Source organism: Trachemys scripta, chromosome 14 (assembly GCF_013100865.1).
Source record: "Trachemys scripta elegans isolate TJP31775 chromosome 14, CAS_Tse_1.0, whole genome shotgun sequence".
Classification (NCBI taxonomy): domain Eukaryota; kingdom Metazoa; phylum Chordata; order Testudines; family Emydidae; genus Trachemys; species Trachemys scripta.
The window spans coordinates 40316940-40386885 of record NC_048311.1 but is presented as its reverse complement, the minus strand read 5'-3'; the positions used below and the strand labels follow the sequence as shown (position 1 = coordinate 40386885).

General features: G+C 48.8%; 2 protein-coding genes, 1 long non-coding RNA gene and 1 pseudogene across 7 annotated transcripts; all 4 read right to left on the bottom strand.

Annotated features, from left to right (window-relative positions):
* Positions 1-9240: 9240 nt before the first annotated feature.
* Positions 9241-19053, bottom strand: LOC117887033. Its single transcript, XR_004648113.1, has 3 exons — positions 18183-19053; positions 17347-17608; positions 9241-9564 (listed from the first exon to the last, which is right to left on the bottom strand). It is a non-coding gene; the product is annotated as an uncharacterized LOC117887033 (long non-coding RNA).
* Positions 19054-19900: 847 nt separating this feature from the next.
* LOC117886904 (zinc finger protein 850-like) lies at positions 19901-37638 on the bottom strand. Of its 4 annotated transcripts, none has more exons than XM_034789029.1 (4): positions 37579-37638; positions 25092-25284; positions 23720-23833; positions 19901-22322 (listed from the first exon to the last, which is right to left on the bottom strand). In XM_034789029.1, exon 4 carries the CDS (start codon positions 22258-22260, stop codon positions 20203-20205), a length of 2058 nt encoding a protein of 685 aa, XP_034644920.1. In that variant the 5' UTR covers positions 22261-22322; positions 23720-23833; positions 25092-25284; positions 37579-37638; the 3' UTR covers positions 19901-20202. The 4 variants fall into 4 exon arrangements, with proteins under 4 accessions (XP_034644920.1, XP_034644921.1, XP_034644917.1 ...); XM_034789030.1 differs by lacking the exon at positions 37579-37638 and adding an exon at positions 28920-29929; XM_034789026.1 differs by lacking the exons at positions 25092-25284; positions 37579-37638 and adding an exon at positions 24439-24493.
* A 12314-nt stretch (positions 37639-49952) lies between these two features.
* On the bottom strand, positions 49953-59369 carry LOC117886917 (zinc finger protein 883-like). Of its 2 annotated transcripts, none has more exons than XM_034789057.1 (4): positions 59325-59369; positions 55037-55163; positions 54218-54331; positions 49953-53846 (listed from the first exon to the last, which is right to left on the bottom strand). In XM_034789057.1, the coding sequence occupies exons 2-4, from the start codon at positions 55161-55163 to the stop codon at positions 52360-52362; spliced, it is 1728 nt and encodes a 575-aa protein (XP_034644948.1). In that variant the 5' UTR covers positions 59325-59369; the 3' UTR covers positions 49953-52359. The 2 variants fall into 2 exon arrangements, with proteins under 2 accessions (XP_034644948.1, XP_034644949.1); XM_034789058.1 differs by having other exon boundaries at positions 49953-53843.
* Positions 59370-64103: 4734 nt separating this feature from the next.
* The window catches only part of LOC117887020, a 10688-nt pseudogene continuing 4845 nt past the window's right edge, over positions 64104-69946 (bottom strand).

Genomic DNA, 69946 nt, shown 5'->3' with positions numbered 1-69946 from the left:
ATCCAAGACCATGACCCCATGGAAGGGACCTCAGGTGAGTTTACCTTTTAAAATATAAACTTGTTTTAAAAGCAAACGGTTTTTAATGATTACTTTGCCCTGAGGACTTGGGATGCATTCGCGGTCAGTTCAGCTACTGGAAAAGTCTGTTAACGTGTCTGGGGATGGAGCGGAAATCCTCCAGGGACATCTCCATGAAGCTCTCCTGGAGGTACTCCAAAAGCCTTGCCACAAGGTTTCTGGGCAGTGCAGCCTTATTCCGTCCTCCATGGTAGGACACTTGACCACGCCATGCTTGCAGCAAGTAATCTGGTATTATTGCCTGACAAAGCCTGGCAGCGTATGGTCCCGGTATTTGCTGGCATTCAAGCAACATCCGTTCTTTATCTTGTTGTGTAATCCTCAGGAGAGTGATATCACTCATGGTAACCTGATTGAAATACGGGAACTTAATTAAGGGGACAGAAGTGGCCGTTCCTACTGGGCTGTTTGCCTGTGGCTGAAAATAAATCCTTCCCTGCAGTTAGCCAAGCGCAGATGGGAAATTGGCCCTGAGCTTTTCGCGTTTGGCTAGCAGGGATCTTCCCTGTTACCAGCCACGCGGTGGGGGGAGGGGTACCGTGATCATCCCAGAGAATTTATGGCGGGAGGCGGGTGGTGGGGGGGGTTAGTTTGGTTCCTGCAGGGATCTTCCCTGATACCAGCCACGCGGTGGGGGGAGGGGTACAGCGATCATCCCAGAGAATTCATGGCGGGGGGGGAAGTGGTTAGTTTGTTTTCTGCTGCTGCTGAATGTTAACAGAAAAACCGCAGCACTCTACGGGCTTTGCTTGGTATGTGGGAAAGGAGGGCGCAGAAGCCGTAAGACAATGGCTTACCATGGCCGCATGCAAGCCGAATTCTGTTGCCCGGACCTGTGATCTCTAGCAGCAAAGACACAGGCACTCAGTATTAAGAGGCAAAATGCGACCTTGCACAGAAATCACATGTGCTATGTAATGTGAATAGTATTGGTCACTGTGAAAGAGTATAAGCATTGTTCTGCAAAATGTATCTTTTTAAACAATTCTCTCTTCTTTCCCCTCCCTACAGCAGCTGCAAATGCCTCAAGCCTCCCTCCTCCATCCCGAAGGCTATCACAGATAAGGCGTCGTAAGAAGAAGACGCGAGACGAGATGTTTTCAGAAATTATGGAATCCAGCCGCAGTGACAGAGCTCATCTGAATGAGTGGAAGGAAACGGTTTCAAAGTATAGGAAAGAAGCCAGTGAACGTGAGGACAGGAGGGACCAATGTGAGGACATGAGGGACCAACGTGAGGACAGGAGGGACCAACATGAGGAAAGGAGAGATGCTCGAGATGAGAGGTGGCGGCAGGAAGATCAGAGGAGGCAGGATGCAACGCTGGGGCTGCTGCGTGAGCAAACAGACATGCTCCGGCGTCTGGTGGAGCTTCAGGAATGGCTGCAGGAAAACAGACTGCTGCTACAGCCCCTGTACCCCCCTCCCCATGTTCCATATCCTCCTCACCCAGACGTGTAAGAACGCGGAGGGGGGGAGGCTCCGTACACCTTCCCATTCCACCCCAGTAGACAGCCCAAGCAAAAGGCTGTCATTTTTTTAACCTTTTTTTAGTGGCCTTTTCCTTCCCACGGATCCTCCTCCCAAATCCAACCTGGGTTCCCTCCCTCTTTTTCTAATCTATTAATAAAGAATAAATGATTTTTAAATGATAATGACTTTATTTGGTTTGAAAACAAGCTGGGGGAAGGGGGAGGGTGGGTTCCTTACAGAAAATGAGTCAATAAAGGGGGCAGGTTTTCATGAAGGAGAAACAAACAGATATTTCACACTGTAGCCTGGCCAGTCATGAAACTGGTTTTCAAAGCTTCTCTGATGCACAGCGCTTCCTGGTGTGCTCTTCTAATCGCCCTGGTGTCTGGCTACGCGTAATCAGCAGCCAGGCGATTTGCCTGAGCCTCCCACCCCGCCATAAAGGTCTCCCCCTTACTTTCACAGAGATTGTGGAGCACGCAGCAAGCAGAAACAACAATGGGGAGATTTCTTTGGCTGAGGTCAGAGCGAATCAATAATGAACGCAAGCGACCTTTTAAACGGCCAAATACACATTCTACCACCATTCTGCACTTGCTCAGCCTGTAGTTGAACAGCTCCTGACTCCTGTCCAGGCTGCCTGTGTATGGCTTCATGAGCCATGGCATTAAGGGGTAGGCTGGGTCCCCAAGAATAACTATTGGCATTTCAACATCCCCAACGGTTATTTTCTGGTCCGGAAAGTAAGTCCCTTGCTGCAGCCCTTTAAATAGAGTAGTGTTCCAGAAGACGCGAGCGTCATGAACCCTTCCCGGCCAGCCCGCGTTGATGTTGGTGAAACGTCCCTTGTGATCCACAAGTGCTTGCAGCACCATTGAAAAGTACCCCTTGCGGTTTATGTACTCGGTGGCTTGGTGCTCCGGTGCCAAGATAGGGATATGGGTTCCATCTATCGCCCCACCACAGTTAGGGAATCCCATTGCAGCAAAGCCATCCACTATGGCCTGCACATTTCCCAGAGTCACTAACTTTCGTAGCAGCACCTGAGTGATTGCTTTGGCTACTTGCATCACAGCAGCCCCCACAGTAGATTTGCCCACTCCAAATTGATTCCCGACTGACCGGTAGCTGTCTGGCGTTACAAGCTTCCACAGGGCTATCGCCACGCGCTTCTCAACTGTGAGGGCTGCTCTCATCTTGGTATTCTGGCGTTTCAGGGCAGGGGACAGCAAGTCACAAAGTTCCATGAAAGTGCCCTTACGCATGCGAAAGTTCCGCAGCCACTGAGAATCATCCCACACCTGCAACACTATGCGGTCCCACCAGTCTGTGCTTGTTTCCCTTGCCCAGAATCGGCGTTCCATGGATAGAACCTGCCCCATTAACAACATGATCTCCAAAGCACCGGGGCCCGTGGTTTCACAGAATTCAGTGTCCGTGTCCATGTCCATGTCCATGTCCATGTCCTCATCATGCTTGTCGCTGCGCTGCCGCCGCCGCTGCCTCCTCGCCTAGTTTTTCTGGTCTTGGCTCAGCATAAACTCCACGAGAACGCGCGAGGTGTTTACAACGTTCATGACTGCTGTCTTGAGCCGAGCGGGCTCCATGCTTGCCGTGGTATGGAGTCTGCAGTGTTCACACAGAAAAAAGGCACGAAATGGTTGTCTGCCATCCGTTGCTTTCATGCAGGGAGAGAGGGAGGGAGGAGGTGAGGCTGTACCCAGAACCACCTGCGACGATGTTTTTTGTCCCATCAGGCACTGGGATCTCAACCCAGAATTCCAATGGGCGCAGGAGACTGCGGGAACTATGGGATAGCTATGGGATAGCTACCCACAGTGCAACGCTGCAGAAATCGATGCTAGCCCCGGTACTTGGACGCACACCGCCGAATTAATGTGCTTAGTGTGGCCGCATACATTTCGACTTTATACAATCTGTTTCCCAAATTCGAATTATATAAATTCAGATTAATCCCGTAGTGTAGACATACCCCTAGGCATGGAGAGCCAGGGACATGGTGGAAAGTGATTCTGTGGGAGGTGGAGGGGTAGAAAAGGGCCAGGATAAAACTCTCCATTGCTGGGACAGAGGCTGCTGTGTGGAGAGTGGAGGGTGATGGTGTTGGGGGAAGGAGGGAATCCCTCGGACTCACCCCATCAACCTGAAATAGCACAGAAGCTAAAACACCACATTTTACTGTCCCTGCTCCCATTTTTTTTTAGTATATGTTGGATTCTAGCCCATAAGGGAAAAAATGTATGAACACTCAAAGTTTTTTACCAGGGCCTAGAGTAATGTGAGACTATCTGGGAATGAGACAATCTGGCCCCAAAGGGGGAAGTCAGGGACTAACGATCATTCGGCTAATCGGCGGTGATCAAAATAGATAAGATGCTCCAGGTTGGTTTGTCACGCTCTCTGCAGTGTTTCACAGCTATAAGTGCCAACCTCTGGGCAGACTGGCAGAAAACCAGGCAGACACCCAAGCTGGTAATGTGTTCTGTAATTAGATTTCATGAAACTAGTGACAAATGTGAACTCCCGCATCACTATCCCAGTCTTACCCTAGTCTCACAGACTGTCCCCTCAGACTTTCCAGTCTAAGACAACTCAGGTAGCCAAATATACAGTAAACTAACTAAAGGTTAATCTGCTAAGAAAAGAAAGCGAGAGTTATTGCTACACAGCAGCAGCTGCTAACTGCCTTTTGGCGGTAGACGGTGCAGTAGACTGGTAGCCTTCATCGGGGATCTGGGTGCTGGCAGCCGTGGGGCTTGCCTTTTGGCAGTAAATGGTGTATTACGACTATTAGCCGTCCTATTACAAGTCGGGTCATCGCACGTTAGCAGAGTCTTCCCCGAGCAGCCAATTGTGCAATAGGCCTGAAGACCATCGTCATACGCCGCCGCGTATTTGCTGCCAAGCACCCAGAAAGATGCCGAGGGCTATCAGTCACGCTGCACCGTCGTCTTAAGATGTAAAAAATAGATTTGCTCTGTATTCATTTGCTTCCCCCTCCCTCCGTCAAATCAACGGCCTGCTAAGCCCAGGGTTTTCAGTTTAATCTTTGGTGGGGACCATTCTGTGTGACAGTTGTTTGTGTTTCTCCCTGATGCACAGCCACCGTTCTTGATTTTAATTCCCTGTGCCTGTACGCCATGTCGTCACTCGGCCCGCCCTCCCTCCTTCCCCTAGTCCGTCAGATACTACGTTTGCGCCACAGCTCAGAGAGTCGAGAAGCGGTTCGCGCCTTTTCTTTGAATTCTGGGTTGAGAGCCCAATGCCCGGATGATGCAAAACAGTGTCGCGGGCGGTTCTGGGTAAATGTCGTCAGGCCCCTCCCCCCTAGTCACAGCAACGCAGACAATAGATTCGCGCCTTTTTACCTGGGTTACCTGTGCAGACAACATACCACGGCAAGCATGGAGCCCGCTCAGCTCAGCTGAGCTCACCGTCACCATATGTCCTCTGGGTGCTGGCAGACGTGGGACTGCATTGCTACACAGCAGCAGCTGCTAACTGCCTTTTGGCGGTAGACGGTGTAGCATGAGTGATAGCCATGGGGCTGGCAGCCGTAGGGCTGCATTGCACCAGCCACTTGCCAGGCGATGGTATATTATGACTGGTACCCATCATCGTCGTATTGGTGTGGCTGTCAATCATGGCCACCTGGGCAGACATGCTACTGTTTCGATGATGATGGCTACCAGTCGTAATATACTATTTTCTGCCAATTGCCCAGTATTGTCTGCTAAGCACCCAGAAGTGGCCGAGGGCGATGCTGGGTGCTGGCGGACGTGGGGCTGGCAGACGTGGGGCTGCATTGCTACACAGCAGCAGCCCCTTGCCTTTTGGCAGATGATGGTATTTTATGATTGGTATCCGTCATCATCGTACTGGAGAGGCTACCACTCATGCTGCACCGTCGGCTGCCAGCTTAAGATGTAAAAAATAGATTTGTTCTGTATTCATTTGCTTCCCCTTCCTCCGTGAAATCAATGGCCTGCTAAGCCCACGGTTTTCAGTTTAATCTTTGGGGGGACCATTCTGTGTGACAGTTGTTTGTGTTTCTCCCTGTTCCTGTACCTGTACGCCATGTCGTCACTCGGCCCTCCCTCCCTCCCGCCCTCCCTCCTTCTCCTGGTCCATCAGATACTACTTTCGCGCCTTTTTTCTGACCAGGTGCCATAGCTAGCACTGGGATCATGGAGCCCGCTCAGATCACCGCGGCAATTATGAGCACTATGAACACCACGCGCATTGTCCTGGAGTATATGCAGAGCCAGGACATGCCAAGGCGAAACCCGGACCAGGCGAGGAGGCGATTGCAGCGCGGCGACGAGAGTGATCAGGAAATTGACATGGACATAGACCTCTCACAAGGCACAGGCCCCAGCAATGTGGAAATCATGGTGTCACTGGGGCAGGTTGATGCCGTGGAATGCCGATTCTGGGCCCGGGAAACAAGCACAGACTGGTGGGACCGCATCGTGCTGCAGGTATGGGATGATTCCCAGTGGCTGCAAAACTTTCGCATGCATAAGGGCACTTTCATGGAACTTTGTGACTTGCTTTCCCCTGCCCTGAAACGCCAGGATACCAAGATGAGAGCAGCCCTCACAGTTGAGAAGCGAGTGGCGATAGCCCTGTGGAAGCTTGCAACGCCAGACAGCTACCGGTCAGTCGGGAATCAATTTGGAGTGGGCAAATCTACGGTGGGGGCTGCTGTGATCCAATTTGCCAGGGCAATGAAAGACCTGGTGATAGCAAGGGTAGTGACTCTGGGCAACGTGCAGTCAATAGTGGATGGTTTTGCTGAAACGGGATTCCCAAACTGTGGCGGGGCCATAGACGGAACCCATATCCCTATCTTGTCACCGGAGCACCAAGCCACCGACTACGTAAACCGCAAGGGGTACTTTTCAATGCTGCTGCAAGCCCTGGTGGATCACAAGGGACGTTTCACCAACATCAACGTGGGATGGCCGGGAAAGGTACATGATGCTCGCGTCTTCAGGAACTCTGCTCTGTTTCGAAAGCTGGAGGAAGGGACTTTCTTCCCGGACCAGAAAGTGACCACTGGGGATGTTGAAATGCCTATCGTGATCCTTGGGGACCCAGCCTACCCCTTAATGCCATGGCTCATGAAGCCGTACACAGGCAGCCTGGACAGGAGTCAGAACCTGTTCAACTACAGGCTGAGCAAGTGCCGAATGGTGGTGGAATGTGCATTTGGACGTTTAAAAGCGCGCTGGCGCAGCTTACTGACTCACTCAGACCTCAGCGAAAAGAATATCCCCATTGTTATTGCTGCTTGCTGTGCGCTCCACAATATCTGTGAGAGTAAGGGGGAGACCTTTATGGCGGGGTGGGAGGTTGAGGCAACTCGCCTGGCCGCTGATTACGCGCAGCCAGACACCAGGGCGGTTAGAGGAGCACAGCAGGGCGTGGTGCGCATCAGAGAAGCTTTGAAAACGAGTTTTGTGACTGGCCAGGCTACTGTGTGAAACTTCTGTTTGTTTCTCCTTGATGAACCCTCCAACCCCCCCCCCCGACCCGGTTCACTCTACTTTCCTGTAAACCAACCACCCCACCCTCCCCTCCCGCTTGCAGAGGCAATAAAGTCATTTTTTTTTAACATTCATGCATTCTTTATTAGTTCCTTACAGAGGTAGGGGGATAATTGCCAAGGTAGCCTGGGATGGGTGGGGGAGGAGGGATGGAAAAGGACACACTGCATTTTAAAACTTTAAGTCTTATTGAAGGCCAGCCTTCTGATGCTTGGGCGATCATCTGGGGTGGAGTGACTGGGTGGACGGAGGCCCCCCCACCGTGTTCTTGGGCGTCTTGGTGAGGAGGCTATGGAACTTGGGGAGGAGGGCTGTTGGTTACACAGGGGCTGTAGCGGCGGTCTCTGCTCCTGCTGCCTTTCCTGCAACTCAACCATACGCTCGAGCATATCACTTTGATGCTCCAGCAGACGGAGCATTGCCTCTTGCCGTCTGTCTGCAAGCTGACGCCACCTATCGTCTTCAGCCCGCCACTTGCTCTGTTCATCCCGCGATTCAGCCCGCCACCTCTCCTCTCGTTCATATTGGGCTTTTTTCATCTCCGACATTGACTGCCTCCACGCATTCTGCTGTGCTCTATCAGCGTGGGCGGACATCTGCAGCTCCGTGAACATCTCGTCCCTCGTCCTACGTTTTCTCTTTCTAATGTTCACGAGCCTCTGCGAAGGAGAAACATTTGCAGCTGGCGGAGGAGAAGGGAGAGGTGGTTAAAAAAGACACATTTTAGAGAACAATGGGTACACTCTTTCATTACAAGGTCGCATATTTCGGCTTGCAGGCAGCCATCGTAGGCCACAGTGTTTTGGCTTTTTTAACCTTCTTAACATGCGGGAAAGGTTGCAAACAGCAGCGCATTTCCCATATCAAGGATGAATTGGGTTGTCCATTTAAAATGGGGTTTCAATGTAAAAGGAGGGGGCTGCGGTTTGCCAGTTAACATGCGGCACAAACACAAGTAAACCACCCCCCCCCACACACACACACACGATTCTCTGGGATGATCACTTCACCCCTCCCCCCACCGTGTGGTTAACAGCGGGGAACATTTTGGTCAGAAGAGCAGGAACGGGCGCCTCTGAATGTCCCCTTAATAAAATCACCCCATTTCAACCAGGAGAGCTTTCTGGAGATGTCCCTGGAGGATTTCCTCTCCATCCCCATACACGTTAACAGACTTTTCCAGTAGATGTACTGGCCGTGATTGCCAGGGCAAAGTAATCATTAAACACGCTTGCTTTTTTTTTGTAATGTTTACAAATAGTTACAAAGTTACACTCACCAGAGATCTCCTGTGTGCCCTGAGGGTCTTGGGTGAGTTCGGGGGTTACTGGTTCCAGGTCCAGGGTCACAAACATATCCTGGCTGTTGGGGAAACCGGTTTCTCCGCTTCCTTGCTGCTGTGAGCTACCTACAGTACCTCCATCGTCATCTTCCTCGTTCCCCGAACCGTCTTCCCTGTGTGTTTCTCCAGTGAGAGAGTCATAGCACACGGTTGGGATAGTGGTGGCTGCACCCCCTAGGATCGCATGCAGCTCCGCGTAGTAGCGGCAAGTTTGCGGCTCTGCCCCGGACCTTCCGTTTGCTTCTCTGGCTTTGTGGTAAGCTTGCCGTAGCTCCTTAATTTTCACGCGGCACTGCTGTGTGTCCCTGTTATGGCCTCGGTCCTTCATGGCCTTGGAGATCTTTTCTAATACTTTTCCATTTCTTTTACTGCTACGGAGTTCAGCTATCACTGCTTCATCTCCCCATATGGTGAGCAGATCTCGTACCTCCTGTTCGGTCCATGCTGGAGCTCTTTTGCGATCCTGGGAGGACTCCATCACGGTTACCTGTGCTGATGAGCTCTGCGGGGTCACCTGTGCTCTCCACGCTGGGCAAACAGGAAATGAAATTCAAACCATCGCGGGTCTTTTCCTGTCTACCTGGTCAGTGCATCTGAGTTGAGAGTGCTGTCCAGAGCGGTCACAATGAAGCACTGTGGGATAGCTCCCGGAGGCCAATAACGTCGAATTCCGTCCACACTACCCCAATTCCGACCCGCAAAGACCGGTTTTATTGCTAATCCCCTCGTCACAGGTGGTGTAAAGAAACCGGTTTAAAGGACCCTTTAAGTCGAAAGAAAGGGCTTCGTTGTGTGGACGTGTCCAGGCTTAATTCGGTTTAACGCTGCTAAAGTCGACCTAAACCCGTAGTGTAGACCAGGCCTTAGAGAAAACAGGTTGACAGGGTCACTACACACGTGGGCTTTTCCTCTCATGGCAGAGAGTGAGGAACGCATTTTGAGTCTTTGACCTCCGAGTCTCACACACAACGCCCACTTGCTTTGATATTAGCTGTTTTCTGTTCAGGTTCTTCATTTTCATTCCACAAGGCTTCTTCCTTGTTTGATGGGTTATACACAATGCAAATGTTTGCTACTACATTATAACAAGATATAGCTAGGTGAAAAAAATGCAAGTAACATCCTATTAGTTGTCATGAAGTTTAAACGCCAACTACACATTTATACATTTAACAATCACTTTGGTCTACCCTATCCTAATACACAAGTAAATTGGCCTAGGGCTCTGGCACGAGCTGGCACCTGCTCCGCCAGCGTCATACAGTTTACATCAAAAAACCTGGAGGAGGGATATAGAGATGCCCTGGCTAATCCCGACCACATTTCCTACCATAGAGAGAAACTCAGATACTGATGCTAAATAGGCAGAGGTGAGACCTCCAGGTGTCCCACAAAAGGCTCTGTGGGAATCAACACATCTCAGTGGTGCTGTCTGAATGCAGCGGGGGCAGGGAGAGGAGGCAGAGGGTGTAAGTGAGGAGAGGCAGCAGTTCTCTACTTCTGTGCTCTCCCTCGCCTCTTATCCTATGCTCCCCAAACACTCAATACCCCAGCACCCAGCTCCTCCTGCTTCCCATCTCCCCCAGTCCCAACCATTCAATCCCCAGTTTCTTCCCCCTAACCCATCGGCCTGGTCGCTCAATATTTGATCCCCCAAAGCCCAGCACGATAGGGCATTTGGGGAGGTGAGGAGTTACCAGCCCCCAGGGACACTCCCCCTGCAGGGAATAGCCCCAGGTCAGTGGGGGAGCCCAGCCCAGGGGATGGTGGAAGGTGGGGGGGACAGGTGTCTAGAATGAAGGTGGGGCCTGGCCCAAGTGTCCATGTCCTCATTTCCATGGTAGGGGGATCCCGGATGGGCGGGGAAGGGAGAGGGGGGAACTTCAGTTAGGCACAGAGAGCATCTGGAGGAGTTTCTCTCCCCCTCCCCGCACCTGTGGCCCATCAGCTCAGCAGCAAGGGTTGCAGCAGGGAGGAGGGGCTGATCGGGGCTTCTCCTCGTCTGCGTGGGGTTTGCTTAGACCCGGCAGAGCAGGACCGGTGCAACCATTTAGGTGACCTAGGCGGTCACCTAGGGCACCAGGATTTAGGGGGCACCAATTTTTCCGGCAGCGACCGTGGTGGCCAAATCTTCGGCCGCCATGGTTGCCGCCGGCATTTAGATGCAGGGAGCTTGGGCAGTGGAGTGCGGCGAGGGCCGCCTGCAGAAAGGGGGGAGGCAGCACGCAGGGGGACTCCCCGCCCCAGCTCACCCCTGCCCCACCTCCTCCCTGAGCACGCCATCGCTGGTTCACTTCTCCCACTTCCCAGGCTTGCGGTGTCTAAGCTGACTGATGCCACAAACCTGGGAGGTGGGAGAAGTGAAACAGCGACGGTGTGCTCGGGGAGGAGGCGGAGCAGGGGTGAGCTAGGGTGGGCGGGGGGTGCCTTAGGGCGGAGGAGGGTAGCTGCCACAGGGGGGGCGCCTCAGGATGGGGGCTCGAGGATGGGGGTGGTGCGCAAGGTGGAAGTTTCGCCTAGGGCGTAAAACATCCTTCCACCGGCCCTGAGGCAGAGCCAGAGGGTCACTGACCAGCTGATGCTTGGCTGCTGCTGGATCCTCACCTCAGTGATGGGCAGCTGGATGTTTGGGAGCCAAATACCCCTGATGTGTGTGGGAATGAGGAAACAGGTTTGTCACCAGGGCCAGCCCTAGTCAGGGCCCTGAGAGAATTTCCCTGTGGTGAGGAGGAGTCTGTAATGTCCAACAGGGCGCTTGCACCACTTGGAGCATTTCCCACACTGAGAACATCTCAGCAGTCACTTCCCTGTGTTGATTTGCAGATGCCTGATACTCTGGGAACACCAAATGAAGCTTCCCCGGCATTCAAGGTCTCTCTGTTGTGCAGATCACTGATGTGTGAATTCGGATTGAATCTTTTCCTGCAGTCAAGCCATTCCTAGGGTCTCTCACACCTGGGTGGATTCTCTGATGTTTAATGAGGTGCGATCGCTGAATGAAACTTTTCTCACAGGCAAGGCATAGATGAAATTGTAACCATGATCTTGGGGGCTGGGGTCATACTGAGATTGCTCATTTAAGGCAAACTGCAAAGAATGGGGCAGTCAATCCTCAAAATTGGTGGATATTCCAACACTTCGATTCACCAAGCCAGCAACAAGACAGCTTTTACAATACCTTACTGGGCTACACAGGCCAAAGCACAGCTCCCTTGAAGCAACCTAACCCGGCGCTCCCTCCCAGACAGCCCAGTTAAACATGATGGGGATTACTGAAAACATTGTTCATTTTATAAAAAGTTCTACCAATCCCAAAGTATCATATAATCATAGAATATCAGGGTTGGAAGGGATCTCAGGAGGTCTTCTAGCCCAACACCCTGCTCAAAGCAGGACCAAATCCCAACTAAATCATCCCAACCAGGCCTTTGTCAAGCCTGACCTGTGACGTTGTGCAGTCTATATGGTCTTATAAAAACTTGATAATAAGTCAATATAATGTAACTGAGCTGGTTTTAGAGAAAATACGGTAATAAGTGAATGTAACGTAACTGGGATATGCTTCATGCAAAAGGTCTCTTGTAAGGTATCATTACAAAGCTTATAATCTACTGAGTATGATCATCTGATTTGTATAAATGTACCACTCTTGTAGCTAAAACTAGAAATATAAAATGTAACTCTGAGGGCCTATTGTAATTGTGTAAAGTGTGGACCATTAATGATGGTTTGGAATCTTGATGACTCCCATTGTCTGCAGATGGCTGTATTTACCTGTGAGTCTTCCTGTATATGTGTGTGCTGGCAAATGAGTAATGAAGTCTTGCAGTGACATGTGATCATGTCACCTGAACTGGAATCCATCTTTAACCTGGTGCTTTCCAGTGAGGGGGGTGGAAACCCAGAGAGACAAAGAGTTCCCGCCTTATGCAAAAGATATATAAAGGGGGGAAGAGAAGAGAGGGGGAGAGAAGCCATCATGAAGAATCCCCTAGCTACCACCTGAGCTGCAACAAGAGCTGTACCAGGGGAAAGAATTGTGCCCAGGCCTGGAAGGTGTCCAGTCTGAGAAAAACTTACTGAAACATCTCTGAGGGTGAGATTATCTGTATTTAGTTTGATTAGGCATAGATTTGCGCATTTTATTTTATTTTGCTTGGTGACTTACTTTGTTCTGTCTGTTACTACTTTGAACCACTTAAATCCTACTGTCTGTATTTAATAAAATCACTTTTTATTTAGTAATTTACTCAGAGTATGTATTAATACCTGGGGGAGCAAACAACTGTGCATATCTCTCTATCAGTGTTATAGAGGGCGAACAATTTATGAGTTTGCCCTGCATAAGCTTTATGCAGGGTAAAACGGATTTATCTGGGTTTAGACCCCATTGGGAGTTGGGCATCTGAGTGCTAAAGACAAGCACGCTACTGCGAGCTGTTTTCAGGTAAACTTGCAGCTTTGGGACAAGTGATTCAGACCCTGGGTCTGTGTCTGGAGCCAGACAGGAGTGTCTGGCTCAGCAAGACAGGGTGCTGGAGTCCTGAGCTGGCAGGGAAAACAGAAGCAGGGGTAGTCTTTGCACATCGGGTGGCAGTTCCCAAGGGGGTTTCTGTGATCCAACCCGTCACAGCACAGGACCAAATCCCAACTAAATCATCCCAACCAGGCCTTTGTCAAGCCTGACCTTTAAAACCTCTAAGGAAGGAGATTCCACCACCTCCCTAGGTAACCCATTCCAGTGCTTCACCATCGTCCTAATGAAAAAGATTTTTCTAATATCCAACCTAAACCTCCCCCACAGCAGCTTGAGACCATTACTCCTTGTTCTGTCATCAGGTACCACTGAGAACAGTCTGGATCCATCCTCTTTGGAGCCCTCTTTCAGGTAGTTGAAAGCAGCTATCAAATCCCCTCTCATACTTCTCTTCTGCAGACTAAACAATCCCAGTTCCCTCAGCCTCCACTCATAAGTCATGTGCTCCAGACCCTAATCATTTTTGTTGCCCTCCGCTGGACTCTTCCCAATTTTTCCACATCCTTCTTGTAGTGTGGGGCCCAAAACTGGACACAGTACTCCAGATGAGGTCTCACCAATGTCGAATAGAGGGGAATAATCACATCCCTCAATCTGCTGGCAATGCCCATACTTATACAGCTCAAAATGCCATTAGCCTTCTTGGCAACAAGGGCACACAGTTGACTCATATCCAGCTTCTCATTCACTGTAACCCTTAGGTCCTTCTCTGCAGAACTGCTGCCTAGCCATTCGGTCCCTAGTCTGTAACACTGAATGGGATTCTTCCGTCCTAAGTGCAAGACTCTGCACTTCTCCTTGTTGAACCTCATCAGGTTTCTTTTGAGCCAATCCTCTAATTTATCTAGGTCCCTCTGTATCCTATCCCTACCCTCCAGTGTATCTACCACTCCTCCCAGTTTGCTGTCATCTGCAAACTTGCTGAGAGTGCAGTCCACCCCATCCTCCAGATCATTAATGAAGATATTGAACAAAACCAGCCCCTGGACCGACCCTTGGGGCACTCCGCTTGAAACGGGCTGCCAACTAGACACGGATCCGTTGATCAATACCCGTTGAGTCCGATGATCTAGCCAGCTTTCTATCCACCGTATAGTCTATGCATCCAGCCCATACTTCTTCAACTTGCTGGCAAGAATACTGTGGGAGACCGTATCAAAAGCTTTGCTAAAGTCAAGAAATAACACATTCACTGCTTTCCCCTCATCCACAGACCCAGTTATCTCCTCATACAAGGCAATTAGGTTAATCAGGCATGACTTGCCCTTGGTGAATCCATGCTGACTGTTCCTGATCACTCTCCTCTCCTCTAAGTGCTTCAGAATTGATTACTTGTGGACCTGTTCCATGATTTTTCCAGGGACTGAGGTGAGGCTGACTGGCCTGTAGTTCCCCGAATCCTCCTCTTTCCCTTTTTAAAAGATGGGCACTACATTAGCCATTTTCCAGTCATCCGGGACCTCCCCCGATCACCATGAGTTTTCAAAGATAATGGCCAATGGCTCTGCAATCACATCCGCCAACACCTTTAGTACCTTCGGATGCAGCGCATCCGGCACCATGAACTTGTGCTCGTCCAGTTTTTCTAAATAGTCCCGAACCACTTCTTTCTCCACAGAGGGCTGGTCACCTTCTCCCCATACTGTGCTGCCCAGTGCAGCAGTCTGGGAGCTGTCCTTTTTTGTGAAGACAGAGGCAAAAAAATCATTGAGTACATTAGCTTTTTCCACATCCTCTGTCACTAGGTTGCCTCCCTCATTCAGTAAGGGGCCCACAATTTCCTTGAGTTATTCTTAACATCTCTTGCTAGCTGCAACTCCAAGTGTGATTTTGCCTTCCTGATTTCACTCCTGCATGCCCAAGCAATATTTTTATAGTCCTTCCTGGTCATTTGTCCAGTCTTCCACTTCTTGTAAGCTTCTTTTTTGCATTTAAGATCAGCAAAGATTTCACTATTGAGCCAAGTGCCTGCCATATTTACTATTCTTTCTACACATCAGGATGTTTTTTTTTCCTGCAACCTCAATAAGGATTCTTTAAAATACAGCCAGCTCTCCTGGACTCCTTTCCCCCTCATGAAAAGCAACAGAGGGTCTGTGGCACCTTTAAGACTAAAGTATTAGAGCGTAAGTTTTCATGGGTGAATGCCCACTTCATCTTGTGTCTGATGAAGTGGGCATTCACCCAGGAAAGCTTATGCTCCAATACTTCTGTTAGTCTTAAAGGTGCCACAGGACTCTCTGTTGCTTTTTACAGATTCAGACTAACACGGCTACCCCTCTGTTACTTTCCCCCTCATGTTAGTCTCCCAGGGGACCCTGCCCATCAGTTCCCTGAGGGAGTCAATGTCTGCTTTTCTGAAGTCCAGGGTCTGTATTCTGCTGCTCTCCTTTCTTCCTTGTGTCAGGATCCTGAACTCGACCATCTCATGGTCATTGCCTCCCAGATTCCCATCCACTTTTGTTTCCCCTACTAATTCTTCCCGGTTTGTGAGCAGCAGGTCTAGAAGAGCTCTGCCCCTAGTTGGTTCCTCCAGCACTTGCACCAGGAAATTGTCTCCTACACTTTCCAAAAACTTCCTGGATTGTTTGTACACCGCTATATTGCTCTCCCAGCAGATATCAGGGTGATTAAAGTCTCCCATGAGAACCAGGGCCTGTGATCTAGTAACTTCTGCTAGTTGCTGGAAGAAAGCCTCGTCCACCTCATCCCCCTGGTCTGGTGGTCTATAGCAGACTCCGACCACGACATCATCCTTGTTGCTCATACTTCTAAACTTAATCCAGAGACTCTCAGGTTTTTCTGCAGTTTCATACAGGAGCTCTGAGCAGTCATATTCCTCTCTTGCATACAATGCAACTCCCCCACCTTTTCTGCCTTGCCTGTCCTTCCTGAACAGTTTATATCCATCTATGACAGTACTCCAGTCATGTGAGTTATCCCACCAAGTCTCTGTTATTCCAATGACATCATAATTCCTTGACTGTGCCAGGACTTTCAGTTCTCCCTGCTTGTTTCCCAGGCTTCTTGCATTTGTATATAGGCACTTAAGATAGCTCACTGATTGTCCTACTTTCTCAGTCTGAGAGAGGAGTCTTCCCCTCTTGCACTTTCCTGCTTGTGCTTCCTCCCAGTATCCTATTTCCCCACTTACCTCAGGGCTTTGGTCTCCTTACCCCAGTGAACCTAGTTTAAAGCCCTCCTCACTAGGTTAGCCAGCCTGCTTGCGAAGATGCTCTTCCCTCTCTTCGTTAGGTGGAGCCCATCTCTGCCTAGCACTCCTCCTTCTTGGAACACCATCCCATGGTCGAAGAATTCAAAGCCTTCTCTCCGACACCACCTGCGTAGCCATTCGTTGACTTTCACAATTCCACAATTCGACCCAGACCTTTTCCCTGCACAGGGAGGATGGACGAGAACACCACTTGCGCCTCAAACTCCTTTATCTTTCTTCCCAGAGCCACGTAGTCTGCAGTGATCTGCTCAAGGTCATTCTTGTCAGTATCATTGCTGCCCACGTGGAGAAGCAGGAAGGGGTAGCGATCCAAGGGCTTGATGAGTCTCGGCAGTCTCTCCATCACATCGTGAATCCAGGCTCATGGCAAGCAGCAGGCCTCTCGGTTTTCTTGGTTGGGGCAGCAGATAGATGACTCAGTCCCCCAGAGGAGGGAGTCCCCGACCACCACCACCCTTTTCCTTCTCTTGGGAGCGGTGTGTCGGAGAAAAACTGAGTTCTCACTCTTTTGTTTAGGTACAGCAAGTCAGAAGCTTTATTAACTCTCACAATTGTGCAGAGGAGAGAGCTAAGCAGATCTCTCTCTGGTAACTAATTACAGCAAGCATTTATACCTTTCATTCACAGAAATAATGAGGGACAGACAGCTGCATTTTGTCTCTTTGATATCTCATTTCTCAATTGTTTTGACTCCTGCCAACATACAATATTTTCTATACCTTATCTACACAAGGTCTCCTACACCTTATCTATACATACCAGGTCATAATGACTTATTACATAGTTCTTCCTCACCCGCCTTACACATTCCTGACTTCTATAAATCTCGCGTTAGCAGGGTTATCAGGGTTACAGTTAGCTTGACTCTTGCTAACGAAGCCTGAGTCTTGCTAACGAAGCCTGACTCTTGCTAACGAACCGTCATGCATTGCAGTTCCCTACTGTCAGTTCTTTTCTCTGCTTCCAGAGGTGGTTTTGGAACCCCAATCCCTAGGACAGTGCATCTCATGCCTTCCAATCGGTGGAGCCTCCTTCTGCTCCCTTCCCTCAGAGGTATCATCTAGTCCATTAGTACCTGTGGAGAGAACATGAAAACAGTTGTTCACCTGTATCTCCATTGCTGGTACATGGACGCTCCTCTTTCTTCTTCTGGAGGTCACATGCTGCCAAATTTCTTCACCATCCCTCTGTCCCCTCTGGGCAGCCTGCTCCGAATCTTCAGAACGTTGTGCCCGTACAAGCATATCCTGACGTCTGTCCAGGAAATCTTCATTTTCTCGTAGGCAACGCACGGTTGATACTTGCTTCTCCAGACCTCGAACCTTCTCTTCCAATATGGAGACCAGCTTGCACTTTGTCACTTCTGTCCTGTGGAAGAAAGACAAACATGGCACAACTTGTGCAGGTTACAACAACTGAACGCTCACCTTCCATAATTGCTTCCTTCTAAGAGCTTCCTCAGCTCTTGCAGCAATTCACAGAAGCCCGCAAGATGCAAGCCTTAGTGGGCTCTCCCGAGGTGAACTCCCAGGCAAACTCCCTCTGCTAGCCTCCGCTGTTCGCCGCTCAGCTGGTTCGCTGCTGACTGCCTTTTTATAACAGTCACGCCGACACGGAACAAAGCACTCACAATTCACACTGTTCAAACAAACAATCAAACACTCAAGCACATGGTCAAACTGACAAACTGTCCCCTGCAACAGACACTCAGATACTCACCAGCACAGCCCCCCTGATGCAGCACTTAGCGTACCTCCTCTCTGACAGATCCCAGGCAAACTCCCGCTGTTAGCCTCTGCTGTTTGCTGAATTACTCACCAAGTTAATGAATGCTTCAGTTCTTACCCAAATACACGTTTACAGCCAATTCTTATTAACTAAACTAAGATTTATTAAAAGAAAAAAAAGAGAGTGAGAGTATTGGTTAAAAGATTATACATACAGACATGAATAGAGTCCTTAGGTCAGTTTCACTGTAGAGATAGTGCTTAAGAATTGTAAAGAGTCCTTTTCAGAATCCTTTCATGAGGTTATAGTCCATGTAAAAATGTTCCATATCAGGGCAGTCCAGATGGGACTGGAGATCTCCATCTTATGACTCAAACTTCCTCTGAATAAAGCTTAACAAGATTGGAGAGAAAAGGATCAGGTCCCAAGAGTTTTTATACAGATTTTTGCAGCTTCTCATCAGCAGGCAGTCCTTGGGAGAACTATTGTTCACTAGGCTTTTGAAGTAACCTTCTATTTCCTAAACATCACCAGTAATTAACCACATGGATTAACATAAGGTAATTATCCATAAAGAAGTTCATAGACAGTTTACCACAAACTTTAAAGAGACATGCAATGACATTATTACACCCAAGTTTCATCTAAATGTTATTATTCCCTTTTGATCTCTGAATTAACAGAATACAGCCCTAGACAGGAACTGTTTGGTTCCATTGTTAACCTCTAACAAGATAAAGGCAAATATAGACTACTACAAGTATCAGAGGGGTAACCGTGTTAGTCTGGATCTGTAAAATGTGACGAAGAGTCCTGTGGCACCTTAAAGACTAACAGAAGTATTGGAGCATGATTTCAACAGTTTCCACCCCACCATCAACCTCAGCCTGGACCAATCTACAAGGCAGATCCACTTCCTAGACACCACGGTACAAATAAGTGACACTCACGTTAACACCATCCCACCCCACCAACCGCTATGCCTACCTTCATGCCTCCACCTTTCATCCCGGACACACCACATGATCCATCGTCTACAGCCAAGCTCTGAGCTATAACCGCATTTGCTCCAACCCCTCAGACACACACCAACTCCTACAAGATCTTCACCAAGCATTCTCAAAACTAGGATACCCGCACGAGAAAATAAGGAAACAAATCAACAGAGCCAGACATGTACCCAGAAGCCTCCTGCTGCAAGACAAGCCCAAGAAAGAAACCAACAGAACTCCACTGGCCATCACCTACAATCCTCAGCTAAAACCTCTCCAATGCATCATCATCTACAACTCATCCTGGACAAAGATCCCTCACTTTCACAGGCCTTGGGAGACAGGCTAGTCCTCGCCCACAGACAAACCGCCAACCTTAAGCATATTCTCACCAGCAACCACACACCGCACCATGGTAACTCTAACTCAGGAACCAATCCATGCAACAAACCTCAATGCCAACTCTCTCCACATATTTATACCAGCGATACCATCACAGGACCTAACCAGATCAGCCACAACATCACCGGTTCATTCACTTGTACATGCACCAATGTAACATACACCATCTTGTGCCAGCAATGCCCCCCTGCTATGTACATCGGCCAAACTGGATAATCCCTACATAAAAGAATAAATGGACACAAGTCAGATATTAGGAATGGCAATATACAAAAACCTGTAGGAGAACATTTCAACCTCCCTGGACCCACAATAGCAAATTTAAAGGGGATCCTGCAGCAAAAAAACTTCAGGACCAGACTCCAAAGAGAAACTGCTGAACTTCAGTTAATTTGCAAATGACATTAATGAGTTCAGGATTAAACAAAGACTGTGAATGGCTAGGCAACTACAAAAGCAGTTTCTCCTCCCTTGGTGTTCACACCTCAACTACTAGAAGATGGCCTCATCCTCCCTGATTGAACTAACCTCGTTATCTCTAGACTGATTCTTGCCTGCATATTTCTACCTGCCTCTGGAAATTTCCACCACATGCATCTGACAAAGTGGGTATTCACCCACAAAAGCTTATGCTCCAATACTTCTGTTAGTCTATAAGTTGCCACAGATTCTTCGTTGCTTTTTATAGACTACAACAGTTACCATCTTCTTCGAGGTCTTTAACATAAGTTTACATTTCAAAGCTCAAGCTTATATAACATGGACACACTTTTTAACATATCTCTGAATGTTGAACTGGGTCTATTACATGCAAGTTGCTTAACCCTTTCTCTCCCAGTGTCACAGAAGTTTAGCTCCTGTGTGGATTGCTTGATGTTTAATAAGGTGTGACCTCTGTATGAAACTTTTCCCACAGTCCAAGCACTTGTGGGGTCTCTCTCCTGTGTGGATTGCTTTATGTTTAATAAGGTGTGACCTTTGTATGAAACTTTTCCCACAATCCAAGCACTTGTGGGGTCTCTCTCCTGTGTGGATTGCCTGATGTTTAACAAGGTCTGACCTCCGTATGAAATTTTTTCCACAGTTCAAACACTTATGTGGTCTTTCTCCTGTGTGGATTGCCTGATGTTTAACAAGGTTTGACCTCTGTATGAAACTTTTCCCACAGTCCAAGCACTTGTGGGATCTCTCTCCTGTGTGTATTGCCTGATGTTTAACAAGGTGTGACCTCCGTATGAAATTTTTTCCACAGGCTAAGCACTTGTGGGGTCTCTCTCCTGTGTGGATTGCCTGATGTTTAACAAGGTCTGACCTCCATATGAAATTTTTTCCACAGTTCAAACACTTATGTGGTCTCTCTCCTGTGTGGATTGCTTGATGTTTAACAAGGTTTGACCTCTGTATGAAACTTTTCCCACAGTCCAAGCACTTGTGGGATCTCTCTCCTGTGTGGATTGCCTGATGTTTGACAAGGTGTGACCGCCGCATGAAATTTTTTCCACACACTAAGCACTTGTGGGGTCTCTCTCCTGTGTGGATTGCCTGATGTTTAATACGGGCTGATCTGGTTCTGAAAGTTTTCCCATAGTTCAAACACTTATGTGGTCTCTCTCCTGTGTGGATTGCTTGATGTTTAACAAGGTTTGACCTCTGTATGAAACTTTTCCCACAGTCCAAGCACTTGTGGGGTCTTTCTCCTGTGTGGATTGCTTTATGTTTAATAAGGTTTGACCTCTGTATGAAACTTTTCCCACAGTCCATGCACTTATGGGGTCTCTCTCCTGTGTGGATTGCCTGATGTCTAATAAGGTCTGACCTCTGTATGAAACTTTTCCCACAATCCAAGCACTTGTGGGGTCTCTCTCCTGTGTGGATTGCCTGATGTTTAGAAAGGGCTGATCTGTTCCTGAAACTTTTCCCACACTCTAAGCACTTATGTGGTCTCTCTCCTGTGTGGATTGCCTGATGTTTAATAAGGTGTGACCTCTGTTTGAAACTTTTCCCACATTCCAAGCACTTGTGGGGTCTCTCTCCTGTGTGGATTGCCTGATGTTTAACAAGGTGTGACCTCCGTATGAAATTTTTTCCACAGTTCAAACACTTATGTGGTCTCTCTCCTGTGTGGATTGCTTGATGTTTAACAAGGTATGACCTCTGTATGAAACTCTTCCCACAGTCCAAGCACTTGTGGGGTCTCTCTCCTGTGTGGATTGCTTTATGTTTAATAAGGTTTGACCTCTGTATGAAACTTTTCCCACAGTCCAAGCACTTATGTGGTCTCTCTCCTGTGTGGATAGCCTGATGTTTAGTAAGGTCTGACCTCTGTATGAAACTTTTCCCACAGTCCAAGCACTTGTGGGGTCTCTCTCCTTTATGGAATGCCTGATGTTTAACAAGGTGTGACCTCCGTATGAAACTTTTTCCACAGTCTAAGCACTTATGGGGTCTCTCTCCTGTCTGGATTCTCTGATGTGTAATTAATGCTGACTTCCAATTCAAACAGTTTGCACACTCGAGGCATTGATAGGTTTTCTCTCCTATGTGGCTTTTCCCATGGTTATTAAGATCTGAGCAGTTATTGAAGCTTTCCCCATGGGCCAAGCATTGAAGGGGTTTCCCTCCAGTATGGATTGTCTGATGTGTCACAAGCGGCAATCTGAAAATGTACCCTTTTCCACATTCAAGGCACTGATAGGGTTTCTCTTCCTTAGGATTGGTCTGCTGGGCTGTGGGATCCTTGTCTCCTCCCCCACATATAATAGATTCATCCACTTTCTTCCTTGAGTGGTTTTTCAGTCGCCTCTCTGACTTGTGCCAATTTCCCCAGGCTTCTCCCTCTTCCAAGCATTGGGATAAACTCCCATCAGCTCTTCCCACAAAGGTCCCCTGTGGTTCCATTTGCCCAGGAACTTCCTCATGATGATTCCCATCCTTCTTCTCATCCACTGTCTCATCACCTGCTGGGAGATAGAGACAATCCAGACAGGTGTAGGACTGATAAATGAAATTGTTTTTAATTGTTCACTTTATTAATGTAACTTTATAAATAAAGTTTTATGAGTGAAACAATTTTCATTCATAAAACTGGTTACCCCAATAACTGGCTAATTAACAGTTCAGATACTTGTTAAGAGCCATAGCAGTTCAGTCAGCTGCCTTTGTAAGTTTTACTATTAATCCAATTCCTGCTTAAATCACTGAGACTTGCACTGTTTCAGTATTGTAACTTCTGTTCACCATTTGTTATACTTGTCTATATTGTAACTTCTGTTCACTGTTTGCCATATTGTAATTCAAACCCCATTTTAAAAAGCTTACTTCATTTCGTAAGGGCTTGCTGCAACCTTCATTTTTGCAAACCCTGCTGTAATCTTATTAGTTTAGTTTAGATGTGTGAATGAGGTATGTATGGATGATGGAATCAACCTCCAGCCCCAGCCTGTCCTGATTAAATAGAGTTCAAACACCAATGGCTGAAGATGCAGATAAGAGCCCTAACAAAGTAAGAAAAATCCACCCTAAAAAGAAAAGGTACAATAGAAGGAAGATCAAAGCCAGGTCCCAGGCTGAAAGTCATGTCTGCAATTGACGGGTGATCAATCACCAAACCCAGAGGCAGCGTGACTCAACAAGACCTATAGACTCTGGATTCAAACTAAAGCCTACAAAAAGGATGGGTGAGATGGAAAACTTTGAAGGAGGGTAACATTCTGCTGCCAACATGGAAGGGTATCGGTGCATGCCCAACAGAGACCCAGCTCGTCCTTGTGCCCGGCTTTCCTGGCCAGTTAGCCGCCACAAGCTACGAACCCAAGCTGCAAACTCAAGCCACAGACTCAAGCAGGACTGGTAACTATGCAGCAGCTGCAGAACATCTGATAAATGTGTGTGTGTAAATGTGTGTGTGTATGTGTGTGTGTGTATAGGTATTAGGTATAATGTGTGTGTATAAGAATTAAAATATTAGTTATCGGTCATAAATCAAATTGTTATCATAATAAATGTGGCATCTTTGTCTTAACCCCTAAAACGATCCTGTATAAGTTTGTGGGACAACAGAGGAGTCACTGTGCTGGGGAGAAAGAGGAATAGCACCAAGGGAAAACCCAACACGCTAACATTGTGAAGACTGAGCAACTGGATTTTGCCTCCAGATCCCACCCAAACACTCCCAGGGATGGAAAGTTGGGAAGGCAACTCCTGCAGCTAACAGGACAGGTGGAAAGCCGTGAATGGTATCTGTTGACTACAGCCCTGGCTGAGGTGAGGAAGAACTAAGGGCTCTTACTCACAGCATATTTTTGGAATTCTCAACTTTTTCCTTCATTCACCAGATGGTTTCTGTTTCAGTCCTCACCTGTGCGACTGCCTCTCAGGATCTCTCTTTCCTCACAGACCTGGAGATCTGGGACCCACAGTTCTTCCCCTCGTTCCAGGTGGGAGATCAGTTCAGGTTTGGGAATGGGAAATCCTGCACAGGGAGTGAAAAGAGACAAGGTCAGGGCGCATGGAGGATTGGAAGAGTGTCTGTCACAAAGGGCATTCTGTGAGTGGTACCTCTCCCCATGACCTGCTGGGGGAACATGGAATCCAACAGGATGGGAACATGATCACTGAGCCCTCTTGGGAGAAGCAGACGTCTGGGGAGGTGGGGGGAATTGCTACGCCCTCACAAGGAATTCCCAGGATCTATGTGCTGTTGGGCCTTGCTGATGCGCACACAGCTCTGGAGTTAGACCATTTCCTATTTCTAAATCTGCAGAGTCCAGAGTCTTCCCCACGGCTGGAGCTATTCCCAAGAAGGGAAATGAAGAGGGATTTTGGGCGTCAGTAAGAAACAATACAGACAGGACAATGAATGACTTCTGCCCCCCCCAAAATGCTGGAGGGGTGGGCATGGTTTCACATGTCCATTAGGTTTTGACACCTGTGTCCCAATGAAAGTCTCTCTCATGTGGCAGCTGCGCATTATGGAACCCATTCCCCTCCAATCTAACTGACCAGGGGAGAACCTGACCAGAGTCAGAAATGAAGACCTCATGGCTTCTAATAACAGAGGGGATAGGAATCCCTTACCCAGCGAGGTCACCATCTCATAGTTCTCCTGCATGACGTCCCTGTAGAGGGCTCTCTGACTGGGGTCCAGCAGAGCTCCCTGCCCCTGGGTGAAATACACAGCCACCTCCTCGAAGGTCACCGGCAACTGAAACAACAAGAGACCCCCACTCAGCCCCTGCTGCCACAGCCACAAACCCACTAGTCACAGGAGAGGAAGAAAGAAAAAAACTTCTTAGAAGCTCTGGGAGGACCCTAGTAACAGAATCCCACCCCCACCCTGCTCAGAGCACCAGGAGTCTTCATGAGGCGGGGAGAAGGTGAGACTTCCTTGTCCCCCCAAAAGCAGATGGAGCAGGGCAGGGTCCTCTCATTTACCAATTACCGCACACTTGCCAGCCACAGGCGGATACAGAGAGCAGAGCACTGAGCCAGGGAAGGGACAGGAATCCCAAAAGCTTTCCTTCGTATTTCACAGCAGCCTCTGGCCACTGGGTTCAGGCTCCAGCACTGGGAGTCTGGAAAATGTTCCCAGCACTGCCCAGGAGGGTTATGACCTCTTTGACAAATGGTGGTATGCCCCCTCCTACTCAGAAAATCAGCAGGTTTATCACACCCTGTCTCCTCCCTGCCTCTCCCTCCCCCTGTCCAACAGCTCCCTGAAAATCCCCTACCTGAGCTGACTCCATCACAGCCATTTCCCTTCCCTGTCCCCTGGAAGACGGGACGATCTTGAGTGAAATCTGGATGTGATTCCTCAGCCTGTCAGGGCGATTGGGAAGGTTTCAGAAGGAGCTTGAGTGCATGTCACAGCCCGATTCCCCCCAGGCTCTCTCCCTGCAGACAGACGCTCTGGACTCTGCCACACTGGAAAGAAACTCAGTTAGTTCATTAACACCCAGGCCAGGGCCCTCCCAGCGTAACTAAACCCCACGGGGCACTTTTAAACTCTCCCCATAAGAGGGTCTCTGAGCCCAATGCTGGAAAAAGAGCAGAACCAAAGAAGGCACCTTGGGGGATTCCCCCTGACATTATCGTGTCACCCCTCTAACTCTCCCCTTCCCCCCAAGTAGTGCAGTGTTCAGCCGAGTCAGGAACTGGCTTTTCCTCTCTCAGCTCCTCCCCTTGTTCCCAGGGGGATGCAGGGAATGGATCCGGGCAGGTCTGGGATCTGGGAGCCTCCCTCCCCTTTGTTGTTCCTGGTTTCCCCTTCCAGTCTCTCCTCTCTCCCTTTTTATCTTTTTCCCTTAGGAGAACCAGCGACTGCACCATTGTCCTGGGCCTTTGCTCTCATTAGGCAGCTCAGTCACTGCCACTGCTAACAGGGGTTTGAACCTGGCTGTGTCCATGGGGGCAGGAGCTCTGGGACTCGCAGACACACAGGGAAACCCCTCCCCATGTAGGCCAAACTCACCAGCCAGTCCCTGAAATGGGCCCTTTGTGCAGAGTCACTTTCCTGCCCAGTCCCAGCCCTTTACCCCCAGGTCTCTCCATCACCTGCAGGCTGCAGCTCAGGGGCTGGTGTGGGCAGAACCCAGCGCTGCCCCAGGGGCTGGTTCCAGCCACCGCAGCAAATCCCCACCTGGGCTGGGCACAGAGGGGATTTAACAAAGGTCTCTCCTCTGCTTCTAGGTTTGGGCTCCCAAGTCAAAATACAGGAGGCAGCAGCTTCGGACCCAGGGAGCTCAACTCCAGAACTCTAATATCCTGAGCAGAGAGAGACACACACCTACCGCCTCCTCTCCCTTAGCAATAACCAGAGCCCTCTGGTGGCAACACCCGATTAACGAGTTGCCCTGGACTCTGCCCCTAGCCCCCAGGGACTGGCAGTGTTACCTAACCAGGGCACAGTATCCATCCTGTCTGACTAATCAAGGACCCCCCCCCCAGCCTCTGCTTGAACCAAGTCAGAAGAAAGACAGATAAGAAAGCAATGAAAAGGACATGGGAGACGAACCTAAACCCATCCAGACAAGGGTGACAGAATTAAGGCAACTCCCGTAGCCTCATTTGCATAGAAGATGGGACAGGGCGGCACCTCCACTAGCATACAGACTGGAGACCAGAGATTCCAAGGCAAGAACTGCACTGAACTCTGGGACCAGAAAAACAGAGAAGCAATGCAGCATGGGGGAATCTCTGCTCCAGTTGTTAATGAATCCAAGCCTGCAAATTCTCAATTACTGAGAGACAATTTACACACATTGATATATTTGCTTTCGACAAACAACTCTCTGTATAACTTTTCATGAGTGATGTAACCAGTGTTTGGATTCTAATATTTAAACAGTTTGGTTAAATTTATTCCCCTAAATTTTAGTTATTGCTAATTATGTACTTCATGTATCTTTGACTTTTAAAATGAACTTTGTATGTGTGGATAATCTAAGCACTATACCCAGATGTACACACACTCTATTCTTAACCTGTGTGTTATGTAATTTTTTTTAACATTAGCTTTAATAAATCCTTTATTGGTATCCAAAATACTGACGCTGCCTAATTGCATTGTGAGCTCCCTGGAAGGAACACCACCCATAACCAGGAATGGTCAGTTCCTATTGTCTAGCTTGAACAAAACAACTTTGGTATACGCCCTTGAGCCATCAGTTTACACATAAACAAATCTAGTGATCTCCCTTGAACCATTGTTGTTTCCCTACAAAACCCCCTACCCACGCTCAAGTAAGTGCTCTGATGCCTGGATCCAAAATTTGCATCAGTTCCATTGGGACTTCATCTTCTCCTGACTGATCGTGCTGGGGGCTCTGCCTGTCTCCAGCACTCCAGACCCTCAGCTAACACCATCACCTGGGATCCCCGATCGATGCAAGCATCATGGAGTGGTGAGAACCCATCTCTCTCTCTCTCGGTATAGCCTTCTTACCATGACTTGTGTGATCAGTTATAGTTTTCTCAACCTGACTTTTATAATCAAATTTAAGTTAGATTTATTATAACAACTGTTTTGTTTGGCTCCCCTATGGTTATTACCTGGCAATAAATAACTTTCATGGTTAAGCTGGTTGCTTCCCTCTCCCCTCCCCCCCCGACTTCCCGTGGGTGTTTTTGGCTACCCCATTTGCTCTGCAACAACGCTCCTCCTCGTACCTAAACTAAAGATCCCTGCAGCACCCAAAAATCCTGTGGGGTTTGCTCATCAAGTGGGTTACTACCAAAACGACTGTAACGTGAAACTGGAGACAGGGACGTGCTGAACCTGGGGCATATGAGGGTGACAGCTTGGAAATGCTGCTCAACCCAGCCTGCTGATTCCAGGGACACATAAGGGGTCAGCTTGGGAGTGCTGTTGTTAGTGTGTGTGTGTGTGTGTGTGTGTGCGCTCATCTGATTCTGGGGCTGGAGGACCCCAGCCCTGGGGAACCTAGGTCCTGCAGGATAGCTCCATTGGGAGGGGACTTGCAGCAGGGAGAAATAGAGTGCTGTATGAGAACACAAGTGACACAAGCAGTACATTGATAGAAGTAGAGAAACCCCCCTGCCCCAGAAGACTAACCCTAATAAATGAGTGTATCCCAAAGTAACAGGCAGAGCTGGTAACAGCAGGCAGAGGCTGATCTCATTGGCCCATCCACACTCACCCCCTGCCATACCCAGCAGTAACTCTGGTCTGTCACCAGTGTGGCTGAGATCTGAATCCTGCACATATATCAGACCAGGGCCCTGGGCAGCCCAAAACACTCAGGAGACTGACCCCAAAATCATGAGTGTGTCTTTTTTTAATGTTTAAATCAAATAATAACAGCAGGGGGTGTCTGCCTGGGAGGGGCAGGGGGTGCCTGTGGATATTTGCCTTGTCATTTCTGAGCCCTGAGGAGTTAGTCCCCTGCTCACCCCCAATGCTTGTTTGACCAGTTCCTGGAAAAATGTTCCCACTGGCTGTTGGGTGGGGCAGTGCCTCATGCTCTCCTACCCCATGGGTGACCAAAGGGCATCACTTCCAGGGGTGGTGGGGAATGGGTGGGTCTCTCTTACCTTCCCTCCAAGTGGAACCATCCCTGGGAGTAGGGGCTGGGGCCCGGGAAGGGGAGCCCTGGCCAGGCGGGGGCTCTGCCCTGGGAGAGGCTCCAGGGGCACAGCAGGAATGTTACTGCTTGTGCCTTACACTATACACCTCTCCTGTGTGCAGCCAGGGTTCCAGGATTTTGCTGTGAATGGGGATTACGCACTGCAATGCCCAGTTACTGCATCGAGTGTGATTCCCTTCCTGTTGCTGGGAATGAGGGACTCCACTAAGGATAAGGCCTTTTCCTATAGCCATACTGTGAGGCCGAAGGCCTTAGTCTGCAGCCATGAGCTAAGAAGCAGAAAGTCACATCCTCACATTCCATCTAAATTACATTAAACCAATGTAACATCAGGCTGTTAAAAAGGAGACCCTGTCCCAATAGCACCCACTATCACCAGATAAAGAAACAGATCTTAAGATGGTGAAAGAAAACTTAGTTGGACAGCATTCTGTCTGTCAAGAAACCACTTACCAATAGTTGTGGTTGTGAAATCCTCATTTCTTTATTGTTTTGTCTTTATGGTCCCAACTTCTCTACTATTTGGGTGGATGATCTCTGTCTGATTCTTTGATTGTTTCTGTTTGTTACATAATTGATTTTGGTAGGTGTAAATTAATTAAGGGGGTGGGGTATGATTGGTTAGAGAATTTTGGTACAACATGTTAGGATTGGCTAGTAAAATTTTAGTAAAATGATTGGTTAAGGTATAGTTAAGCAGGACTCAAGTTTCACTATACAAACTGTGGTCCAAGAAGGAGACCAGCAGAAAGAACAAAAGAAGAAGAAGAAAAGACCTGGAAGAAGAACTCACCTCTAAGACACACCACTCCAGATCCTTCTGGGCCCTACCAATAAACCCATCCCACTGAAATCTCCCTGCCCCTCAGAGCCTCCACATCCCCTGGCCACGGCACTACGGGGGCATCATCCATAAATGTCACTGAGTCAACGGGACAATGAAATGAGACATCCTGATCCCAGGGAGGGGGGAGAAGGGGCATTTCTATGGAGACCCACGATTGTTCAGAGTCCCCAATATCAACAGGGATTCTAGGGTGAGGGAGTCCTGGTCCTAGAGAGGCTGCCCAGAACATCAGGAGACACATTTCACGGCGACAGTGATGCTGTGTGTGATTTGCTCTGGTAAGAGATTGGATCAACCAGCAGTTTGGCTATTGCTCGCTGGCTACCAGCCCTGGGCCTGGTCTACAAGATCTGCTCCCTTAACTCGGATCATGGAGGTGTCACTTGCCAGTGCTTTGCCACCAAGTCTCCTATGGTGATTCACAGGGCCAGATTAGCCTGTCACTGGGCTCTAGACAAAACCCCTTTATGTCTGCCCCAGACAGGGTTCTGCTCATGGAGTTGTCCCTGCTAGGCCACTGAGGTTATTTGTCAGGCCCTGTGTCATAACTATAGAGGGAAGGGTAACAGCCCTCCTGTGTACAATACTATAAAATCCCTCCTGGCCAGAGACTCCTAAATCCTTTTACCTGTAAAGGGTTAAGAAGCTCAGGTAACTTGGCTGACAACTGGCCCAAAGGACCAATAAGGGGACAAGATACTTTCAAATCTTGGTGGGGGGAAGGCTTTTGTTTGTGCTCTTTGTTTTGGGGGTTGTTCGCTCTTGGGACTAAGAGGGACCAGACATCAATCCAGGCTCTCCAAATCTTTCTGAACAAGTCTCTCATATTTCAAACTTGTAAGTAAACAGCCAGGCAAGGCGTGTTAGTTTTTATCTTTGTTTTCTCAACTTGTAAATGTACCTTTTTGCTAGAGTGTTTATCTCTGTTTGCTGTAACTTTTTTTTGAACCTAAGGCTAGAGGGAGGTCCTCTGGGCTCTTTAAGTTTGATTATCCTGTAAAGTTATTTTCCATCCTGATTTTACAGAGATGATTTTTACCTTTTTCTTTAATTAAAAGCCTTCTTTTTAAAAACCTGATTGATTTTCCTTGTTTTTAGATCCAAGGGGGTTGGATCTTGATCCACCAGGAGTTGGTGGGAGAAAGGAGGGGGATGGTTAATTTCTCCTTGTTTTAAGATCCAAGGGGTTTGGATCTGTATTCACCAGGGAATTGGTGAAGGGTCTCTCAAGGCTACCCAGGGAAGGGAATTAGCACTTTGGGAGTGGTGGCAGCGGACCAGATCTAAGCTGGTAGTTAAGCTTAGAAGTTTTCATGCAGGCCCCCACATTTGTACCCTAAAGTTCAGAGTGGGGAAGCAGCCTTGACATGGTGGCAGAGTGGTGGGATCATTTTAAACCAAAAGCCAGTAAGATTTTTTTTCTCCTTTCTAGCTGCTTGGAAAGCAGAGCTGAAGGTAGATGCATATCTGGTCTCTCCTTGCCTGAAGGCAGAGGTGTTAAGTTTTTTTAACAAGGGTCTTTGTTAAGAGAAGGGTTTAAGCAGTGAGCAAACAGCTGGCAAAAGGAATTTACAAGCTGAATTGTTTTTTCTTTTTATCTCTCGGGGATAGCTAGTTAGAAAGTCTCTGTTACCTAAGCAGCCTGAGCTGAGTGCATCCCAGTTTCAGTGAACTGCAGAGGGGGTGTGACCCAGCACAAGAAAGCAGGAAAATGACTACCAGTGAAGCAGTTAACAAACTAGAACTGGCTAGACTAGAAGCAGAAGAAAATGAAAAGAAACATCAGAGACTGCTCCAATTAAAAAAACTCAAGAAAGAAGCTACTATGGAGGAGAGAGAAAGAGAAGAGAAAGCCAAAGAGGAGGCCCACAGGAGAGCTATGGAGCAAAAAGAAAAAGAGATGGAGCTGAAAGAAAAAGAGATGGAGGAGTGAGAAAGAGAGAGGAAGCATGAACTGGAATTAGCACGGGGTAGGCCGGATATACCAGCCAATCCTAGCAACCCCTCTCCAGGTACCTCTTCCCATCCCAGAAAATTCCCCACCTACAAGGCAGGCGATGACACTGAGGCCTTCTTAGAAGATTTTGAAAGGGCCTGCCTTAGGTACAGCATCACTACAGACCAGTACATGGTAGAGCTGAGGCCGCAGCTCAATGGACCCTTAGCAGAGGTTGCGGCTGAAATGCCTAAGGAACACATGAACAATTATGAACTTTTTAAAAACAAGGCCAGAATCAGAATGAGGCTAACACCTGAGCATGCCTGTCGGTGGTTCAGAGCCATAAGATGGAAACCAGACGTGTCATTTACCCGACATGCCTACCACACTGGGAAAAATTGGGATGCCTGGATATCAGGAGCAAATGTTAAATCTACAGAAGAGTTGCCCTTCCTAATGCAAATGGAGCAGTTTTTAGAGGGTGTTCCTGAGGAAATAGAAAGGTACATCCTAGATGGGAAGCCCAAAATTGTAACCGAGGTGGGGGAGATTGGAGCCAAATGGGTGGAGGTGGCAGAAAAGAAAAAAAATTAGTAGCAGTTGGAGCAAATATCAGAAGGGGCAACCCGAAACAAAACCTTACCACTGGGGACAACCCAAGGCCCAACCTAACAAAGGGAAGGGTAACAGCCCTCCTGTGTACAATACTACAAAATCACTCCTGGGCAGAGACTCTTAAATCCTTTTACCTGTAAAGGGTTAAGAAGCTCAGGTAACCTGGCTGACACCTGACCCAAAGGACCAATAAGGGGACAAGATACTTTCAAATCTTGGTGGGGGGAAGGCTTTTGTTTGTGCTCTTTGTTTTGGTGGTTGTTCGCTCTTGGGACTAAGAGGGATCAGACATCAGTCCAGGCTCTCCAAATCTTTCTGAACAGTCTCTCATATTTCAAACTTGTAAGTAAACAGCCAGGCAAGGCGTGTTAGTTTTTATCTTTGTTTTCTCAACTTGTAAATGTACCTTTTTGCTAGAGTGTTTATCTCTGTTTGCTGTAACTTTGAACCTAAGGCTAGAGGGGGTCCTCTGGGCTCTTTAAGTAAGTTATTTTCCCATCCTGATTTTACAGAGATGATTTTTACCTTTTTCTTTAATTAAAAGCCTTCTTTTTAAGAACTGATTGATTTTCCTTGTTTTAAGATCCAAGGGGTTTGGATCTGTATTCACCAGGGATTTTTTTTTTTTAAGAAATTAATGGAGATATCCCATCTCCTAGAACTGGAAGCGACCTTGAAAGGTCATCGAGTCCAGCCCCCTGCCTTCACTAGCAGGACCAAGTACTGATTTTGCCCCAGAGCCCCCAGTAGCCCCCTCAAGGATTGAACTCACAACCCTGGGTTTAACAGGCCAATGCTCAAACCACTGAGCTATCCCTCCCCCAGTGAGGTGAAGGGTCTCTCAAGGCTACCCAGGGAAGGGAATTAGCACTTTGGGAGTGGTGGCAGCAGACCAGATCTAAGCTAGTCGTTAAGCTTAGAAGTTTCATGCAGGCCCCCACATTTGTACCCTAAAGTTCAGAGTGGGGATGCAGCCTTGACACCCTGTTAACATATCACTGAGCTGTAGGCAAAACCTCTTATGTCTGCCCCATCTTCGGGGTTTCCTGCTGGCGTTACAGCACAAACAGCTGCCAGCACAATTTCCTAGTGGTAGCTGTTACCGATATCTAGGTCCAGATGCCCCGGAGAAGGCAGCAGGGCGCATACTCAGAGGCAGACACTAATGTCCCTCAGGGAACTTTTACTCTGAAAATATAGCTGCTGCTGAGTTTTGGCACCTGGGGTTTCGTCATGAGTTTTGTATCTCTCAGTGGAGCCTAAACTGGGATTTAGGCTCCAAATCCCAGATATATGTGTTTAGCCTGGGGTTTGGATGCCTGTGTGCCATTGTGAATCTAGCCCTGTCTCTGTAATGTGGCCATGTGTAGCAGAAGCAACTGGGTTCATCAGATGTGAAGAACGTCAGGGTCTCCTTCCTTTCAAAACAGTTCTCAGCGTTGTCAGCAAACCTTTCCCACACAGCAGCCAGAAGCATGCTCTTGTGCCGAGCTGCCCACAGATACCCCAGGGTGTGACAAAGTGGGAATTTTCTTAATGTTTTCTCGGAATACTGTGTGTGCCTCAGTTTCCCCAATGTGTTACTCAAGTGTTGAGGTGGTGGGCCAAGGGTGTGTAATCATTGTGAAGACCCCTAGAGGGCAGGGGTGACTGCAGACTGGATGCCTGGGCAAAGAAAATGGCTGAACACTCTGTATCCTGGCAAGTGATGGCCAGAGTCCATCCTCGGCAAGGAGCCAGGCAAAGGTGTTGTAGAACAAAGAGAGAGGGGGAGGCCAGGTGACCTGTTTGCCCAGGAAAGCGACAAATCACGGAGTAGGGCAGCTGGGCGTGATTGAGGCTGGGTGGCTGGAAGCGGGTCAGTTTCCTGGTTTGGGACTCAGCGGGGAGAGCCCAGGGCTCCGGACTCTGGATCTCCCCCAAGATGGACTTTGCTGAAGGCTCCTGATTTCTGTGCTACAAGCTCTGTTCTATGCTGTGTTCCCAACGATTAACAAACCCGTCTGTTTTCCAAGCTGGCTGAGAGTCACTGCTGACTGTGGAGCTGGGGTGTATGGCCCTTTAAGGGACACGGTGTCAGGCTTCCCTAAGTGTTCCAGTTAGATGGACTCCCTGCAGGGAGCTCACAGTGTGAACAGGGGTGCTACACGCTCCAATGTCAGAACCAGGAGGTGCTGAAGCTGAGGAGGCTTCTTGCCCTGCTGAGAGTGTGCCCGAGGGGAGGTGCACTGCGCTAGAGTCCGGCCTGGCTTCATTCAGAGCAGTCCCAGAGCACCAAGACTGGGATTCTGTGAAACAGGGCTGACAAACACAGATCTCCCGTCCAAGCTCTGACTGCCTCAGCTATCAGGTGAGTAAAGAAGGAGCCGCCTGCCAGGTGGCTTGTCTCCAATGAAACCATCCTATACAGCTTTGGTAACAAATACAGAGCATGTCTAGTAACTGCCCCACCCTATCCCTGGATACTTTTGAGCCAGGAGATCAGCCTTGCATTTTGCACATATGCTGAGACACAACATCATAATGTTTTATGTGAGCTGAAAATACTTTTACTATGCCTGTCAGGGTGTGTCCTCACACCTTTGTGACTATCAAAGTCAGAGACTCACCGATATGACCATCCAAATGTAAGACAGGGGTAACAGACAAGTTACATTTTCCTGACAGTTCTAGTTAGTAAGAGATAAAGTTTAGCTAACATTTAGCGAGCAGGGAGAGCCTGAGCTCAAAGAAGAGTCTTTACAGTTTAAAGGATGAAAAATGTAGATCGGTTCATTCTCATGGGACAATAGTGCTCCCACTTTGTCTATGTTGCTTATAAAGGGAATCACTATACAGCAGGATTTACCATGAAACTATCTTGCCTTCATTCTGCTGCTCATCAATGATGTCCTGACTAGTGCAGGAGACAGAGAACAAGTGAGATCACCTTAAATTTCAATCTTAACCTATTTATTGACATTTTGTCAGGCCAAAACTGAGACCTTTGAACAATCATAATGGTGTTTCTATCCAGGACAACACTCAGGGAAGGGGAGATGAGTGCCTAACTACTTCAATCCTTCTCTTTGGACTTCAAAAAGCTAATGTGGGTTACACCTGGACTATACAAAACTTTAAAATTTTTCAGGAAGAGATCAAAGGCCTGATAATTAATAGTATTGGGGCGGAGGTCTCCTGAACTTGTCTGTGGTTGCCCTGACTGCCACTGTAAAAATTAAGGCCACCTGACTTCTGAATGAGAGCATCCAGACAGGGGTTTAAAGCGCTTGAACTAAGGGCTTGTCTACACTACTGGCCGGATCGACAGCCAGCAATCGATCCAGTGGGGATTGATTTATCGTGTCTAGTGTAGACGTGATAAATCGACTCCGGTACTCCACCTCAACGAGACGCGCAAGGGGAATCGACGGCAGAGCGTCTCCTGTCAACACACCACATTGAAGACACCACAGAAAGTAGATCTAAGTACATCGACTACAGCTACATTATTCATGTCACTGAAGTTGCGTAACTTAGATCGATCCCCCCGTAGTGTAGACCAGCTCTTAGGTGCATTAACTTCACACCTTTAGTGTCAGACCCTGCAGACAAGCCCTCAATGAGTAAAGGGACAGAAATAAGAGAAATTGTGTGGGGGAGGGGGGGAAGTGGAATCCCCTGCTAGTTCCTTTAGTTTCAAATGCTTCAACTTGTTTTCCATGATGCCCCCACAAATTGGTGCAGACATTCAAATGCAACACCTGGCAAAAGAGCAGTAGTAACAGGCACACAATCAGTATCAGAGTTTTCAGCCCATGAACAATAATGGGTCATTTAACATCCCAGTCAGCAGTATAGTCTGTGTTTATAAGACAATGGGTGTTTATACCAGGGGGTAACTAATGTGCATTAGCTATCCCAGTGTGAAAACATAAAAGAGGCAAAGCACTTTAGTTTCACCAAAAGGTAAACTAGGTGAGGTCAGCACTGCGTCCTCCTGCCTGATCAATGCAAAGGAGAAACAGAACAGTTCATTTTAAAAAATGACTTTGGCCGCACAAATCAGTACATTTGTCATAATGAAGAACATCCCTGAAATGTATCAGAACAAAAAATGTAGCATCCTTAAAAGGCTGTGAACTTTAAATAGGCCATTAGAAGTACAAACAATGCAGTAGAAAAATCAACATTGATGTATGCAATAAATGAAATCCCAGAAGAGTAAGATGTGCACTTCTATGTGTGCAGGATGGGGGGTTACTCACACACATAAGGTTTTAAAATCAATTTTCAGTTACAAGTGGTGGTGGGGATATCACATGTTCCCGGAAGTGCAAAATGGCATGGAATGTTACAGGATTGTACGGCCATTCTAGATATATGGATCCTTTGGAAGGGGTAGCTGTAAAAGCATGAAGCTAGTACACCCCAAAGGCTCAGACACAACAAGATAATAAAAGAAAAACAAGATGTCTTGATTTCTGTATTTAAATTCTAGACTTTTGGGTGCATAACTCATGGGGTTGACAATCGATCTTGGGGTTGTATACCTGTGCTTAGTAAATAATACCATAGAAATTTCCTTTTGATAACCATTTTATACAAGACACTCTAAGGCCCTTAGGGACAGATTTTTAAAAGGATTTTGGCCACTAGTGGCATATTACAAAGTATCTAGGTGCCTTCAACCTTGAAACGTCTGGCCGTTAGTGAGTATTTGGGAACCAAGTTCTACACACAAATGGGACATGGGATAAAGCACTAGTGTGCTGGACACAGAGACAAAGTAATTGGCTAAGGCAAGCCCCATTGGTGCATCAAAGCAAACTGAAGGAGTTTTGAGACCAGCCCATGAAATCAGTCAGCACTGAACTCAAATTACAATAGTGCAATAGAAACAAGAAATGTTACAGTGTCACCCTGAGATGTGATTGCTGTAGCTACTAGCAACTGTTAATATTTCCCATGATTATTTGCTACTAAGAATATGAATTCCATGGCACAATGACGTCCCTCTGCACAATGTTAATGAAGTTTAGGATGAAGAGCTCAGAGTAATATAAATAATATTTTTAAAAAGGAACTAATTTAAAGGCGTGAAACTGCACAGACTGGATTCCAAGAGGAGTCTAATGCAGGGGACCAGGCACCCTGGCTAAGACACATTTATGAAGCGCTGGGCGGCTTTACGCAGACATAGAAACTGTGAACTGGATTCTTTTAAACACTAAAAGTAAGTACCTGTGACAATGATAGTTGTTGGGTTGGGAGGGGGGGGTGTCTGTAAATATTTCGCTGGATCGAGTCTCTTTTAGCAGCTCAGTAGCATCTTATACAGGAGAGGGGCCCTGTCCAGGCTCTGCGATGCACTGGGCCTTTAAGGACACGGCCCTGGGAAATGGGAGCTGAAATCCCGCCAAAGAGGGGAAGAAAAGCCCCTATGCCCCCACCCCCCTTATTTTTGCAACCACTGCAGCGGGCTCACCCCATCTGGGGGTCTTTTGCCCCCTGCACTCCGGATCCCACCCCCCTCAGTCCCCCCACGTGTGGCTGTCCCTGTCTCAGTCCCAGCACGGCCCGGGCTGGCTCCCCCCGCCCCGCACACACCGGGAGGTGGCGGCAGCTTTCCCGGGCCCAGGGCGGGAATCGCAGCCAGCTCCGCTGGGAGCAGCCTGGGGCCAAACCTCCCCCTGCAGCCCGGGTGTGACTGGGGAGCGGGTCTCTCTTACCTTCCCTCCGAGCGGGGCCCCCTGGGGCAGGGGCCGGGCCGGGAAGGGGCCTGGCCGGGCTGGGGGCTCTGCCCTGGGAGAGGCTCCTGGGGAGCAGCGGGAAGGGCCCTGCTGGAGATTCCCCTCTCCCGGCTGCAGCCCGGGCTCCGGGCTCCCAGCACCAGCCGCCGGGGCTCGGGGATCTCGCCAGGAGCCTGGAGCCAGAGTCACCGCAGCGGCTGCGAGTCACTTCCTGCTGCCGGGCCTGAGCCCAGCGATCGCTCCCCCCAGAGCCGCCTCCCAGCTGCTCCTGGGTCCTAGCGATCAACCCATCGCGCTGCAGCATCTCTGTGTCCGGCTTGTGTTAGACTCATAGACTTTAAGGTCAGAAGGGACCATCACGATCATCCAGCCCAGGGCTTCTCACAACCAAATGTTTGGTGGCTTCAGTATGCGGCCAGGAACTCTTGCTGGTGGCGGCTCTGACACTTTTTCCTAAAATAATTAAGGTAAGCAGAGAAATAGTCCTGCTATTGTGAGGAATTTTCCTGGCTTATACACCCCCCGGGTGGAATCGAATAGCAGAAGGATCTGAGTCCTTATTCCCACTCCCTTCACCCAGATCCTGCCTCATCTTGAGGACTCCCCTTCCACTCTCCTGTGTGGCAGAACCCTCGTAACCCCACCTAGGCTGGGCCCAGGATTCCTGAGGGGCTCGACTCCCAATCTTGTTGTGACCACTCAGGACAGGGGTGAGGATTGGCCCACTCCGGGGTGCTCTTTCCCCTCTGGATGCTTCCCTGACCTTTTCTCTGACCATTGCATAGAGTTCAGAACAAATACAATTTGTTAAACAGCAAGTGATTAAAAAAAAAAAAAGAGGAAAAAATGGGAACGGTGAAAGGAAAACACGTCACCCCGCTCTGTGGGATGAACCATAAACAGCATCTCTGGAAAGCCAGAGCAGTTCAGTCTGTTCCTAGCATGTCCCAGACCTCCTGCCCAGGCCCTGGCTGTGCTGCAGGGATGCTGCAGGTCAGACACGTGCACTGACGGTGGCCACACGCCCTCAGGCTCTAGGTGGCAGGACCCTTCTTCCCAGCATGAGTCCTCTCCTGTCGGAGTTATGCTCCCCCTCCAAGTTTGGCCTGCCAGCACCCTTGGCTGGGGGCGTCTCCCTGCACCGGGCCTTCTGCCCAGGGTCCCCCTTGCTCTCCCCAGCTGCTCACAGCTCCCGGCTCTGGACTGCTCCAGCCCCAGCTCCCCTCTGCCTCAGCACTGCTGCTGCTCTGCCTCCAGCTCAGCTCCCTGGTCTGCACCTCTCTGCTTCTGGCTACTGCTGCTCTGCCTCCAGCCCAGCTCAGGCTGCTGCTCTCCCCTTAGCTCTGCCCTTCTCTGGCAGGCAGCTCCAGCTCACACAGAGGATGGGCTCCTGACTCCCTCATTGGCTTGCCTGCCCTGTCAATGAGGCTGACTTAGAGCGTTAACCTCTCCCCATTGGCCCTGGGGACTGTCAGTCTCAGGGCCTTGGTTTCTCATTGGCCCTTCCCCTGGCTTTTGGTACTGGGAGAGGGCCAACCAAAAAACTCCACTAAGTTTCAGTAAAGGGCCAACAGTCCCTTTACCCAGATACACATCAAAATCATTGTAATATATTTATTGCTAGCTAGTAAGTCTACCACTGTGAAAGTGATATTTATATGTTTGTTCATATTTTTCACAGAGTCTCAGCTAGCTACATGGGTTCCCAACTTGGTAATTTTTAAAAACCAGACACTCCAGCAGGAGTGCCAGAACCTCCCCTGCCCCATCGCTTTCCCCTGAGATCCCACCCCTGCCCCACCTCTTCCCCCGAAGGTTCCACCCCCATCCACTCCTCTTCCCTCTCCCACCCCCTTGTTCCTTCCCGGGTCAGGAGTAACTTGCCTGTGGAGCCAGGATTGGGAGCTGCAGCTGCCCAATGCAGGTAGGAGGCAGCCCCGACTGAGTAGGGGCTGGTGTGGGTGAAGACCCAGTGCCTCTTTGGCTCTCCCCCTGCAGTAACTGAACTTTGGGTGTCCAGTCAGTAGATCTGAGCAGACACTGTCAGGTCCCCTTTTTCACTAGACTTTCCGGTCGAAAACCGGGCACGTGGCCACTCGAGTAGCACCCAATGTGCACTAAGTGCTGGGAACATGTCGGGGACAACTTCTGCTTTTCGACTGTGGGGGAAGTAACTAGGGGGCAGCTGGGTTAGACTAAGATCTGACCAGCAGGGAGGAATTCCTTCATCTAGATGAAATTACTATAAGGTGGGTGCACAACTGGTTGAAAGACCATACTCTGAGTAGTTATCAATGGTCTGGTGTCAAACTGGGAGGGGAGCAGTGTGGGGAAGGGGGAGAAGCCCTAGGTGGCTTTCCCCCAATCCCGGCAGGAAATGTGGGGGTGAGAAGCCCCAAGTGGCTTCCCCTGTTCTTTAGGGGGAACAAGGAGTGTGGGGAGGGTAATCCACCCAGAACTTGTGGGGCAGTCAGGCTCCTGGGAGGGAACTGCCACTGGAGATGACAGACTGGGCTTTCAGCTCCCCACACTGCCTCTCTTAGGTCGATGGAAGCACTCCTGGGCAGGACACGCCCCAGCGACCCAAGGAGGGTAGTGTGGACATCGGCTACTGTAGTAATTATTGAGGTGGCTGTAAGTCAACCTAATATAGGTCGACTTAGGTTTGCCATGTAGATGCCCCCTTAGAAGCAAAAGGATTTCTCCCACCTAAGAGCTTTCAGCAATCCATGCTCACTGGAAAGCCTTTCAGCTAGAACCACTCCCCCCTGCTCAATAATGCTTCTATTGTCTTTCAAGAGATCTTGCTGTTGTGAGTAGAGATGGGGGAGGGGAGGTGGCCAGAGCCCTTTTCCCCCCTTTTTATACTCCCACCCTTTATACCAGAAAAGTATTTGCTGGGTCATGGGGTCATAGGGTGACCAGATGTCCTGATTTTATAGGGACAGTCCTGATTTTGGGGTCTTTTTCTTATATAGGCTCTTATTACCCCTCAACCCCGTCCTGATTTTTCACACTTGCTGTCTGATCACCCTATGGGGTCAGGCAACTCCATGGCATATGTGAGCTCCAAAGCATCCTTCAGCTCCTGGGTCCTAGTGATAAACCCATCACGCTGCAGCCACCCTGTCCCAGACCCTTCCTTCTGGGGTCCCACCTCCACTGGGCACAGGCAGCTTTTCTCAGCCCTATGTAGACATCCTGCATAGAAGCCAGAGGATCAATGGGAACAGAAAGGAGGCATGCAGATCCTGGGGAGAGGGGAGAAGGGGGGTTTCTAGGGAGACTCGGGTTGTTCCAGAGATTCCAGGGGTGATGGGGAGCTGGCGACATTCTGTGTGTGATTCGCTCTGGTAACAGACTGGCACAGGGAGTAGTTCGTCAGAGCTGGTCTCTTGTGTCCACACCAAACTGATGGGCTACCAGCCCTGGGCTGGAGCTACCAGCTTTGCTCCCCTCTCTCAGGTCATGGGAGCTGTCAGAGCTTTGCCACTGGGTTTTTCTGGTTAGTTGTAGGTCCAAATTAACCCTGGGCTCTAGGCAAACCCCCTCATATCTGACTCCCCTCCGCCCCCAGAATCATCCCTGTCCCTCTCCCAGCTGGTTCCCCTGTGTGGGCGCTGATTGCAGCTCCCTGTCAGACACCTGGATGTGGGCAGCGAAGCTCCAGCTGGTCTGGTTCAGGAACTGGTGCTCTGCCCACTCAGGTTTGGCCCAGTGCCCCCTCTCTGTTGTAGGAAGAAGAGAGCCTGAATCATAAGCCCATATATCAGAGGCCTGGTATGAGGCTTGGTCTAAAGTAGTCAGAACTTGGCTGATATAAAGCAATGTTAAATTGAGAGCAAGAGGCAGGCCCTGCTCACAGAATCTGGCAAGAACAGGGCTGATATTACAGAAACCCACATACCTAAGAAGTAGTAGGCAGCGACCATGCATGCAAACACATTCTAGAAGGGTGGTACCAGAACACCTCGATACCAGCACATTCCCCAAAGATAGGAGAAACACACTGATCCATCCTAAAGATAAGGCCAGGATGACAGCATAATGAATAGGGATGTTTTGATGAAACCAACATGTACAAGGCCCCTCATACGTCAGAGGGTGGCACCCTTTTAACGTCAGAAGCAATATGGAACTTGTTCGTATTGGTGTATAAAAATGTATCTCAGAGGAAGTGTCTTTGTCCTGCCTAGGGGGCAGTGGAAAGTCCCACCACTGACTGTGCTGGGTCAATTGTTACGAGCATACATGCATTAGTGGTCCGGTAGAGTCTGCGAGATACTAGGACCATGCTTCATCGATAATAAGGCTAGGTGCCTTCGTACCTTAATGGATTTTGTGGTCATTAGGCAGTTAGCTTGAGGTCTGCTGTGCCAGCTGCTTGTGCAGAGCTGGGATGGCAGGCTAACAGAACACACACACTCAGCCAAACATCTGATAACACAACACTGGTGACTCCGACCACTAATCTGGTAAGTACGCAAGCTGTCCTCTGTAGAAGTTGTGATCTAACATGGCAGAAAACTACATGCTAGGGAACCCCCTTAGCCCCTTCGTAAAAATCCCCACAGTATAATAAAGTATGGACATACTGGGTTGCTAGCAAAACAGGTCCATATGGATTTGAAAAATATAATGGGTAAGAAACATGTAATGGAATTTGTAAGCTAGGGCAGAGACTGAAATGTAGAATATTACATATTACATACTATAACCATGGCTGTTAAATGGTTAAGACAACACGCCACAAAATTGGCGGGGCAAGTAACAGAAACCAAGAAAGAGTTAAGAGAAGCCACAAAGTCCTGGAATGCTCCCTCTCCCCTTGCAGGGCAGCAAGCAGTCCAGAGACAGCAAGCACAGGAACAAAATAAAACATTGGAAACAGCTGTAAAAAACCTACCAAAAAGAGATGTGCCGTCCCCTGTTATAAATATTTGTGGTCAACAGCAGGCTTCAGGTAGCTCCCCTGTGCCTGAAGAATGGGGAGAGAAATGGAAAAAGGTGGCCCTAGCAAAATTAAAAGATGAAATGGTGTCCACTGCATTGCAACCACCACTGTATGATAAAAGCCAGGTTCCGGTAAAACCTAAACCTAGATTGGTGCTTTCCAGAAAGGGACAAGTAAGTGCACAGGAGGGTAAAGTAGCAAACAATACTGTCACTGAATTGGTAAATCAGATGAAGTTAAAAATGGAATGGTTCACAGAGCACATTAGGAGACAGGAACTGCGACTCGGGGCAGGGAAGTAAATAAAAAAGAATTTCAAAGTGAAAAACCAAGATTAAGCGGGTTAACGCCTATAATTAATACATTAACACATGGAGCTGCCCAAAGACAGTTAACTGCACCAAAAAAAGGGCAATCCTGCAATCCATTTGGCATGCACACAAAAGCAACAGACACTGGGGGAACAAATTCAGATTTTACAAGAGCAGGTAACTACCCCCACTCTCCTCTGAAAGCCAGGATAAAAACCAGGGGCGTGGTTCGCAGGTGTGCAGGTTCCCAACTACTTTGACCTGTGGACCCACACTCCGCACTCATATCTAAAAATAGAACCTTCTTTCTCAAATATTTTTACATAGTGGTTAAGTTTTTTCCTTTATATGCTTTCTCAGTTTGCTGCCTGTACTTTCAAATACCTTGATAGAGTTAATCTCTCTTGGCTCAGGTCTAGCTACCTTCCTAGGTTGCTGTTCACCCCCTCCTTTCCCCGCCTCTCATCACTTTGGCTCTCTCTCTTTGTTTTAAAAGTTAAAAGTCATAGTTTTTACAGAAACCTCCAAAAGAGAAAGCAATTGAAAATAGAACAAAAACAACAAACAAAGAGAAAACAAGGTAAAAACTTTTACTTTAAATAAATCCAGTACATTATTTTGACCCTTCAGGAATGCCACAGCTGGAATTACTCTTAAACTTTCTTGAAAATATGGATGCCAAGCAAACGAAATGCAGACTCTGCTTCTAATCACTGACTAAGATTTGAAACATGGGCTTTCCTTATTTCCAGATAGCAGAGTTTTAAAATAAAGTTTGATATAAAGTAATAAAAATGCCTTAAGTTACTAAATTAATACAAAAAATGTGGCAAATAACTTATCATTTTTTATTAAAAGTTTTAAATAGGTAATAACTCGCTTATTTATATGTTTAACCCTTTTGTTTATTTTTTATTTTTGTTTGCCTTATTTTGTATAGTTATAAATAGAATTCTGGCACACTTTGTTTTTAATTGTAAATTTGTCCTGTATGTTTGCCTGTGTTGTATGTTGTGAATGTCATGTGGCTACTTTTTATTTTGTTGCAACAAAAGTCAAATTTATACCCTTTTAAAAAAATATAAGTGGTACCACACTATTTTAAGACTATGGTTGGGGAATAACCATCATAGTACCATTGTTTTTAAAGTTCAACAAGGTCTCTGTTATAAATATATGTACATATATTTCTGCCTCAACAAATAATGCAATTGCAAACAAAAATAATTTTCTTTTATTAATCACAGTTTTGTTTTTCATTTTCATTTTTATTTTTTATTCAAAGAAAGAAAAATGTAAGGGGAAACCTCAATGTTAAGGTTAAGGTAATATTAACAAAATGTTAATTTCTTGTTTGGGTTTTTATAAACTTGTTTGTACTTTTAAATATAGTGATAAAAATGTCATAGCAAAAATATTTAAACATAACAATTTATGCATAAAGCTAACCAAAACAACAAGGAGTTTGGTGGTACCTTAAAGACTAACAGATTTATTTGGGCATAAGCTTTCGTGAGTAAAAACCTCACTTCTTCGGATGCATAGCAAACCAAAAAAAGCTAACCAAACAATTTCAACAGGTTTCCACCTTTTCAACATGTTTCCACCTTTGTCTCACAAACACAACCAAGTGTCAGAAAACTTTAATACCTTCAAATTATTTGCATTGACCTGTATTTAAAATTCATTTGGGTTTAATTTTTGTTCTCTTTTAAGCTATGTTTAAGGGAAGTAGTGGCTGCTAACATTTGTGCATCTAAACAGTTAACAAAAGTGAAATTGGCATCACAAGCAAATTAACTCTAAAAAGCTTAGTAAAAATTATGTTACTAATTCTTTTGCTAAAACAAAGTGTTCAGCAAGGGAAAGCAATACACCTTCTCATGGAAGACTGTGAGCATCTATTTTAGCCATTAAGCATTACATTTAGCATAAAATATTAGGCCTTGGCTACACTGAAAAAACACCCCACTGAGCACAGTGAGTACAGCGCTGTAAAGCACCAGTGTAATCAGTGCCTGCAGCGCTGCACGGTCGCTCGCAGCGCTGCAAGCTACTCCCCTCGGAGAGGTGGAGTACATACAGTGCTGCGAGAGCTCTCTCACAGCGCTGGCGGTGCGACTACATTCGCGCTTCACAGCGCTGCAGCGGCAGTGCTGTGAAGTCCCGAGTGTAGCGAAGGCCTTAGTAATGCACCTCAAGTGAAAATGAATGTCTACACAACAATTGCAAAAGTATAGCTTGTGTTATAAAAGACTTGGTCCCTATTACATTGTAAACACAGTAAATTAATCTGTGTATCAAATTTGGGTTACTAAAAACAAGAGAAATGTGAAACAAACAAACAAACAAACAAAAAACCTTATTATGTTAACTAACTTAAGCTGTTTAAGGTTGCATCCCACAGACCAAAGACAGACACCAGAAGATATCACACCACAAAGACACCAGAAGATATCAGTATACAGTGAAGGAACCCCCAAGCATCAAGAAAAGAAAAACAAAGTGCTTTATAAATAAGAGACTGGTCAAATACACCTCAATCTACCATATATGGACAATTAAGTTGGCAATCACCCAAAAACCATTGTCAGTTAAGTTAAACTTGGCTACTATGTAAAAGCAACTGTGTTAGTGCTGTATTGTTGTACATCACTTACAATGTGCACAACATTGCTAAAGTGTTTAACCACCACACAGGTAAAAATTAACAAACTAATGCCAGCAAACAACATGAAGGCAAGGAAAAAACAAAGTGGTAAACAAACAAACAAACAAGTTACATAATAACTACAATTTGGGTAAATATTAGACTGTTAGTACCAGTCATAATTTGGGTCAGTGACACTGCATCCTAACAGAGGCACATGTTATTCAAAACAATCTTGTTCAATGTCTGGATACCAATACTAAATCCTGACACAGGAATACTTGCTAAATGAGTTACTGTCCCTTCAGTAGGTTATCTGAAAGACAGCATCCATAAAAAACAACTGGATCTATATCAACTGCTGGTGTATCACAGAGCAATGCAATCCATGGAACAGAGAAGCTAGCAGTTCCTGGTTCCTGCCCAGCAAAGCTTACCAGAGGGTGACCACCAGCAGTAAGGGTAACCTATAACATAAATGGGCAGTACTGTGTAGTAACTAAGACATTTATATATAAAGGCCTCATTTGTAGTGCCACTACTTCAAATTTCTGTTTTACTTCTCATATACATCATATTGTGGAATACACTAGAACAACGCCTATCCCAGTATTTCAAAACACTCAGCCTACTACTAATGATGAGACAGGTGATAACTGCAATTGCCCTAACAGGAGAGTGTGTTGCTACCTGTGGCACCAAAGTAAAAGGCCCAGAGTACAACATAAGATTGGAAAAAACATGGTTATGCTTGAATATAAGGTGCTGTCATATGTACACATACATACTATGCATATATACCCATATATATGCCATATCCATATGCTTCATATATACACCTCTACCCCGATATAACGCTGTCCTCGGGAGCCAAAAAATCTTACCGCGTTATAGGTGAAACCGCGTTATATCGAACTTGCTTTGATCTGCCGGAATGCGCAGCCCCGCCCCACCCCCGGAGTGCTGCTTTACCGCGTTATATCCGAATTCGTGTTATATCAGGTCGCGTTTTATAGGGGTAGAGGTGTATTAATTATTTAGGTGTGACTCTAAAGCTCAATGATAATACTACATGCCTCAGTCATGGTTCTAGGCCTAACATTCCCAGGCCCACTATAAGGGACTACAATCAACTGGAAAATAGAATCTGTCCATCCATCGTACGAAGGAATGTGCAGACCAAGGGACAGATGGGACATGTATGGATGGATGGATGGCAAAGTAAGGTGACCACATAACAGTGTTTACCCCACTGGGTCATCTTCAGTCCATGCATTATGCTTTTCCGGGACCATGGGTAAACATCCTCTCCATAAAAAGAGAAAAAATGGAGGAATGTAGTGAGAAGAGGGCCTGAAACATAGGCCCGTGTATCAGAGGCCTCGTATGAGGCCTGAGCTAAAGCAGTCAAAACTTGGCTGTTATAAAGCAAAGTTACATTGTGAGCAAGAGGCAGGCCCTGCTCACAGAATCTGGCAAGAACAGGGCTGATATTACAGAAACCCACATACCTAAGAAGTACTAGGCACAGGCCATGCACCCAAACACATTCTAGAAGGGTGGTACCAGAACACCTCGATACCAGCACATTCCCCAAAGATAGCAGGAACACACTGACCCATTCTAAAGATAAGGTCAGGATGACAGCATGATGAATAGGGATGTTTTGATCGAACCAACATGTACAAGGCAATGGGTGGCACCCTCATACGTCAGAGGCTGGCACCCTGGTAACATCAGGAGCAATACGGAACTTGTTCGTATTGGTGTATAAAAATGTATCTCAGAGGAAGTGTCTTTATCCAGCCTACGGGGCAGTGGAAAGTCCCGCCACTGACTGAGCTGGGTCAGTTGTTATGTGCATACACGCATTAGTGGTCCGGTAGAGTCTGCGGGATACTAGGACCGTGCTTTGTCGATAATAAACCTGGCAGGGTGCCTTCGTACCTTAACAGATTTTGTTGTCAATGGGTGGTTTGGTTGAGGTCTGCTGTGCCAGCTACCTATGCAGAGCCGGGACGGCACGCTAACAGAACACACACACGCAGCCAAACGTCTGGCAAAACAACACCCATCATAATGGGGGAGGGGCACTGGGTCCAAAGTTGAGTGAATGGCATTGTGAGGTTATAGCATCATTCAGTCAATTTCAGCCCTGGCACCGACCAGCTCTCAACATCACTCACTCAGTTTTGGCCGTGTTCCTCCCACCCTCCTGCCTGAAATGGGGGTGAGTCGAAACCAAACCTGAGTGGGTAGCAAACACAGCTCCTTCTTACCCCTGTTGTGGGGCAGACTCCTGAGGGCCCCCTCCCGCCCCTCGCCAATGAACAGAGCCTCAGACTCATTCCTAGGTTGCATGTGCCTTAATCCAGCCTGGACTTCCCTTGATCCCTCCAGGATGGGGGTCTGGAGGGGAGGGGAGTGGGGGGAGTTGATTCAGTAGCTGTTGTGTCCAGAGGGGCCTGGACCCTGCTCAGAGAGATGAGGCCACGCTCCATCTCTCCCTTTGTTTCATCCTGGGTCACGAGCTGCTGCCTTCTCCATTAGGATCTGGGAGACTGAACTGAGCTACGCCAAAAATAAATCCGAATATTGCCTGGTTCTCGGATAGCACTTTTCATCAGTAGGCCTCACAGCCCTTTTACAAAGCACACTATTATCATTCCTACCCACAACTGCTCCACCTAGGTTCAAAAAAATGCCTCCCCAGGCGGATTGACTCTTCTTCCATCGGAGACAGGCAAATGGGAAATGCCAGTGAGGGGACTTCCCTTGCAGATTTCAAATTTTCCCCACAGACCCATAGAAGAGTCTGAAAACCTAAAGAACTGGCAGCTCTGGCATGACCTAAGAGCCCCTCAATGGCAACTGGAAAAGCGAACATTGTGCTATGACAGCAACGCCTATCAGGCCTGACAAACTCACTACACCTAATGCATTGCTTTCATATTGTTTACCCACAATGGGTCATGCGAGGTCTCTAATAAAGGCTCATGTCACACTGTTCCTCGGGATCATTACAAGAAGTGTGGGCAGATGATCTTTAAGGAACTATGTTTATATACTGGAAAATATGTTTTAACGTCTGAATCAAAGCAGGGTTGACAAACAAGTTTTGCCAGACAAAGGGATATCTAGTCATCTGCCTCCCACGGTTCATATGTAAATTAAGACTTGTAGGTGTACACAGTTGAAGCCCAGTTTGCATATAGGACCAACAGAAAGAGCACACTGGAAAAGAATCAATGGGAGGGAGGTACACTTCAGCAGTTTACTGGACTATACCTGGGGGACAAGAACCACACACTGCAATCCCTGAGGAAGCAAACAGGTGAGCATGTTTTGCATTCATGAAAAGGGGGATCTCAGCGATGGTAACTGGTGACCCTGGGAGAATGCTTTAGCCATGGATTTTACCTGTTAAAGTCAAGCTCCTGGTATAGCTCGTGATTGATGTGTAACCAGTTGGTCTTATTGCTTGATGATAAACTCCTGTTTGTTTTCACTAAAACTGTATCTCAGTGCTGTGATGTTATATTGGCGCTGATCCTCAATTGAATGAAACAAGCTCGTATTGTCCTTTTGGGGACAGTTTACCTGGGAATTTCTAAATGTCCAGTGGAAAGGGGCTGGATGCTACAGAAGGACATGTTAGAGGAGCGCAAGGACAAGGTTGCGCCTAGTGGTAACCTGCAAAGCAACATAAGGACTGGCAGAGCCCTGGGGAGTTTGGGTGGGGAGATAAAAGGCTGGGGGTGGCAGGGAACTGACACCCAGTTAAGCAGAAGCACTTCCCCCTCACACTGAGGCATGGGGGGCGGAGGGGTAACGAGGAGATTCACAGTCCAGGGCACCCTGGGAAAATGTCACAGCCGGATCCTGTAGTATGTGGAGCGCAGGGATGGCAAAATAACACCTCCAAGAGGCTTCCCAGACTGCTGCTGTGTCCATTAAAGACCCCCCGCCACATTATTCAAGACAAGGGACACTGTGAGTTTGAGAAACTAAATTCTACTTTATTTTTTTCAAAGCAAGAAATAAAAGCTAAATCCCCACCACCATCCAAGTCCCAGCTCAGCACGGTAGTTTCAGCCCCAGTCCAGCACGTGGCTACTCCAGCTGTACATGTGCCCCAGGGAAAGAGGAACAAGTTCATGTTGGCAGAAAAACACTCACAATCCATGAGAGAGGCATTTGCCCTCCCTCCTCCTCTCAGCAATGGGGAGATGGGGACTCCTCTCCCCATCAGTCCTCTTGGGGCATCACTGGTAGCCCTTCAGAGTTCAAGGATGACTTCACCCAGCACTCGTAGGACATTTCTTTGCTCTCTGGGAGATGTGCAGTGAGTTCACAGTTCTCAGACTCAGCTCTCTGGATCACAAGAGCAAACAGTGCCCTTTCAAGGCCTGGCCACCCACCCACCCACCCTCTCCCCATCCTGAGCATATCTCAAATCTCTGCAGGGATCAGGCAGTAACTTCCTTCCCTGTTTCAGGCTCTACCTCTTGGAGGGCATATCCAGCACTCGCCCTCAGTGTTTTTGTTGATAGGTACTAAACATTGTCATTGTTCAAAGAACAAGAAAATCTCATGACAAAGGCTAGGGAAACTTGAAAAGAAAATCAGAAAGGACTATTTTGGCAAACGATCATTTGTCTTTTGAAGTCCTCAATAAATCTGAGCTCCATTATCTCAAACTAATCTAATATCAAATATGTGACAGAACAGCCTTTGGGAAAGAGAGAAAAACCCACAATGCAGAATGGGCTACAAACAACTTTCCCATTCATAAAGTGAAATCCCAGAGAATCTTAAAACTCAAAATCTGGAGAACAAATTTACACATTTCCTTCTGAACAGACTAAACCTGCTTTTTTCACCACAGCCTCATTATTTGTCTGTGTTATTGATAAAAGTTTTAGCATCATCATAATAAAAGAAAAAGGAAAAAAAGAGAAATCTAACCAAAAACATCCTATCTACAAATGATCTGGATTTGGCTGGAAAAACTCCGATGCCACTTTACCAATAGATCGAGGCTGGGATTGAAGCTGAAACTGTGCTTTGAGGGTCATTTGAATTCCCCCTTCAGGAATGTGGCATTTTCTTCGCCAGCCCTCAAGGACCTGATTGAGGATCAAAAACATCAAACCCTGATTCCCAAGCATGGTGGGCAAAGCACACTGAGGTAAATGTGGTAAATGACACACATGAAGGTGGAGGGGTAGAAAAGGAAAACGATAAACTCTCCACAGTTTGGGCAGAGGCTGCTCTGTCAGAGAAGACATGTGAGGTTGATGCGGGCCGGAGGGAATCCCCTGGACTCACCCCATCCCTCTCAAATAACAGAGAAGGTAAAACACCACGTTATTTTACTGTCCCTGCTCCAGCTCTTTTAGAATCTATTGAATGCTGGTATATAAGGGAGAAACAGCACAAAATAATTAAATGCTTTTCAGCATAACCTGAAGCAGTATGTCTGGGAATGAGACAATATCAATCCATAGGGGGCACTTAGTGACTCTAACAATCAGTTTGCTCATGGGGGTTGGAATAAACTGCTCAGGGTCAGTCTAGACTAGAAAAAGGGGAGGAGGAACAAAGGAGACGCACTAGCTAATCCCAACCACTTCCCCTGCCTTGGACAGATACTCGGAAGCTTATATTATCACGCCCAATTTTTTCCCTCACTGTAAGGCAGAGATTTCTCTAAAGTCAACCTGCAAGCTGCTGGCAGAGTTGGGAATAGAGCTTATGTCTCCTGAGTCCCAGGCCAGGGCTCTATCCATAGGAAACATTGCTTCCCTCTCAGAGGCTGATACTGCAGTAGCAGAGGTGGGAAATCCAGGCTTCCAAGAAAAGGCCCTGTGCAAACCAGGCTCTGATAATGGTGCTGTCTGAATGCAGAGGAAGCAGGTAGAAGGGGCCGAGGGGGTGAGTGATGAGAAGCAGCACGTCGCTACCCCTGTGCTCTCCCTCGCCTCTTATCCCATGATCCCCAAACACTCGATACCTCAGCACCCAGCTCCTCCTGCTTCCCAGCTCCACTAGGGCCAACCATTCAATCCCCAGTTCCCTTCCCAAAACCCATCGCCCTGGTCCCTCAATATTTGATTTGAAGCCCTGGGGGATTCGGGCAGTGGAGGAGTTACCAGCCCCCAGGGACACTCGTCCTGCAGGGGACAGCTCCAGGTCAGTGGGGGAGCCCAGGCCAGGGGCTGGTGGAAGATGGGGGATGGGGACAGGGGTCTAGAGTGAAGGTGGGGCCTGGCCCAAGTGTCCTTCTCCTCATCTCCATGGCAGGGGGATCCCAGCTGGGAGGGGAAGGGAGAGGAGGGAACTTCAGCCAGGCAGAGGGAGCGGATGGAGGAGTTTCTCTCTCTCCCTTCCCCCACCTTTGGCCCATCAGCTCAGCAGCCAGGGCTGCAGCAGGGAGGAGGGGCTGATCGGGGCTTCTCCTCCTCTGCCTGGGGTTTGCTGAGACCCGGCAGAGCCAGAGGGTCACTGACCAGCTGATGCTCGGCTGCTGCTGGATCCTCACCGCAGTGATGGGCAGCTGGATCCTTGAGAGCCAAATGCCCCTGATGTGTGTGGGAATGAAGAAATGGGTTTGTCACCATGGCCAGCCCTAGTCAGGGCACTCAGAGAATGGCCCTGCTGTGTGGAGGAGTCTCTGATGTCCAACATGGTGTTAGCTCCACTTGGAGCATTTTCCACACTGAGAACATCTAAGAGGTTTCTTCACTGTGCGGATTTGCTGATGCCTGATACTCCTGGAGCATCAAATGAAGCCTCCCTCACATTCAAGGTCTCTCTGTTGTGTGGGGCACTGACGCGGGAAGTCAAATTGACTCTTTTCCTGCAGTCAAGCTATTTCTAGGATCTCTTACATCATGGTGGATTCTCTGATGTTTGGTAATCGCTGAGCTTTTACTGAAGCTTTTCCCACACTCAAGGCATTTATAAGGTCTTTCCCCCATGTGGATTCTTCCATGTTTAATAAGGTGTGAGCGCTGAACAAAAGTTTTTCCACATTCCAGGCATTTATGGGGTTTCTCTCCCGTGTGGATTCTCCTATGTTGAGTAAGGTGTGAGTGCTGACTGAAAGTTTTCCCACAGTCTAAGCATTTATGGGGTTTCTCGCCTGTGTGGGTTTTCTGATGTGTATTAAGGCCTGATTGGAAATGGAAACTTTTCCCACACTCAAGGCATTTATAGGGTTTTTCTCCTGTGTGGATTCTCCCATGTTTAGTAAGGTATGAACTTTTGCTAAAACTTTTTCCACACTCAAGGCATCCATAGGGTCTCTCTCCCATGTGCAGTCTCTGATGTGCCATATGGAGTGACCACTGACTAAAACTTTCCCCACACTCATGGCATTTAAAAGATGTCTCCTTTGTGTGCACTCTCTGGTGTATAATAAGTAGTGACTTCTCAATAAAGCTTTTCCCACAGTCCAAGCATTTATGCGGTCTCTCTTCTGTGTGGATTCTCTGATGACTAGTAAGTTTTGTTTTGTCAATGAAACTTTTCCCACAATCAAGGCATTTATAGGGTTTGTCACCTGTGTGGGTTTTCTGATGCTTATTAAGGTGTGACCAAAGAATGAAATCTTTCCCACACTCATAGCATTGAAAGGGTCTTTCTCCGATGTGGATTCTTCCATGTTTAGTAAGGGATGAACTTCCAATAAAACCTTTCCCACACTCGAGGCATTTATAAGGTCTCTCTCCTGTGTGCAGTCTCTGGTGTATAGTTAAATATGGATTCCTACTGAAGCTTTTCCCACAGTCTAAGCATTTATAGGGCTTCTCTCCTGTGTGGGTTCTGTGATGTGCCATAAGCTGTGACCTCTGACTAAATCTTTTTCCACACTCAAGGCATTTATAGGGTCTCTCTCCTGTGTGCAGTCTCTGGTGCATAATAAAGTTTGACTTCTCACCAAAACTTTTCCCACAGTCCAGGCATTTATGGGGCTTCTCTCCTGTGTGGGTTCTCCGATGTCTAATAAGGAATGCACTAAAATGGAATCTTTTTCCACAGTCAAAACATTTGTAGGGTTTCTCTTCATTGTGACTTGTCTGCTGGACTGTGGCTTCCTTGGGATCCTTGCATCCTCCACCACCTTGAATGGATTCATCTAGTTTCTTCTCGGGATAGTTTCCCAGCTGCATCTCTGATCTGTGTCGATCTCCCCAGGCATTTCCCTGTTCCAAGCACTGGGAAAAATTCCCTTCAGCTCTCAAAAATGTCCCCTGTGTTTTCACTTTCCCAGGACCTTCCTCCTGCTGATTCTCCTCCTTGTTCTCACTCACTGTCCTATCACCTGCTGGGAGAGAGAGAATCCAGACACTAGGAGTCACTGCCTGTGCCGGGGAGAAAGGACAGAAAGGGGAATAGCAAAGAGGGAAAACACAACACAGTGACTGTGGGGGAGATGGAGACACTGGATTCTGCCTCCACATCCCACCCGAACACTCCCAGGGAAGTAAAAACAGGGAGGAAATTCCCGACAGGTAACAGGATGGGTGGGAAGCCGTGACTGATTTTGCCTTGATGATACAACACCTGCTGACAGCAGCCCTCACCTGGGTGAGATGGGGCGGAAGTGAGGGCTCTCACTCACAGCACATTTTTGAGAGTCCCAGATTTTTCCTTCAGTCGCCAGATGTTTATATCTCAGTTTCCCTGATTCCTCACCTGTGTGGGTGCCTCTTGGGCTCTTCCTTTCTTCGGAGGCCTGGGGATCCAGGATCCATAGCTCTTCCCCTCGCTCCAGCCAGGAAATCAGATCAGGTTTGGGAATGGGGAATCCTGCGCAGGGGGTGAAATCAGGCAAGGTCAGGAGTCTTACAGAGTATTTGTCACAGGAAACATTCCCTGAGTTTTACCTGGCCCTATATGGGACTGTGGTAACTCCTTTGTGAGCAGCAGGCATTGGGGGTGGGGGTGTTGTCACACCCTCACTAGGAGTTCTCAGGGTAGATTCGCTCTGGGGGACTTTCTGGCACACGCAGCTCTGGTGTTAAACTCCTGCCTATTTCCAAACCAGCACATAGGTGCTGGAACTAGCCGTGCTGGGGGAGCTGCCACACCTCCTGCCTTGAAGTGGTTTCCATTATATCCAGGGTTTACAGTTTGGTTCAATGGCTCTCAGCACCCCCACTGTACAAACTGTGCCAGCACCCCTGAGCCTGCAGCACCGAGAGCCCTTCACAGGGATGGAGCTAGTCCCAAGAGGGCCAGTGAACGGCGTGTGAAGGAGAAATAATACAGGCAGGACTATCCCCTGCTTCTGGCCCCTTGAAGGCTGGAGAGATGGGGATGAATTAACCTGTCCATTAGGCTTCTGACTCTTCTGTTCCCTCGAATTGCAGATGGAGATGAAAGTCTCTCACAATGGAGCTGTGGACTATGTGACCCTCCTCCTCAAATCTAACTGACCATGGAAGAATCTGACCAGAGTCAGACACGCAGACCCCATAACTTCTAATAACCAAGGGTCCAGGAATCCCTTACCCAGCGAGGTCACCATCTCATAGTTCTCCTGCATGACGTCCCTGTAAAGGGCTCTCTGAGCGCGGTCCAGCAGAGCCCCCTGCCCCTGGGTGAAATACACAGCCACATCCTCGAAGGTCACCGGCATCTGAAACAACAAGAGTCCCCCACTCAGCTCCTGCTGCCCCAGCCACAATCCCACTAGTCACAGGGGAGCAGGTCCAGAAAAGCAGATTCCTTCCTCCACCCTAATCAGAGCAGCCAGGAGGCTTCAGGGGGTGGTGAGAAGGTGTGAGCTCTTTGTCGCCCCACAGCAGATGGAGCAGGGAAGTGTCTTCTCATTTACCACACATCTACCAGCCACAGGCTGACATGGGAAGCAGAACTCTGAGCCAGGACAGGAATCCCCACAGTTTCCCGTCATATTTTACAGCAGCATCTGGGTAGTGAGTTTAGGCTCCAGCACTGGGAGTCTGGTCAGTTCACAGCCCTGCCCATGGTGGTGTTTCCTGTTTCAGAAATGGGGAAATGTTCCCTCTGCCAGTCGGCCTATTTTAGAAAATCAGGCCCAGTTTCAATGTGTCCCAGAGGGTATATCACACGCTGTGTCTTTCCTGCCCCTCCCCCCCTACAGCATCCCCTCCTGCAACTCCCTGAAAATCCCCTTCCTGAGCTGGCTCCATCACAGCCATTTCCCTTCTCTGTCTCCTGGAAGATGGGACGATCTGAAGCGAAATGTGGACGTGATTCCTCAGCCTGTCAAGACGAGAAGGACGATGGGGGAGGTTTCAGAAGGGGCTTGAGTCCATTTCACACCCCGATTCCCCCCAGGCTCTCTCCCTGCAGACAGACGCTCTGGACTCTGCTGTGCTAGGAAAACCCTCAGTCACTTTATTACAACACAGACCCGGGCCCTCCCACCAGCACTGAACCCCCTGAGACACTTTTAAAACCCTCCCAGGGACAGAGTCTCTAAGACAAAGTCTAGAAAAGAGCAGAATCAAAGGAGCCACTTTGGGGGATCCCCCCTGACATTGGCCCCGAGGGCAGCGCATCTCCCCAGCAGCACTGTGACTCGGCCAGGGTAGGAACTGGCTTTTCCTCTTTCTGTTCCTCCCCTTGTTCCCAGGAGAGTCAGTCGGCCCCGGGGGATGCACAGAATGGATCCCGGCAGGCTGGGAGCTGGGAACCTCCCTCCCCACTTCTTGCTCCTGCTGCTCCTTTCGGTCTCACCCCACCCCTTCCTGTCTCCTTCCCTCCCACCTCTGCCTGGGAGAACTGGTGACTGTCCTGTTTCCATGGGTGTTTCCTCTCCAGGGTGAGCCTGGCTGTGTCACTGGGGGGCAGCAGCTTGGGGACCCACAGACTCATGGGGAACCCCCTCACCCTCCGGTACAAACTCACCAGCAGGTCCCTGAAAGGGGCCCTTTGTGCAGAGTCACTGTGCTTCCCAGCCCCAGCCCTTTCCCTCAGTTCTCTCTCCTCCCTGCAGGCTCCAGCTCAGGAGTTGGTGTGGGAAAAGCCCAGGGTTGCCCTAGGGGGCTAGTGGCAGCCACCAGGGGAAGTCCCCATCTTGGCTGGGCACAGAGAGGACTTTAATGAAGGTCACTCCCCAGCACAGACCCCAATGGGGGAGCAGCAGCTGTTCAGTCTGGGCTCCAGGATCACAAGGGAGGAGGCATCATCAGGGGACCCAGGAAGCTCAAATAACTCCGGGGCTCGAATATCATGAGCAGAGAGAGACAGACAGACACCAGCTTCCTCTGCCTTAGCAGTAACCAGAGGTGCCCCCCCGTGACTGGGCCTCCCTGGGCTGCCCCCACAGATCCCAGGCACAGTTCAGCAGCTGCAGATTTCATTTGCCCACCAGGACTCACACCGGAACAGAACCAGAGAACCAGCTTGAACCCATATTTTTTAATGGAACTGGAACCAGACTTGAACTTTAATTTTTCTCTTACTCAGTCAACCAGAATCTGAGTCGAACTTGCTGGGGGAGAGGGGGAGTCTACTAGTTAAAATAAAGCTTCAGCAATTTTTCAGCTCAATATTTGACAAAATAAAACTTACTCTGATCTCACTCATTATAAAACAAGACAACTAAACAACACCAGGCATGTGATTGCTACCAAAACGGCCTGTCCCAGTAGGAGAAGAGAAGGGGGCAGTCCACACTAACTCTTCAAGCCCAAGGAAAAAAGCTGCTCAATTCTTCTTCCCCTTACACAGGCCTCCTCTCACCCACCCCCACCCCTTGGGGCTGCTCCTCCCTCCAATTATCCCACCTGAGGCAGGCCCCATGCCCCAAATTCAGTTCCCCACACTGAAGCAAGCCACATAATATATGGAGAAAGAACAGGAGTACTTGTGGCACCTTAGAGACTAACAAATTTATTAGAGCATAAGCTTTCGTGGACTACAGCCCACTTCTTCTAATAAATTTGTTAGTCTCTAAGGTGCCACAAGTACTCCTGTTCTTTTTGCGGATACAGACTAACACGGCTGCTACTCTGCAACCTGTCATAATATATGGAGGTATACCTATCTCATAGAACTGGAAGGGAACTTGAAAGGTCATCAAGTCCAGCCCCCTGCCTTCACTAGCAGGACCAATTTTGCCCCAGATCCCTAAGTGGACCCCTCAAGGATTGAACTCACAACCCTGGGTTAGCTCGCTCTCAAACACCGCCTCCCCCTTCTGGGGCACTACCTGGTAATAGAACCCTTTTGGAGTGTCTTGAACTGGAAATGAACACACTGACTGCCACTGAACCCGAACCAAACCCCAATTCCACTCCTTGCGGCTCACAGTGTCTCTGGTTGGAAACCAAATCCTGCTCTGAAATCAGACCAGCCCCTGTTCAGTCCTGTTAGCCCAGGAGTCAGACCCCCCCCCAAAATGATGAGATTGTCTTTAAACACAAATATGAAATTGGGAGCAGGGTGTGTGTGGGGCGAGGGAGGGGTTCTGGGTGGACATTTGCCTTGTAAATTCTCAGCCCTTCAGGGGAAGTCTCCTACTCGCCCCCTACCCCTAGGTTGATCACCTTTCAAAAAGCAAAAGCAGGACACATGCAGAAGCCCCGCCCCCTCCATGGCCTCACCCCCTGTCCCCCAAGGTCCCACCCCACAATACGCCTCTTTCCCCTGAGGCCCCGCCCCCTGTCCAGGCCAGAATGGGCTAAGAGCTTCCCAGGGAGCTTGGACCACTGTGGGGAATCCCAGGCCTCCACCTCCCCTGCGCAGGGAGCTGGGGTGCCTGAGAGCAGTCCCTGGCCTGGGTACCCACCCCACAGGGCACGCTGCCCAGGGCAGCTGAAGGGTCTGGGTTCCCCACTGCAGCCTTGGTGATGCTTATTATGGCCCGGAACTAGCTTCTGGCCTGGCTAGTGGGCAGGACCTTGGAGAGGAAGGGGAAACAGAAGGAGCAGGGGCAGGGCCTTGTGGCCAAGCGGGGCTAAGACCCAGCTCAGCCCCACCCACAGGGAACAGGCTGGCGCTTCCCCAAGCTTTGGGCAGGCGCAGAGCCCTGGCACAGGGAATCTGGGACAAATGGTGTCCTGGAGTCATTCGGCCCAGGGACCGGGACTTGAACTCTGCATTTTGGGACTGTCCTGCCCAATTTCGGATGAATGGTCACCCTGCCCAGCCCCCACTGTTGGTTTGGCCATTTGTAGGGGAACAAATCCCCACTGGCTGCTGGGCAGGGCAGCCCCCTCACCCTCCCTTACCTCATGGGGTGGGGAGCTGCTACTGTATCGCTCCCCACCCCTCTGTCTTATTCCTGCCCCATGGCTCTCCCTTCCCCAGATGGGTCTCCTCTTGCTCTTGCAGTCTCCCTCCAGCCTCCCCCGCCCACACACACATCCCCCCTTTCCCTTGCAGTGACCCCCACTTACATTTTCCCTCTATTCCAGCCTCTTTCCCTCAGTGTCATAATCCCCCTTCTGCCACAGCCTGATTCCCAGGCATTGCCCCATCCTCCCTTCAGTGCAACCTCTGCCCCATCCTGCCCTGGATCCCCCTTCACCCGCCTCCTGCCCCCTCACCCGCCTCCTGCCCCCTCACCCCTCCCTGTTCTCCCCTCTTGCCGATGCCCCCTGTCCCTCGTCTGCCCCCTTTCGGCTCTCACCCCCTTCTATCCCGCACCCTCTCTCAGGTGTGGCTCCCCCCGCCCCGCACACACCGGTAGCTGGCGGCAGCTTTCCCGGGCACAGGGCAGGGAATCGCAGCCAGCTCCGCTGGGAGCAGCCTGGGGCCAAACCTCCCCCTGCAGCCCGGGTGTGACTGGGGAGCGGGTCTCTCTTACCTTCCCTCCGAGCGGGGCCCCCTGGGGCAGGGGCCGGGCCGGGAAGGGGCCTGGCCGGGCTGGGGGCTCTGCCCTGGGAGAGGCTCCTGGGGAGCAGCGGGAAGGGCCCTGCTGGAGATTCCCCTCTCCCGGCTGCAGCCCGGGCTCCGGGCTCCCAGCACCAGCCGCCGGGGCTCGGGGAACTCGCCAGGAGCCTGGAGCCACAGTCACCGCAGCGGCCGCGAGTCACTTCCTGCTGCCGAGACTGACCCCAGGGATCGCTGCCACCCAGCTGCTCCTGGGTCCTAGTGATATCCCCACACTGTGCTTGGCCTCTCTGTGTCTGGCTTCTGTTAGAATCATAGATTTTACTGTCAGAAGGGATCATCACAAATCGATTATCTAGCCCAGGGGTTCTCACCACCAAATTTTTGGTGGCCTCAGAATACAGCCAGCAGTTCTCGCTGGTGGCCGCTCTGACACTTTTGCCTAAAATACTGACTTAATTTTAGTAAAAACCATTCGATGTGCACATAAGAAAGTGGGGGAACAGTCCCGCTATTGTGGGGAACTTTCCTGGCTTATACACCACTCCGGTGGAATTGGCTAGCAAAAGGATCTGAGACCTCGCTTCCACTCCCTTTACCCAGAGACCTGCCTAACCTCGAGGTCTCCCCTTCCACTGTTCTGTGTGGCAGAGTTCTTGTAACCCCAACAAGGCTGGGCCCAGGATTCCTGTGGGGCTCAACCCCCAACCTTGTCATGGTCACTCAGGACAGGGGCTAGGATGTCCCCAGTCCAGGGTACTCTCTCCACTCTGGAAGCTTCCCTGACCTCTTCCCTGACCATTGCATAGAGTTCAGAACAAATACAATTTATTAAACAGCAAGTAATAAAAAAAAAAATCAAGGAAAAAAATGGTAAAGGTGAAAGGAAAACACATCACCCTGCTCTGTGGGCATAGGAGAACCACAACCAGCGTCTCTGGAATGTCAGGACAGTTCACAGTCTGTCTCTCACATGTCCCAGGCCTCCTGCCCAGGCCCTGGCTGTGCTGCAGGGATGCTGCAGGTTGGACACATGCTCTACTGGTGGCCACATGCCTTCAGGCTCTAGGTTACAGGACCCTTCTTCCCAGTGTCAGTCTCCTCCTGTCAGGGTTATGCTCCCCCTCCAGTGCTCCCCCTCCAAGTCTGGCATGCAGGGACCCTTGGCTGGGGGCATCTCCCTGCACCTGAGAGAAGGGACAATGGGGACTGCTCGGCACACAAAGCTGGACATGCTCAAGTCCGCAATTAGCAGCAATATGCTCCTCTGCACAGGCTCTTTGCTACTAGAGCTCCCCACAAATGTTTCCCAACAACGCATTTGCTGCCACAGGTCTAGATTGTGACTCGGGTTGTACCATTGCTCCTTTGACCTCAGCAGTTAGCCAGTGTTTGGAGCCTTGCTAGGTTCTTCCACTGGGAGGAGAAATTGATTATAGGAGTCAGGTATTTCTTTGGTGCAATCTTTATTATTTACAAACAATGTCCACACATTCCTGTGTCCTGAACACGGTACAAACAAACAACAGCCGGCAGTTTCCTTACTCAGAACTCCATGTCTGCCTTTCCAGGGAACCCTGTGCCTGAAGCCAGCTCTGTCTCACAGTTTCCTGCTGGCCCACATGCATGACTACTTCTCTTGGCTTTCTGCCTCAAGCACCCCAAGCTGCCAGCCAGTCCCTCAGACTCCGTGTTTTCAGCCAGCTCCAGGGAAACCCCTCTTAGGCCTGCTCTACACTTAACACTTAGATCAACCTAATGATGTCACTCAGGGCTGTGAAACATTGTGTGCGCTGAGTGCCACAGCTAGAGAGACCGAACCCCGGTGCTGACAATGGAATTCCTCTGGTGACCTGGCTATGGCCTCTCAGAAAGGGGGATTAACTAGAGCAATGGAAAAACCACTTCTGTCAACGTAGGAAGCAGCTACACTACAGCACTTCAGGGACACAGCTGTAGTGTTGTAGCTCTTCCACTCTAGTGACTGTAGTGTAGACATACCCATGTTCATCCTGAGGCCTGGCCCACCCCTAAAACTTAGGTTAACCTAGCTACACTGCTCAGAGCTGTGAAAACTTTCTCACCCTGTGTGATGTAGTTAGGTCGATCTAACCCTGATGTAGACACAGATGGTCAAGGGAAGAATTCTTTGTTTCCCTAACTACTACTGTAAGAATAAGGCCTTTGTCTGCAGCCATATTGTAAGGCCTAAAGTCTAAGGCCTTCGTCTGCAGACAGATTAAAAGAGCAGCCAAGCAACAACCATTAGCTGAAAAGCAGGAAGTCACATCCTCACATTCCATCTAAATTACATTAAAACAATGTAATATCAGGCTGTTAAGGAGACCCTGTCCTAATGGCACCCCTTGTCACCAGATAAAGAAACAGATCTTAAGATGGTTAAAGAAAACTTAGTTTGATAGCATTGTGTCTGACAAGACACTAATTATCAATAGTTGTGGTTGTGAAATCCTCATTTCTTTCATTATGGTCCCCACTTTCCTATTGTTTATCTGTATAATCTCTGTCTGGTTCTTTAATTGTTTCTGTCTGTTACATAATTAATTTTGGTAGGTGTAAATTAATTAAGGGGGTGGAATATAATTGGTTAGAGAATTTTGTTACACTATGTTAGGATTGGCTAGATAGAGATCAGTAAAATAATTGATTAAGGTATAGCTAAGCAGAACTCAAATTTCACTATATAAACTGGGGTCCAAAAGGAAGTTCTTTGGGAACCAACTCCAGGACACAGCTGCAAAGATCAGAGCTGCCAGACCTCAACACTCTGCCAATGACCCTGTGCAGAAACTGGAGTCCCCCAGATGGACCTGATCCTGACTGGCCATCAAGAAAAGTTCATCTATCGTATTGGGAGTGGTGAGCACTGTATGTGTAGCATGTGCATTCTGTTTTTGGTTATTGTTAATAAATAGAGGATATGTAGTATATTACTGTGTAAGGCTCTTTCACTGGTAAAAGACCCCGTAAACCCGCAAAAGATTAAGCCCTGAGTCCACAGGGAGAGGGTATTTGCTCTGAGTCCACAGGGAAAGTATGTTTGCCTGGAGCCCACAGAAGAGTAGAACCCAGAGCCCACGGAGGGGTAAAGTAAGGTGCTTTTTGCCTGGAGCCCTAGGATCTGGGTAAAGATAGGTGCCCTTGAGATTATGAGTAACAGAGAATTTTGTGAGAGTAACACTGCCTCTCCCAGAAGTGTTGGAATGCAGTCCCACTGCTTTGATGGGAAAAAACCCTTCTATCAATGTAAGAGGTGTCTATGCTAGCCATGCATTTCTATTGGATATGGGGATGAATGCACACTCCCCAGTCCCTGGATCTCCCTCTGCTAGTATCCCTGCTGGTGTGGAGTCTCTAGTTTCTCCCCCAAACTTCAATTAATTCTGTGTCCCTGCCATCCACTCATCTGCCTGTCCCCAGCCCGGCTGTTAATTCTGCCCTCTGACCCCACATCACTTCTGTCCCCAGCCCATCCTTCAGTTCTGACCCTGCAGCCCCCACATCTGCCCCTTAGGGCCCCTCTGCTCCTTCTGCAGCTCCAGGGGTTCTTCACCCTCCCCCTCCAACCCCTGGTGTTTCAGGGAGGGAGTAGGGAGGAGCTTCCAGAGGTCATAGAGCTAAGAGGCCAGGTGGTTGGTGTGATGGATTTGGTCACAGAGACCCCCTTGGGACTGTCACCTGATGTGCTGAAATTACCTCTGAGCCCATTTTCTCTGCCAGTTTGGGCCTCCAGAACCCTGCCTTGTTGAGCCAGACACGCCAGTCTGTTCCAATACAGACCCAGGGTCTGAAACACGTGCCCCAAAGCTGCAGACTTAACTGAAAACAGCTTAAGAAGTGCTCCTGCCTCTAGCACCCAGACACCCAGGTCCCAATGGGATCCAAACCCCAAATAAATCCATTTTACTTTGTATAAAGCTCATAAAACTCTAATACTGAGAGAGAGAGATGCACTGCTGTTTGCTCTCCCAGGTATTAATACTGCCACCTGGGTTAATTAATAAGCAAAAGTGATTTTATTAAATATAAACAAGTAGGATTTAAGTGGTTCCAAGTAATAACAGACAGAACAAAGTAAGTTACCAAGCAAAATAAAACAAAAACACACAAGTCTAAGCCTAATACAGTAGGAAACTAAAGGCAGGTAAATCTCCAATAAGCTTCTTTCACAGACTAGATTCCTTCATAGTCTGGGTCCAGCAATCACTCATACCCCCGTAATTACTGTCCTTTGTTCCAGTTTCTTTTTGGCATCTCTTTGGGGTGGAGAAGCTATCTTTTGAGCCAGCTGAAGACAAAATGGAGGGGTTTCCAGGGCCTTTTATATTCTCTCACTTGTGGGCAGAAACCCCTTTGTTTTCCTGTGTAAAGTCACAGCAACAAGATGGAGTTTGTAACCACCTGGGCAAGTCACATGTCTATGAATGATTCAGCTTTTTGCAGGATGACACCATTGTTTACATATTAATTTGAACTTTCCCAGGAAAGCTCAGATGTGGATTGGCGTCTCCCAAAGTACATTGTCAGTTAAGTGTTTCTTCTTTGGACACTTACTGAGAATAGTCCTTTCTCAAGAAGCTGACCAAATGCTTCACTGAGGCTACTTAGAATCAAACACATTAAGATACAAGTACATAGCCAATATTCATAACTTCAAATACAAAAATGATACCCACGTACAGACAGCATAATCATAACCAGCAAACTACAGCCTTTCCATAGAAACCCCACTTGACCTCCTCTGTACAAGATCTGGTGCAACCATAGGACCCTGGTTGAAACAATGATCTATACGGTCACAGTTCATGTCAATAACGTCACAATTGGGAAGACAGGAGTCCTCCAGGCCACAGGGGCTAGGATGAGCGTGGCTAGTTTCATTGACTTGTTTCAATGACTTGTTTCATTCCCAGTGGGCTGTTCCCCTTCACATGTCTCAGTGGCACTGTCTGACCCAGGATCCCCAGAGCCCTCATGCATCATAGAGGACAGTGGCAAACAGGCTGCACAATCCTTGGGACAGTGATGAGATTGGCTTCTCTAGCTTGTTCACTCAATGCTCTCTATGGTGGTCACAGAGATTAGGGTGTGTGAGGATAGAGAGGCTGATCTCAGGGTCCCCAGTGGAATATTGTCCCCCCCCCCAGTGTCTCAGGGACACAGTCTGAGTTGGGATCCCCCCACCCAGAGCCAGGGTCAGATTATCTCCCCAGGGACGGAGCCCGGTGGGAAAGTGAAGATCGGGGCCTCGTCACCAGCATCAATAAATGTCACCTGCCCCTGGTCACAGACCAAACAAACCCGGATCCTGCTGGGGGCCCAGCCCAGGGGTAGGGGGGTCACAGGGGAGGTGAGAGCCCGGAACTGACCCCCACACTGCCTAACAGCCCAGATCCCTCCCTTAGGGTTAAGGCTGATCCATCCCTTCCTCCCCACAGACTCTCTGGCCACCCCACAGCCCAGCCTCCCCCAACCCCCACCTCCACCTCCCAGCAATGTCTCCCAGAGGTAAATCCCTCACAGCCCAGCACACAGGGCTCAATGTCAAATCTCTCAGGGGTGTTGGGCAGTTGCTCCCGTGTGTCTCCACATCTCACATGTTTCCGATCCTCAGACAGGACGAGTTGGGGATGAGCCGTGTCTGGATCCAGAGTCACATTCACTGGGAGAGAGAGAATCAGAGCGTTAGGGGCAGAGCTTAGCCCTGGGGGAGGCTGGGATGATTTCTCACACTCCCCAGCAGCCCCGTTCTGGCTGGGACAGGCCTGGATCCCAGGGAGCTGCCTCTGTCCTGGGCACCTGAGACTGAGCAGAGATTTCACTGCAGTTCCTCTGTCTTTGTATTGGGACCCACTTCACTAGTTTCTCATTTATTACAGAGGTTTCAGCTCCCCCTTCTGGGGGCTGCTCCATTCCCAGCAGCACAGACACAGCCAGGAAGGTGTCAGAAGCTTTTAATGAGAAGGGAGCAGAAGAAGTACTACCAACTTTAAGCCCCAGGGGGAAGCTCCCTTCCCTAATGCAGCCTCCACTCCCAGATCAGGGAACAGAGAGGAAGGTGCAGCAATGGGGAAGAGCTGCTTAATACCAGAAAGTAGGAAGTGACATTAGGTGGAATAGCCCCATTCCCAGCCCAGAGAGAAGGGAGGAGCTGGCAGCCTCGGAGGGAGAGCATCTCCCCAATCCAGAAAGCAGGGAGCAGCTCCAATGGGAGAGCCCAGCCCAGCCCAAAGGAAAGGCAGGATGTTGGAGAAGAGTGATGGGGAGACCCCCTGCACTGGGGTGAAGTTGAGGGATGTGTCAGCCCTCAGGGCAGAGAGCTCTGTTCGGGTGCTGCTCAGTGAGAGTGTTTCTGTTCATCAGCATGGGCATGAACTCAGCACTAAGGTTGATGTCAGGATTGTTTGTGTGATGTCAGCTTGGGATCTCCCTAGGAGTTCATGAACCTTGGTAGAATTGGGGGCGGGGGGGACATGAGGTCCGGCAGCCTGTTGCCCCACCTCTTCCATGGCCTCACCCTAAACCTCCCCTTCCCACTGAGGTCCCGCCCCCTTATTGGGCTGGGAGCCTTGGCCACTGTGAAGAGCCCCTGACCCTCCACCTGCCCTGGCCTATGTCCCCGCTCCCCGGAGCGCGCCTCCCAGGGCAGGTGGGGGGTCCAGGGCTCCCCAGTGCTGCCCAGGCTCCCTGGGTGACAGCCCAGTTCTAGCTCCTGGCCTGACCAGGGGGCAGGGACTTGTGGGAAGAGGAGCAAGGGTGGAGCCACTGAGAGGGGCCAGGACTGGGAAGAGGCTGGCGCCACAGGCAGGGGCTGTGCTCCTCGGGGGGAAGCTGATCAGCTGCCCTGCCGCGAAGTGCAGCCCCTGCCTGCGAAGTTCCAGGCCTGTCCAAGGCTTCCAGGTGGTGGGGACAACATGGTCCCCTGCTCCCAGGAGTGGATTTACCATTAAACACACCATGTGGTGGCACAGGACCCCCAGTGATAGGGAGGCCCCCAAAATGTGGCAGTGCAGTAGGGGTCAGTGCGCACACCTGGCAGGGGGGAGGTGGCTCAGTGTGCTGCCTGACTCACTGCCCCTCTTCCCCCAAGGGGCGCGCAGAGACATGCCATCAGCAGCGAGCAGGGCTAAGGCTGCTCCCTGCCTGCTCTGCCTCCCTCCCTCCGCGCCACTTCCAGAAGCAGATGGCATGCCTCTGCCCCGAGCGTCAACTCCGCAGCTCCCATTAGCTGGGAACTGAAGCCAATGGGAGCTGCGGGGGCGGTGCCTGGGGCAGCAACACGTGGAGATCCCCTGACCCTGCCCCCGCAAAGGAGATGCTGCCAGAGGGGTGTGCTAGTCGCTTTCAGAGCCGTGAGCGCCTCCCCCCTGGCTCCCTGCTGCACTCCAACCCCCAGCCCCAGCCCACACCCAAACTCCTTCCCACAGCTAAACCCCCTGTCCCAATCAAGGTACCTCACTTTATTTTCATTTACTTCCTATTATTTATAATATAGGAGGAGGATGAAGAAAAAAAGAATGAAAAACAGGGGGGAGATAAGAGAGAATGTTCTTTTTCTTGACTAGGTCCTGAGAAGGGTGGGGGGCGAAAATGAAGTTGCACACAGGGCCCCACTAACTCTAAATCTGCCATTGCCTGCCCCCAAACTATGCCCATGTTAAAAAGTAGGGGGGGCATGGTCCCCATGTCCCCTTGTTCCAGTGCTCCTGGATCATCTCACAGTTTAATGTGTTATTTTTAGGGCTAGTAACTTTAGCTACATTATCATGAAGATGTTTTCACTGGAATTTTTTTATCATTTAAAGACAATCTCCATCAGTAAACTTACCCAGTCTGTCAGATCCTAGAGGCTCCCCTGTTTTTGTCTCCAGTGCAGATGGCAGAGTGTCTGGAGAGGGAAAGGATAAGCGAGGTGAGATTTCAGGCATTCATAATTATAAGAGCATTCCCATTCTGAACTCTTCGACGTGTGTTTTCATCATGACAGAGAAACAGACTGAGACATACTCAGGTATTTCAAACAACAAGGTCTGAAACCTTCGACTTCCTTTCTCGTTCAGGCATCTCCCAGCAGTGGAACCAACATCCATGAAGCCTCACAACCATCCCAGGATAAACAATCTGTCAGTGAGATTTACTTTTCCTCTCATCAACCCCTCCCACCCTTCAGACTCCAGTTGGTTTGTCTCATTCACTTACTGTGACCTAGACCCAGGTCATACAAAGACTTTGGCGTAAGAGTAACTTTACCCACTTGGGTCCCTTTGACACTAACGGGATGTTCAGAGTTTGTGAAATCCTGGCTCTAATTGTGAACTGTGGGGTCTGTTTACTCAGCGTCTCTACAGAGAACAGCACGATGGGGCCTTGTGCTCCATAGGCAGAAATAGGAATAATAAAAAAAATCATTTTATAAATGTGGAAACTGAGGCAGGGGACGGTTGACTCTATGGGCCAGATTTACCCCTGTACTGACAAAAGGAGAGAGGGGAGGGGCCATTTGTGACTCTGCTGTTCAGTGGCTGCAGGGGCCGGTGCAGACCTTGGCACAGGCTGAGGAAGTTCTGAAGCCAGCCAGAGTTACATCCCTATGACAATGGGCCCCGTGTGTCTTGCCCAGTGTGCAGAGTGTCAGAGGCCCAGCTTTACCCTGTCCACATCCCTCTGTCCCTCGTCCATCCCCCGTCCCTCTTCCACCCGCCCTCACCCCTCCCCCACCCCATTCCCAGCCCTCTCAGGAACACACCTTGTGCCTGCAGCTGTGGAGGAGGCACAAGAGGCTCCTGTGCTGGAGGGATCCCTCACCGTGGGGGAGGGGCTTTCTCCTTCCCTGCAGCCTCTGTGCCCAGACTAGCTGCCATATGGGACCAGAGCCCAGTGAAGGGCTGGGTCCACTCTAACAAATGGCCTTTAATTTAGGTTCTAGATTTTGGGTGCTGACCTTTAGGTACCTGGGGCCTGGTTCTCAGAGGGGTTGGGCACCTGCAGCTCCTACTGACTCCACCTGCAGATGTGGAGGCTGCACAGCTCTGGAGCACCTGCCCTGCAGTTTTCTAGTAGGGAGAGAAACTCAGGTGCCCCAAATTAGGCCATTTTGTTCAATTTGGGCCTGAATGTTGTGACCTTTGGTAAGTCATGAATTAATGTGAGACATGTTGATGCCTGGGCCCTGCTATATCAGCTCAGTTTGTTGCCTTTCCACTAGTTATTATGTTCAGTTTTGAGAATTGGTACAAGGATCATTTCTTATGCATAAGTTTGGGCAGACGGAGATTGTGCATTTTTACTGAGTGACTTGGCTTTGGCCTGGTGAGCAGCTTGCTTGATATAAGGGAAATGTTGCCCTAAGTGACCCAGTTATTAAGTGATGTGTTCATAAGTTGCTATGTGGGACAAAGATGTTTTGACCACAAAATGTGCTTAAAGACAACAGACACCCAAAATGTACTGCCAACGAGCAGTTACCAAAGTCCAAAAATCCCGATGTGGAGAAAAGGGTCAAAGTGACCCGGGCACATCACTAGGTACTGACTGGTAATGAATGAATCAGAAAAGAGAATAACTCGAAAATGGCTTGGACAACAAAAGCCCTGCCAATTAGAAAGTTCATGCATGTGCAGTGAATGAATTATACAAGATATTTCCTATTCATAACATTCAAAGGTGATTGGAAAAGAACTAATAAATATAGAATCTGGATGTGTATAATATGTCAGATATCGTAAGGGGTAATCGGAGCATCATAGGAGAAATGTCTCATGACCCGCCTATGCCCCTGGAGAAGGTAACTGGGCAGCATTTCTTTCAGTATGTCTGTCATTTCATACTTTAATAGTACTTGTAATAGCAAGGCATGCTTTGGAACAAATAAGGGATTGAATTAATCAACCTGAGTGATTTGGACCCCAAGTGCATGGCATTCTCACCCAAGAATTAAATAGATACATAATCTAATTATGAACCAATTGACCAGCTCCATTCACCTCTAACAGTCTCAGACGTTTATCCTAATTTCCCCTCCTAGATCCCTTCTAGGTACCTTTGAACTTCCTCAGAGCCTCCAATAGTGCAATAGTTTTCTGGGAGAAACAACTGACTCACTCTTCCAGTTCAGGAGAAATTTCCTTTGGCTGCTGGAACTTCCCCTTCTCACACCTGGAGAAAAACAATTTCACATGATTATATTTCATGTTGTGACTCATTATAAGTTGCTGCTAGGGAGTCGCTGCTCTAATGGGCCTGGAGTTAGAATTCCTCAACTTCTCCCAGCCTCAGAGCAGGTGTGACACAGCCCATGCCCGTGCAACCTTCCCCCGAAATGTCCCATGAATGTTCTTCAACTCTGGCCTGGAGAGATCAGCTCTGGGGATAAAAATGGAATTGAGTCTCCATGGCCAGTTCACTCCTTGGCCTCCATGCTCTGAGGGACAGGAGGTTCACAAGTGAAGTGCTGTAGAAATCTGACCACTAGGAGCTAGACTGAGACACCAACTCCCCCCTCCCCAGCTCATTCCACACAGGCCTCCAAACAACCCTCAGGTGCAAAAAGAACAGGAGTACTTGTGGCACCTTAGA

Excerpts from the sequence above, each read along its gene's own strand:
- LOC117886904 (XM_034789026.1), bottom strand. The coding sequence starts at position 24,472 with ATGCAGGAGAACTATGAGATGGTGACCTCGCTGG. Across the intron at positions 23,834-24,438 it reads TGAGATGGTGACCTCGCTGG|GATTTCCCATTCCCAAACCT; the intron begins GTAAGGGATTCC and ends CTCCCTGTGCAG. Across the intron at positions 22,323-23,719 it reads CCTGAGAGGCAGTCGCACAG|CAGGTGATGAGACAGTGGAT; the intron begins GTGAGGACTGAA and ends TCTATCTCCCAG.
- LOC117886917 (XM_034789057.1), bottom strand. The coding sequence starts at position 55,163 with ATGCCGGTGACCTTCGAGGATGTGGCTGTGTATTTCACCCAGGGGCAG. Across the intron at positions 54,332-55,036 it reads TGAGATGGTGACCTCGCTGG|GATTCCCCATTCCCAAACCT; the intron begins GTAAGGGATTCC and ends CCCCCTGCGCAG. Across the intron at positions 53,847-54,217 it reads CCCAAGAGGCACCCACACAG|CAGGTGATAGGACAGTGAGT; the intron begins GTGAGGAATCAG and ends TCTCTCTCCCAG.